The 72089-nt window shown below is 43.7% G+C and overlaps 1 protein-coding gene across 1 annotated transcript; it reads left to right on the forward strand.

The window, feature by feature from the left end:
* The first annotated feature begins 20098 nt into the window (after positions 1 to 20098).
* On the forward strand, positions 20099 to 36517 carry LOC105476110 (growth differentiation factor 6). Its single transcript, XM_011731773.3, has 2 exons — positions 20099 to 20623; positions 35296 to 36517. Exons 1-2 carry the CDS (start codon positions 20218 to 20220, stop codon positions 36255 to 36257), a joined length of 1368 nt encoding a protein of 455 aa, XP_011730075.2. The 5' UTR covers positions 20099 to 20217; the 3' UTR covers positions 36258 to 36517.
* Positions 36518 to 72089: the final 35572 nt, after the last annotated feature.

Genomic DNA, 72089 nt, shown 5'->3' on the forward strand with positions numbered 1-72089 from the left:
GCCATTAGCTTGGTTTCTGGACTCTGCTGCTGTGATCGGTACAAGAACCTGACAGATGTGACAGCGTCAAATAAAATCCAATCTTAATCTTTTCGATTCAGACATAGAGTACTCGGCTCCTTGCTGTGAATTAGGGTCACCAATAGTGAAATGGGGAAGAACTTCCTTGATTCCTTTTTTCTTTGTTTTAAAATTATTTATTTATTTTTTATTTTTTGAGACGGATCCTCACTCTGTCGCCCAAGCTGGAGTGCAGTGGCGCGATCTCGGCTCACTGCAACCTCCGGCTTCCGGGTTCAAGCGATTCTCCTGCCTCAGCCTCCCGAGCAGCTGGGAATACAGGCATGCTCCGTCATGCCCAGCTTTTTTTCTTTTTTTTTTTTTTCTTTTTCTTTTTTTTTTTTTTTTTTTTTTTTTTTTTTTTGTATTTTTAGTAGAGACGGGGCTTCACCATGTTGGTCAGGCTGATCTCGAACTCCTGACCTCAAATGATCCGCCCGCCACAGCCTCCCAAAGTGCTGGGATTGAGCCCCTGCGTCCGGCCCCTTTTTTTCCCCCAATCTTAAATAAGTAACCAAGAGGCTAATTCAAATGGTTTCCAAAGCACAAATTATTCTAGACATAAATAGTGATTCTGGGCATAGAAGCCCTGAACTTTGTACTAAGAATGAGGCAGGCTTTTAAATAATTTCAGTGAGAAGGTTCCCAGGCTCTGCCACTTTAATCGTCTCAGAGCCAGGCAGCAGATGCGCATTCTCTGCAGCACCGCAGCAGCTCTGGGACCATCCCCGGTCCCGCATTGTTCCCAGAGCTTCTGTTTGAAAGTGGCCCACTACCGGGACCAACAGGCAGCCTTCGGGTCCTTCTACTGGAAATGCATCATCTTTTTAAATCCGGTCACAGCCCGGGCAGGTTATGGAGAAAGCACGAGTTAAGCAAATGAAAACCACAAATAAGATCTCAGGGGGTGTCATTAAAGCTTTTGGTCCGCGGCTTTTTTTTTTTTTTCAGGAGTCTCGCTCTGTAGCCCAGGCTGGAGTGCAGTGGCTCCATCTTGGCTCACTGCAAGCTCCGCCTCCCGGGTTCATGCCATTCTCCTGCCTCAGCCTCCCGAATAGCTGGGACTACAGGCGCCCGCCACCACGCCCGGCTAAACTTTTTTTGTATTTTTAGTAAAGACGGGTTTTCACCGTGTTAGCCAGGATGGTCTCCATCTCCTGACCTCGTGATCTGCCCGCCTTGGCTTCCCAAAGTGATAGGATTACAGGCGTGAGCCACCGCGCCCGGCCAGGTCCGTGGCTTTTTTGTTTTGTATAAATAGATTGAGCTGATCATAAATGAGTCTCATGGGGCTGTAAAAACAGGTCTTATCAGGGCATTCACTTGGAAACACTGATAGCAGTTATGGTTTTGAAAATAACACATTCTTTAAAATCCGTGATTCATACTCTATTCATTTATCCAACATTCAATTAATTACTTATCAAACACTGGCTATTTGCCACTGTGTCCCAAATGTGCCCCATTGGGGGATGCATTTGGTGTGGTCCTTTGCCCTGGGACTGCTCTTGATCTTGCGGGAGATAAATACATGTCAAACGGAATTGCCGTGCTATAGGATGAGGGCTGGAATGCCAACCTTGCAATTGGAACATAGGAAGAGAACCAAGTCAGTATGAAACCTTAAAGGCACTCTTCTCCAATAATTCTGTACCTAGTCATTCATTCAACAGGTACTTATTACTCAGCATCTGGGTGTAATGTGTGAGGCCCTGAGCGCAGCAGTGCATAGAACAGACACTCTTCCTGCCCACATGGGGCTAACACTCCCTTCTTTCCTGTTGACGGGAAAGAAAGGCATTTTGGTTTCTCTTCTTTTCCAAATTCACAGAACCAAATAGGCGATATGTCTCTAAAGGAGGATCAGAAATATTTTTTCTTCCTAAGGGCTAGACTGATGGAGAAATGGAGGGAAGAGGAAGTGAATCCACGAAAGTTAAGTAGCAAGTTTCAGAAATTCAGCTTAAACAAATTTAAGCAGAAATTGGGATTTATTGGAATGACATTTGGTATGGTATACAGAATGGAAAGATATCTGAACATCCCAGCTTCAAGGGGTTGATCTGGGGATGTTAAAGGCTGGAAGCAACTTTTTTTTTTTTTAGACGGAGTCTCGCTCTGTCGCCCAGGCTGGAGTGCAGTGGCGCCATCTCCGCTCACTGCAAGCCTCCTTCCGGGTTCACGCCATTTTCCTGCCTCAGCCTCCCGCCACCATGCCAGGCTAATTTTTTTTTTTTTTTTTTGTATTTTCAGCAGAGACAGGGTTTCACAGTGTTAGCCAGGGTGGTCTCAATCTCCTGACCTCGTGATCCACCCGCCTCAGCCTCCCAAGGTGCTGGGATTACAGACTTGAGTCAACGCTCCCAGCCCCGGAAGCAACTTCTGTATTAGTCGAGACTCTTTGGGTCACAAGTGATAGAAAGTCAACTAAAACTAGCTTAGGCCAAAAAGGGCAGGGATGAATCTTAGATGAACAGAGCTAGGGACTCCGTGCCATCAAGACTCTCCCTCTTACCTTAACCTTTCCGAGAGGCGGCCCCCATTCTCTCTGACGGAACACCAGCTTTCTCTGAGGGGCTTCAGTCAAGGTTGCTGTTAGCTCTTTGTTGACTTTTGTCAACTGTGTCACTAGAGAGAAAAAGGACCATCTTCCCCAACTCCATTTAGAAAAATCTTGGCAAAGGGTTCTGATTGGCTCAGCACCTGTCTTTCTCCAAACCTAGACCAATCACAGGGGCTGGAGGGTAGGTAGAATACTAATGACCAGGCCAGCCTGGATCCTGGTCCTGGTCCTCACTCCCTATATAGGGCTGGGGTGGGAGGTGCTGGGGTTGGGGCAAGAGGGACTTTCCACAAAGATGAAGGTCTGGTCACCTAAAGAAGGGGTAAAAAGCATTGAATCAACAAAATAGCAGCAAGGTTGGGGAGGGAATTGTCAAAATTTACCAATGATTATTAAGTGCTGGATGCAAGCATTATATCTCACACATCTTAACATTTGCAATTGAACCCAAAATGTACCTTATTAAGAATTTCTTCCCCAAAGGTCTAAGGTGGGCTTTAGTTGGTCCTACAGAAAGAAGGAGAACAACAGTAAAGACTTTAATGGGGAAATCCATTTATAAATACATGTTTAGTCTAAAAGGCAGTGTGATGAGAGAATTTAATTTTAAAATTTTATTATGACTATGTTTGGTTCAGAAAGAGAACTTGTATATGGCTTCTTGAGAGCTATCACTGGGGAACATCTCTTCCTTTTCAGGGGAGAGTCCTTGGAGAGTATTCTCAGATATGTAAATGTAAGTAGACATTGGCTACTTACTTATTGACTTGGGTGGCAGGTGCAATAGGATTGTATGAGGCCAAGGAAGGATGCTTTTTCTGGTACTCCTTAATACGCAAATCTAGCAGTTTGGTAGGCAGATGGGAACCTAAGCATAGGAGTAAAGGAGTTTGCTAGGAAGAAAAGAACTCAGGACTCACCACCCTTCCTTTCTGATGAGAACTTTTCCGATGGGCTGAGATGGTCTCAACAAAAGTCCACGTGCAGAAAGGACCCCAAAGGCCCTTGAAGAGCACTCACATGCAGGAAAGAGGGAGTATCATTTAGTCTAGTCCAATGTATATTTGAGCCTGGAAGGCAGCCTTGACCCTGACATCCTGTAAGAAAGGGCAGAGTTGGGAACCCCTGAGCACAAACATAAAAGCTTCACATCAGAGACCCCAAGGGTAGAGCATCCTTGGATGAGAGTAAAATACAGGAGGGAGGTGGAAAGACTGACTCCTTTAGACTCAATAAATCTCTGAGGCTCTTGAATCATTTAAGTGAGTGGCAAAGAGGTAAAAGTAGGGAACCAACGAAATTGGCTATTCTGTTAAAATGGACAAGTGGGAGCTCAAATGATTACCTGAATATTTAAAAGAGATGAAGTCTTATTTGGATATCAGACTGATTAAGCAGTTCATACCAGAAACATTGGAATGAGTAAAATTTTGAAAACTCACAATAAAAAAGATCTTCAAGGTCAGTGCAATGGCTCATCTGATAATCCCAGCACTTTTGGAGGCCGAGGCTGGAGGATGGCTTGAGCCCCGGGCTTTGAGACCAGCCTGGACAGCACAGGGAGACTCTATCCCTACAAAAAAAAAATAGAAAAATGAGCCAGCTGTGGTTGGCACACCCCTGTGGTCCTAGCTACTCGGGAGGCTGAGGGGAGAGGATAGATTGGGCCCAGGAAGTCAAGGCTGCAGTGAGTTATGATCATGCCACTCCACCCTGGGTGGCAAAGTGAGACCTTTCTCAAAAAAAAAAAAAAAATTCATACTTCACCTAAGATTTGGAGCATGAACTTTGGAAACAATAATTTTTCAAGAATAAGATTGCCAATACAGAACCTAGAGCATTGCCTCTAGGGACTTTTAATGCCGTGTTATCCTAACACAACTATTGTGGAAAAACTGTTGTTACCTGTTCGATTATCTCCTTATGGACCACAAGTAATAAAATAGACAATAAAGTTTGATCAAACTCTTCTAATCCTTACTCTAAAATATCTACAGGACAAGTCAAGAATAGATGCAGAGAAAACAGAGAAAATGGAACATCTATCCAGGCATTCTGCTTAGGTAAGTATATATGTATATTGGAGCATGTTGTCTTGTCCAGTTCTCACTTTTTGCCTTGATGGAATCAGGTCAGCCAAATGTTGAAATGTACACTTGACTAATTTAGCTAAAGGCTTATAGACTCAGCCAAAACTGTTGTTTCGGGGGTTTTTCCTTAGCCATGATGAAGTTACCCATGTGATTTACATTTAACTTCATACAAGAGGTGTGGCCAGGCTGGCAATGTGCTAGCTAGCACATTGGGCTAGATAGCAAATATCATTAACAACAACAATAACAAATGCTGCATTGAAGAGTCCTGGAAGTATAAGCACATATTTTCTTGCTCAGAAAATTCTTTCAACATGCTTGGTTTTTATGAACTCTAAATGTCACATATTTAATAAATCAGTTTCTCAGTTAAGAAAGTTTATTAAATATCCATAGTAGTGAGAAGAGGAAAAACACTGTTAGAAACAAAACTTTAGAGAATCTGACTAGATCTGTTTCTGCTTTTAAAGATTGGGCAGCATATTTCATATCAGGGTAAGGGTGCCTTCCCAAGAATTTAATCTGATTCAGAGAAAAAAGGAGCTTTTGATTTCAGTGTATTTACAGGCTTCTATATATAATGACTGGAGATTGGCCATCATGGTTGAGTCTATTGTCGGTTGGCTCATTGCAATGGGCTTTGTGTCTCTTGGGTACCAATAGAAGAAGAAATGGGAAGCTTATTTCATTTATGTAATAAAGAAACAAGATTTTGAGATGTCCTGTGCAGTCTGTGAAGAAAGGAGGGGGTAGGAAAACTGGGCAGAGATGATGGGGATGGCAATCGGAGATGACTTCTGAGAAGGTCACAGAGGTGACCCAAATGAGGATGGCTTAAGAACAAAGACATCTAGGCCAGGTGCGGTGGCTCACACCTGTAATTCCAGCACTTTGAGAGGCCAAGGAGGGCGGATCACCTGAGGTCAGGAGTTTGAGATCAGCCTGGCCAACATGGTGAAGCCCTGTCTCTACTAAAAATACAAAAAATTAGTGGGGTGTGGTGGCGGGCACCTGTAATCCCAGCTACTCAGGAGGCTGAGGCAGGAGAATCACTTGAACCCCAGAGGTGGAGGTTGTAGTGAGCTGAGATCCCGCCCTTGCACTCCAGCCTGGTGACAGAGCGAGACTCCATCTCCATCTCAGAAAGAAAGAAAGAAAGAAAAGAAAGAAAGAAAGAAAGAAAGAAAGAAAGAAAGAAAGAAAGAAAGAAAGAAAGAAAGAAAGAAAGAAAGAAAGGAAGGAAGGAAGGAAGGAAGGAAGGAAGGAAGGAAGGAAGGAAGGAAGGAAGGAAGGAAGGAAGGAAGGAAGGAAAGAAAGGAAAGTAAGAAAGAAAGAAAGAAAGAAAGGAAAGAAAGAAAGAAAGAAAGAAAGAAAGAAAGAAAGAAAGAAAGAAAGAAAGAAAGAAAGAAAGAAAGAAAGAAGGAAAGAAAGAAAGAAGGAAGGAAAGAAAAGACATCTGGCTGGGCGCGGAGGCTCATACCTGTAATCCCAGCACTTTGGAAGGCCGAGGCAGGCAGATCATGAAGTCAGGAGATCGAGACCATCCTGGCTAACATGGTGAAACCCCGTCTCTACTAAAAAATACAAAAAATTAATCAGGCGTGGTGACGGGCACCTGTAGTCCCAGCTACTCAGGAGGCTGAGGCAGGAGAATGGTGTGAATCCGGGAGGCGGAGCTTGCAGTGAGCCTAGATCGAGCCACTGCACTCCAGCCTGGGTGACAGTGCGAGACTCCGCCTCAAAGAAAAAAAAAAAATCTAATGTTGGATTTTGAGTCATCTGCTGGGCTTCCACCTTCAGTAGCTGCCTGACACAGGTGGCATTCTTGTGTACTGTGGGGAGCCAGAGGCAAAAACAATGACAACTGCATTCAAGGCAAGATTGCAAGAAGAGATGGTCATAGAAGGACAGAAGAAAGTGAAAATTCAGCATAAGTTTGGAATAAGAGGAAACTGGGAGAAACATCATCTTCCAAGAATCCCCAGAAATACCAAGGACAGAAAGAATACTAGTTTTCCCACTTATGTGGGATAGAAGCTGCAGACACTTTAAAGTGAAAGATTAAAGAAATATTGAGGTGGCAAGATTGACTGGCACCCACACATGTTTGGCCCTTGAGTCATGATACTCTCAGGCACGCTGCTAGCGTTTTCCCATAGGCTTTTAAATTTATCAACTACCTGGCTCAAAAGCATGTTAGTGTACCCTGAGGCTAACTGGTCTGGATTGAGTTTTTCTAAACCAGTAAGTTTCAAGAACAGTGATTTGATGGGGGCAGGAGAAGAGGACAAGAAATAACCAGGTTAAGTTTGCTGTCTGTGTATTTTAGTTTTATAAAAGAGAGTCTCAAACGAAAAAAAAAAAATCACATTGAACAGTTGCCATGAGGATCTCCTTCAGTTCTTTGTGGGAGGGAATGGCAGCTTGAATTAACTGGCCTCAGTTATTGGTTTTCTTTCATCTCCAGCCATTTTATAAGAAAGATAACCACAGGACTGTAGTAATTATAGAGTCATCAGAGTGATTTGCCAGAGGTAAACCTAGCTGGTGGAGTACTAGGGATTCTGTAAACATTTTGTCAGTTTGCACATTTTGCAGACAACTTTTAAGGAAACATCAGTTTGTTTAACGGGCTTCCTCGGGTGAGCTCTGTCCTCAGAGACACTGACTCTAGCTTTTAATCCCTCTTTCATTTAAGCTGATGCTGTTAATATTTTTCAGCCATCAATCATGTGGCCAGTGCACCCTGTCCTTGTGGAAATTTGGAGGCTATGGTCAGGGCTCTGACCTGGCCAGCCAGCCACAGTAATCGTTTCCTAGAAAATGGTAGCGATGAGCAGCCTCTGCCTGCAGATACACTTTTCCCTCACTCCTCCTTTCTCCTGGCTCTTTTGCCTGGAATGTAAGGTGGCTGAAGCAGATGAGTATCCTGGGGAGGATAAATATAAAAGGCCATTGTTGATGAAACCATTTATTCCAAAGGAATTAAGAAGGTTATTCCTCACAAATTTTCTAGCTATATATCTAACCATGCTAAAAAGTGTTAGAGAACAATTCTAAAGAAATGTTTTCCAAAAAAAAAAAATTAACCACATTTCTAGTAAGAATTTTATGGACAACCCACAACACACACACACACACACACACACACACACACACACACCACTCAAACAAATTTTCCAAAAGAACACTTGTACTATGTTCAAGGTATTCTGATTCATTCCATTCCATTCCATTCCACTCCACTCCATTCCATTCCATTTCATTCCACTCTATGCCATTCCACTCCATTCCATTTCATTCTACTCCACGCCATTCCTTTCCATTCCATTCCATGCCATTCCATTCTGTTCTTTCTGTTCTGTTTTATTCTATTCCATTCTTTCACTTCAAAAAAAAAATTTGTGGTCATTATTCGTTACTCTGATATAATAACCCACTACTATGTCACAACCCACAGTTTGCGAAAAACTGCAATCTAGAGCATTTGCATTGCGTCACCACATTGAAATTGTCCATTTGTTTTCAATCCAGCATGCCTGGACAGTGATTAGAAGGCATCAGTTGTAAGCTCTGCTCTCTGATCAGTACCCTCAATCTTTTTAAAAATCTATTTAGTCATCCTGCAAAAACTCATTGTGAACTGCATGAAGTTCATGAACACCCACCCTTTTATTACCTGGTTGAATGGTAGTCAGGAGACATGGCTTTTCAACCCAGCTCTGTCACTATGTGAGACTCTGCACAGAACCTAACCCTGAGCGTCATTCCTCTCATCTGTAAAATAATAATATTACTAACAGTAAGATGTTTCTATGTGCCAGTCAGTATTCAGAGTGTTTTACATGCATTAGTTCATTTTATCCTCACTGCAAACTTATGTGTTAGATGGCATGTTGACCTCACATTATAGAAGGGGTTAAGAACGGAAAAAATTCTGTAAGATGCCAAGGGTGTATAGCTTCAATGGTAGCAGCAGGATTTGTGCTTGGGTAGCCTGAACCATTATTCTACACTGTCTATTTTGAGTCAATTATACTGGGTGATCTCTTAGGCCTTTCTAAGATCTGACTTTCTGTGATTCTTCTTGTCATGGTGGTTAGGAGTTTCTCAAAATGTAGTCTCACTAAATTTTCCTACCTATAGTTCTTTTGGGAGAGTTCTGTGCTACGTGGCTCTAGAGAACTGTTACTTTAATAGGATAAAACCCCAACCATTGCTTCTTACTCTGGGAAGAGATGTATGTATGTTCAGAGGTGGTCAGAGAACATGGAAGGCAGAAAAGCCGATAAAATCACTCAAGGGGTTTATTTTTCTTCTTTATCTTTCAGATCCACATACACCCGTCCTGCAGGACACATCAGGAGCTAGGGCAGAGGGGGGTGCCATAAAACGTGCCTGTTACAGTTAGGTGCAGATGGTGGAGAGGAGGCAGGCAGGCCAGCCTTCCAGATGAGGCACATGTGTTTGCAGAACACAAGTGGCGAGAAAACACATGCAGACTTAGAAGGATCCACAACATCATGTGGCTCAATTGCCAGATCTCTGCTTAGAAATAAGGGGAGATGCAGTTAGGGCTAGAATGTATTGGCCACAGTAGATGCATTGGCTCATACCTGTAATCTCAGCTACTCAAGAGGTTGATGCAGGAAGATCACTTAAGGCAAGGAGTTTGAGACCAGCCTGGGCAACATAGCAAGACCCTGTCTCTAACAAACAAACAAACAAACAAAACCTAAAGCAGACCTTGAGTGCCAACAGAAGCCAAAATGCTTATGGAAGAGGCTTATAGTATTAAAATTATAATTTCAGATATTATTAATTTATATTACACTCCTAAAATGATAGTCCTGGCAAGTTACATACTGGCCTAATATTGCTAAGATATGAGCTAACTTCTAAGAGAGGGTCAAACTGAATGCATGGCAGCCATATGAACCTTCAAAAAGTGCAGCAAGGGAATTGTAGTGTTGGCTACACTACACCCAACCATAAAAACACACCAATACAAGGAAGGAATCTGTATTTATTTGATGCCATATTTAAACAAATACCAAATAATAAAATCCTTATGGGACAGACAATGTTTAAAGAAAAAATTTTCCCCCTTTCAGGACCACTGTGGGAAAATAAATCTATCAAGGGCCACATTTAAATAAAAGGAAAAGTAGATTAGTTTCAACTGGTAGGAATTTTTTTAAAAGGAAAATATAAGGTTCAATTCATTTGGTCCTTCCATTAGGGTCAATGTGAATGGAAAGTTTTAAAATGTGCTTCAGTCCCAGATGTTAGCTAGTTAGAAGAGAAAGGATAGGAAGAGAGCTGGAATGAGGAAGAGAAAAAGTAAAGGCTGGGAGAAAGAGGAGGAGGCGGGAATGAAAAGAGGGAGGAAGACGGAGAGAAACCAGGAGTGGAGAGGAAGACAGCTAGTCTCAAAGGAGAGAAGAAAGAGAGCAAATGATGAGAGAGGCCCTGCTGGATTGGAAAGTCTCAGGGAGCTAGGGAAGGGAAAATAACAAGAGGCCAACTCCTAACTCACCCCTTTTTATTTTCTTTAAATTGCTAATGGGTGGATTCACCACTGTTCCTGCCACTCTGATTGTTCTTTAATATTAAAATGGTAGCATTCTCAATAATTATAAATGCACTAACCTCCACCTCTGTGACTTTTTTCTACAGTGAGAATGTGTAGAGGTGAACCCATGGCTTTATCTGAAATCTGTCTAGATTAGGTTGCACAACTTCCTTTATAGGAGGGCAGCACTTTGAACAAATAAAGTCTTGTTGAAACACCTAAAGCAGCCAGAATTATTCAGACAGAAAAGGAAAAATTGGTCATGAGTTCATAATAGTCTTCAAGTAAGCAAATTGCTCTATATGGATTATAATTCCTGTTGTCCTTGCTGTGCAGGAGATAGAGGACAAGAGAAAGTGAAGGTCAATTCATGTCAACACAGATACTTAAATAGATGATACAGATTGATAACTATGTCATGTGTGCCTCACCCAGTGGCGTATACCTAACAGCATTTAAAGTATGTAAATACCTGTATTTGACACCTGTAAATATCAAGTACCTGAATATCTCTACATCATGCTTACCCAGCTCAGAGGGGAATATCTAAAAATATGCAAAGCATGAAAATTATCTTCACAGTCCTCAAATTTTTTGGAAAGGACGGACATTCAAATGGATACTCTTTGGAGAACAGTACAGGAAAAAGTGCTGGTGTTCTAAAAAGAGTTCTGGATTCGTGACTGGGGGCTGGGACTCTCAACTTGATGAACTTCACAAGCTTCAGTAAGTCTCTTACCAGTTTCTACAGCCATAGTTCTTCATCTCTAAAAGAAAGGGCTGGACCGTGTGATTTGTATAGTCCTGTCCTGCCCTCACGAGCCATGATTGTAACATGTACACCGTAAATGTGGCAAGATTCCAAGAAAGGAATACAGCCACATAAACATATGGGACTGTCATTGTGCCTGGATCACCACCACCACCATTCAGGCATCATGATTTTTGACCTGAATACTTTTTTGGTATCAATAACATTTTGTTGAAACACATATATTTCTTGAAAACTTAAGCCTGGAATCAATTTACTCTTGGAGAGGTAGATACTAGGCATTAATTGACAGTCAAGAGAAAGACACACTGGGAACATGATGATTCTGGAAAGAGAAAGCAAAGAGGAAAAATATAAATTTTAACTATTTCAGAATTTTTCCTTCCTTGGAGGCCTGTTGAACATTGGAATGGGCACACCAGGAACTTATATAATCAATTTTTCATACGGTGCTTAAAAATCTCCATCACAGGGAAGGAGAGCATTAGGAGAAATACCTAACGTAGATGACAGGGTGATGGGTGCAGCAAACCACTATGGCACGTATATACCTATGTAACAAACCTGCACGTTCTGCACATGTATCCCGGAACTTAAAGTATAAAAATAAAAATAAAAATAAAAAATCCCCAGGCTGGGCGCGGTGGCTCACACCTGTAATCCCAGCACTTTGGGAGGCCGAAGCGGGCAGATCACGAGGTCAGGAAATCGAGACCATCCTGGCTAACACGGCGAAAGCCCGTCTCTACTAAAAATACAAAAAATTAGCTGGGCGTGGTGGCGGCAAAAAATTAGCTGGGCGTGGTGGCGGCGCCTGTAGTCCCAGCTACTCAGGAGGCTGAGGCAGGAGAATGGCGTGAACCCGGGAGGCGGAGCTTGCAGTGAGCCGAGATCGCGCCACCGCACTCCAGCCTGGGCGACAGAGCGAGACTCTGTCTCAAAAAAAACAAAACAAAACAAAACAAACAAACAAAAAAACTCCTTCACATATTAGTCCTTTAATAAAATAGCTTAGCAAATTCTAATATTTACTGAAACAGTCTTATCTAAGGAAAAAATTAAAGTGAGAAATTCAGGATGGTTCACATGATACAGCTGGAGAGACAGAGTCAGGTTTTCATCTCAAAAGGACTAACAAAACATTCCCCTTGACATTTCTGTAAATAAACAACAACAACAAAAAACACTCAGTTATGCTTATTAACAAAGTCTATGCAGTGAAATGAAAAAGCCAAAATTGTCAACAAAGCTGTCTAAAAAAGTTTTGTCTTTAAGCATATATTTTGCAAGTGGACTTTTTTGGAAAATTTTTATTAAATCTGTGTACTTTTTATTGTGGTAAAATAGATACGACGTAAAGTTGACCATCTTACCCATTCTTAAAGTGTATAATTCCGTGCCTTGGGTACATTTACCCTGTTGTGTAACCGTCAATTCTGTCCTCTTCAGAACTTTTTCATCTTCCCAAATTGAAACTTTGTACCCATTAAATATGAATTCCCCATTTCCTCCTCCCGCAGCCCCTGGCAACCACTATCCTACTTTCCATCTCTGTACTTTGTATTTAAGATCAACTTATTATAACTTGCAGCTGTGACATTTCATAATCTTAGCATTTGAGAAGAAAAGTCACAGAAAGGTTTTTTGAGAAAGGTAGGGTTTATCCTGACTTTTCAAACTCTTAAATCCCATACTTACTCATTTCAAAATAAAATTTCAACCATTTCTAAGACTTAAAGTATTTATTTAGTTAATTCTAAACAAATAGGCAACAAATTTGTGGGTTTTTTTTAATTCCTAGAAACAGACACATTGTAGTACTGTTTTTTAAAAAGCACATACAATTGTTACATCAATCATTTTTATTTGAGTAAGATATATTGGAACTACTCCCCACAGGCATATGCCCTAAATATTAACATAAAATATAGGAAATTTTAAAATTATCGAGAAAGCATTTGACACGTTTGATTGAAACTTAATTGCTCTTTTCCATTTCTCTCATGAGTAAAACCTGGTAAGTTAACTAATAGACAAGAGAGCAATAAACAACGGATACTGTTATCATTTTGCTAATACTATTTAGAGCTCTGAAGTAAAAATAGATTATGATAAATTGATAGTAAATGTGACATTCTCAGTGTATGTAAATAAACCTTGAATTTGAGAACCTCTGTTTTCCCAGAGCCCTAGTAAATACACTTTTAACAGAGATCTCATGTAAAGTAGCCATATGCTTATAATTATCCAAACATTGTAGATCCCCTGTGTGAAATTTCACATCTTTATTGCTTCTATTTTAATGTTTACAAAGTTGGTAGTAATTTTTCAAACCAAATCTGATCCTAAACAGGAAAGACAATTTCCTATATGATTGTTATTCTCTATGCAAGATTTGGCAAGGATCAAATCATTCCTAGAATTTAATCATCTTTACTCTCATAAGCACCCTAGACGCTCATTTGAGAAGGCACTTCGTCTGTTCAATTTAAGTATCCCAATACCTATTAGCTAACTGCAATGTGTTTTTAATCTAGAATATTTGGACAAGCATAAAACATGTCAAATCATTACAGAAGAAAAGTGTTGCCCCAAATTCACAGTGAAATAGAGTAAAAACCTTGCTGTGTCAAGCAAACAGCCATTTTAGAGAAGTCACTTAAAGAAAAAAAGAATTTTTAAGAGAATGTAAAAGCTAGTTAAACTAAAAATTTAAAGTGTAACTCCAAAAAAATCAAGATCGAGGACTACTAAAATTAACAAAGAATTCTTCAATATTTAAAAAATCTAAATAGTTGACTAATAAGCACCATATTTACTTATATCTGTGGTAAGAATTTACATACATTAATGTATAATCTGCACAAAAAAACTTAGAGGGATATACTTTCACCTCTATTTGAGGTGACAAAACTCACAGAAGGTTTTGAATTCACGTAGCTAGGAAGTGACAGAGCTGAGATCTGAACCCATGACTTGAAGCCCCTCATTTAACATCCATAGTGTATAAGAGATTTCTGCAGTCGACTTCATTCTGATGACGTTTCTGTCTTTCTTTCAGATTATAAACAGGCCCAATTCCACTTACTTTTAGAGATCAAGGCAGATTAGCCACATTTGGCCTGGTATGGCTGTAGGCAATTAAATACACCTGGTTCACATGGAGAATGAAAATTATTTGCTCATTCGGAATGAGAATCATTAATTTGAAAATAAAATGGCATAGTATGCATTTCCTTTACAGCTTTCCCTTTAAAATCAAAGCATTTCTTGAAGTTCTTGGCAGGTAACTCGCCCCTGTTTCATGGTGTAGGCCAGAGGTGCTCAAATCTTGGTGTTCATCAGAATTCCCTGACGGCTTGTCAAAACACAGATTGCTGGGCCTTAGCACCAGAGTTTCTGACTCTGAATCCGGGTAAGGCCTAAGAATTGGCATTTCTTTTTTTTTAATTTTATTTTTTTATTTTTTTATTTTTGAGACAGAATCTTACTCTGTCGCCCAGGCTGGAGTGCAGTGGCATGATCTCGGCTCACTGCAAGCCCCGCCTCCCGGGTTCAGGCCATTCTCTGCCTTCCGAGTAGCTGGGACTACAGGCGCCCGCCACCACGCCCGGCTAATTTTTTGTATTTTTAGTAGAGACAGGGTTTCACCGTGTTAGCCAGGATGGTCTCGATCTCCTGACCTCGTGATCTGCCCACCTCAGCCTCCCAGAGTGCTGGGATTACAGGCACGAGCCACCGCCCCCGGCAAGAATTGGTATTTCTAACAAGTTTTCAGGTGATGCTAATACAGCTGCTCGAGGAGCCACACTTTGAGAACCACTGGTGTTGGCGAACTACAAGATGGTTGGACATCTATGTCCCCTGCAGTGGAACCAAAGAGAGGCAGTGACTGGGTTGCTTTGATTCCCCCAGTGAGTGTTGGTGCTTCTTTCAATATCCAGAACTAAAATGCCAATTCCTGCCCATCTCAGTGCTGTCATTCTGGTGGCATGCATGGGACCGACTGAATCTCTGATTTGCCTTTCACTGAGACCCCATTCAGCTGGTGGCGGGGGGAAGCCGAGACCCAGAGTATTCTGTCATCTGGCACAACTCATTTCATTTAACTTCTCTGTAAATTATTCTGCCAAGGAAACAAACAAACAAAAGAAATGGAATAGTCGGTCTCAATATAAATTAGGGAAAACAGAGGGTATTAATAGGGCTGGTACCTCCCAGTCTAAGAGATAAAGGGAAAGCTGTATTTTATGTTTATCCGTCACAGGGTTTTTTGTTTTTTGTTTTTTGTTTTTCCCCTCTTCTTCCACTTTCCTGAAGCAAACAGTCTTTACCTTTCCTCCTGCTGCTCAAGACTTCACACATTTTTCACCCTGACCACCCTTTGAGGAACACTGCCCAGTACTCTAAGCCAATAGCTTTCATTTTCTTTTCTTTTTCTGAGGGACTTTTTGCAGATGAAATTTGATGAAGCTGACAAAAAACAGACAAAAGCAGGACTGCTCAGGCTGAAGCAAGTGTGAGTAACTTGAGGTGCACCTGATTGGTTTCTTCCTTATTCTTCTTGCCAGAGGCTCTAGGAGTGCAAAGGAACAGAATTTAAAGCCCAGCCCTTTCTGTCCTCTTATAATCAAAATCCACCAGTCTTAAGTCTCATTACTTTTAGACCAAATAGCTGTCAGCTAGCCAGTCTTATCGGATTACTAGTTTATTTGGAAGAAGCTAATAGTGGTAGTAAAATAACCAGGAGGGATCCTACTAGATAATGTCTGTATTTCAACTGGGGTCTTATAAAGAAAGTATCTTAAAGAAGTGAAATTTTTGCAAAATTTTAGGTGCTAAGACATCTTTCTAGAGTATATTTCCAGAGCCCCTTAAAGCATGGTTACTTCACGGCTAGGTAGAGTCCATACCAAAGTCCAACATCCTCAGTCATTGTTATAAAAGTTGTCTTTGGAGTGACACCTGAATGAAAAATAAAATAATAAAAGATATAAACTCTTCTATTTATTTAAGAGAATCTTCTCTCCCTAGATTAATGTAAAATAACAATTTTAAAACAACACCAGCACCGATTTGAGATAAGAGGACAATTCTATTTGCTTTTGGTCCTGTATCTCTGGGTGGACAGATCTCTCATTTATGGATGTTTTGTTGCCAAATGATACACATACCTTAGGCATGACTCTATGATTTCTTAAAATTATGTTAATAGATGCCACTATGCCTTGCTCAACTTTGAAAGTGCCTGTAAGCATGCTCCAGTCCAGTACTGTTTTGGTTCTCCACAGGTAACTCCCTCGGCGTCCACAGGGGGGCAGGAGATACCATACTGCACAGTTGTATGTCTTTCTATCTGTTGGTGTAGAAAAACCTAACCACTACCAGAATGCCACGGTGCCCACCTCAGACCTTCTCAAGAAACTTTCACCTTTCTAACATTTTTCACAGATAAAGTTGTTTAAGAAATTACTAGAAAATCTAAGATTAGACCAAACATTTAAATTCTGTAGCACTGGTTCAAAGACTCAAAATGTTCCTTGAAGATCTTAAAAGCAGATTTGGACTTGTAGTTTGCTCTTTGTATTTTTATTTTTCACACACGCACACACACACGCACACACACACACACACACACACACACAGAGACAGACAGAGAGAGAGAGAGAAAGAGAGATCGAGAGAAAGAGAGAGAGAACATGAGTGCAAAGGCTTTGGTGTGGTCTCAACATTGGGATGGATTCCTATCTGAAACTATCTGAAATCTACCCACTGCAGAGGAAGAGATCGGACACTGTATGCTACTGTGGGTCATTGTCAGGATATTTGAAATATATTTTTATAATACAGGAGAAGCATTCGTTTAGGGGTCAGAATGTTTTGGCTCCTAATCCTAGTTACATTTCTGACTAGTTTAAAACCTCGGGCTCTCTCCACTGAGTTTGTCTGCACCTCTCTTTCCTCACCTGTAAAATGATCGCTGCAGCCCTTTCAGGCAAAGACCAGCCAGAACTTTTCTTGCAAAGACCCGAGGCTGATAGCAATGACGGAAGGTAATGTCAGCCCCAGGGGAATCCTGAAGGACAACAGACGACGACCTTTGTGGTCCCTGTTTCAGTGTCATTTACTGTTCCATGTGGCTCCATCTAGCATGCTGAGAGGTCCTAAACCACAGTAATAGGCTCATTACTTTGTTTCCTGTTTACTGATAACTTGTAGCAGATAATAATTGCTGTGGGCAAAATGAAGAGAGAACATAGAGTTGCCTCTGCAGGCAGGAAACATACAGTACTTATTGGATGGAGGGTCTGAAACTATAAAACTATGAAACATTGTTAACTAGGCACCATACTGATAGAAATTAAAATATTGATAACACAAACCACAAGTTTTGTTTCCTGAGGGAAGGGATGGAAATAGATCACAAGGAGGGTGCTTTCCCGGATGACACTTGGGAGGCAGACATACAGAGCAAGACACAGGGCAGGCCAAAAAAGAACACGTGCATCCCATGGGCGACAAGTAGGCAGAGGGGAAATGTTGCTTCTGCAAATGAGAAAGGAGGAGTTTTGAGTCTGTGGTTTTGCAGGGATGGCATTTGCAGGCCAGCAGAGGGGCAGTGAAGACCTGTATTGATAGGCATGGGGGAGAGACATTGAAGGCAGTGGACTTGGTTGTAAAACGTTAAGTGACAAGGGCGGAATCCATCGTAATATCTATCCCTGCATTGCAATAATATGAAAAGGATATGTGCATAACAAGTAAAGAAGGAGTGGAAGGGAACCCAAAAGGTAAAAACATTTGGATTTGTTGTAGTGGCAAGAATCTGAGAAATAATTTTTTCTTTCAGTATCATCTCCTTTTATTTTATTTTTATGGTAAATATTAATAAGCCATTTTAAAGCACAGAGAGAGGAGGGAAGAAAATGTTACAGTTAAAGCACCTTCGAGTATAAGGTCTCGGAACTTGACAACCTTGAAAGCAAAACTAGGGGACATAAGTAGAATTGGGATAGGGCCAGAAGGGGCATCCATGGAGACCCAAAGGAGAGCAGCCAAGCTCAATAGCCCAGTGGTTAAGAGGCCAGACTCTGGAGTAGTGTGACCCTGGACCTCAGTTTCCCTATCTGTAAAATAGGCATAATACAGCACTTATTTCAGGATTGCTGTGAAGATTAAGTAAAATAATATTGATGAAGGGCTTCAAACCATGACTGACACACAAGTTCTCTGTGGGTGCTTGCCATTACCTGGAGGAGGCCAGTGTCCGTGGTGGAGGGCATATCCCAGACCTTAAGGAAGTGAAAGGAATGAGAGGAGCAGCAAAACCCCCTCCCCCTGCAGGCTGTCATGTGAGTGCTCCCTGCAGGACAGAAGAGGAGATGAAAAAGCAAAAGGAAGAAGGGGGAAGAAAGTGAGAGGGAGGAGATTAGAGAGACTGGGAGCACACACAGAAAGTAGCATGGTGGAGGAAGCAGCCACCTGAGATCAAGTGGAACCATAAAGAGAAGAAAAAAGCAAGAACTGAAATAGAGAAGTTGGGCCAGGAATGACTGTCTATGCTGTAGTGGGAAGAACCTTGGGCTTGGGGTGGGAGCCTGGATTCTGTCCCTTGCTGCATAATCTCTTGGCAGAGTGGCCTTGGAAAAGTCACTTGTCTCCACTGAGTCTTTTTTTTTTTTTTTTCCCATCCGTGAAGATGAAAATAGTCAACGCCAACCTCACAAAGCTGTTGGCACGATTAAAGGAGGGTACTATATGGTTGGTGCCTGAGCACCCAATCAATACTCAGGGAAAGTCTTCTGTCCATAGCAGTCCAGGGCAGAGAACTGTGGCAGACAGAAGCAGCGCTAGGCTGCCTCGCCTTTCAGCGTGCAGGCCCAGGAATGAGCGAGGCAGTGGGCGGGGAAGACAGGCACGGGGAATCTGGGGACAGATAAAGGAAACTCGTGATGGGGCGAGGCTGGGCTGAAGAGAAACAGATTGGGGTAGAGCTGCAAAGGGAGGGGTCCACTGGAAGCGGGGGGAGGCCGGGAAGAGAGAGGGTGGGAAGACAGTGTGAGATGGGAGGGCAGTGTGAGAAGAAAAGCAGGCTGGGGAAAGAGGGATTGGAATGCAGAAGGAACTTGGGGAAGGAGGAAGTCCTGCAGGCGGGAGGGAAAGAAGAGAGGGAAAATGGGGATGCAGTGGAGGCGGGGGACAGGCCGCGAGAGGGAGAGGATCCCGGGAGCCGACGACGAAGTGGAGCAGCTAAAGTCTGCATCAGAAGAGGTTGGGGACTGCGAGAGGAGAGGCTGGGGCCTGCAGGGGAGCGCAGCAGCTTTTAGCATCGATCCAAACTCTAAAGACTCGTGGCCTTTGCCTGACCTCGAGGGTCGGGAATAGACGCCTGTCTTTGTGGAGAGCGATACCCTACCGAGAAAAAGGGGCTGTTGCGAGCTGGGCCCTGCGCCTGGCCCACGGAGAGGCTTCTCAGGCTCGGGGCTGGCCCCTGAAGGGGCGCGAACGGCAGGCCTGGCGGTTGGGGCCGAGGAGGGAAGGTACCACCGCCCCTAGGCAGCGCGCAGCTTGCAGCAGAGGCGCCTGCCCCAAGCCGTCTCTGGGGGGCGCCACCGCCGCTTCGCTCCTCCCCGGCCGCTGGCTCTCAGGAAGGTGGAGGCGGCTGGCGGGGACCGAAAGCCGGGGCCGCGCTGCGGAGGGACTGCACCTCCGGGAGTTCGAGGGGGACCCTGGCGCGGTGGGCCAGCCTTTACTCCTCCGCCATGGGCCGGCCGCGCCCGCCTTCCCCTGGTCAGCGCTTGCGGCCCGCGCCGCGCTCACCGCCCGGCAACCCCGCGCGCGTCCCGCGGGGGCGCTGCGTCTTCCTGCCACACCGGCGCACCGCGGCCCCTCTCCCCCACACCTCCGGCCCGCACCACCCGGCTCTCCTCCCACCCTCCCCACCCCTCCTCTGCCCTCCCTCCCCATTCCTCCCCTCCCGGCGAGGGGCGGGAGGGGGCGTGGCGGGGCCGGGGTTTGTGTGGCTGGGACCCGGCTCCTCGCACTCCGAGTCCGCCCGAGGAGCCGGGCCCCGGCCGCTGTCCAGCCGCTCCGTGTCCCGCGCGTCCTGCGCTGCCGCCACCGCCTCTTGGGGAGACGCAGCCACTTGCCCGCCATGGATACTCCCAGGGTCCTGCTCTCCGCCGTCTTCCTCATCAGTTTTCTGTGGGATTTGCCCGGTTTCCAGCAGGCTTCCATCTCATCCTCCTCGTCGTCCGCCGAGCTGGGCTCCACCAAGGGCATGCGGAGCCGCAAGGAAGGGAAGATGCAGCGGGCGCCGCGCGAGAGTGACGCGGGCCGGGAGGGCCAGGAGCCACAGCGGCGGCCTCAGGACGAGCCCCAGGCTCAGCAGCCCCGGGCGCAGGAGCCGCCAGGCAGGGGTCCGCGCGTGGTGCCCCACGAGTACATGCTGTCAATCTACAGGACTTACTCCATCGCCGAGAAGCTGGGCATCAATGCCAGCTTTTTCCAGTCTTCCAAGTCGGCTAACACGATCACCAGCTTTGTAGACAGGGGACTAGGTAAGTGGCAAACAAGACGCTCGACTCCCTTCCTGCTGGAGCTCCGCAGCCAGGGCGCTCTTCCCGCCGGAGGCTGCATTTGTGAATTCCCTTCCCACTCTGGACACTTCCCTTTTACTTTTCTTAAATTGTTTTTCTCAAGCCCGAGTAAGTTTCTGAATGCGGCTGCAGATTCTATTCGTCTCTAATCCTCCCTTCCTTCCCCCTCTTTTTTTCTCTCTCCCTTCTTTCCTTCTTCCTCTTTTGCAGAAGGCGGCGTGGTTGCCGCTTGTCTGGTGGCTGGTGGGGGAAACGAGGAGGACGGGAGGCAGCAGGCGGATGAACCCGGCTGGAGAGGGGTCGGGATGGGGACTGATGGAATCGGTGTCTCGGGATACTGGGTTCGCAGTTCAAGGCCTGAGCTGCTGGGGCAGATCTAGGGCATGAGAGAGCCTTGGAAAGCCCTGGGCAAAGCTGGCACTAGCGAATCCCACAGTCTGAGGAGCTAGTCCACGAGTGGCGTCGGGCAGCCCCTTGGTCCTGACGCCGCGCGGATTCTCGGTTGGTCCCTGCGCTGGGTGCGGAGGTGGTCAGCCGGGCTGTAGCCCTGCGCCCTCCGGCTTTTTTGCTCCAGCGTGGCGCTCCCGGCTGCTCCGAGGCCTCAACCCGAGTGGTTTCTGCAGATGCGGAGCAGCAGTTGGGCGGGCCGGGACAGGGACGGCTAAGTTCGGAGGTTGTGGGTACTTAATACACAAAGGTACACCAGTATGCCCATCCACCTTTCTCAGCCAGGCGACGTTCCTCTTTCTGCGCTATTCCTGGGGGCTGGTGGGGGTCGGGGAAATCCCTGGTACCCTCTGTGGGGGCGCCTGTATGTGTGGGTGTCTGCGGAAACCCTTGCGGCCCCTTCTTGTCACCGGCGTTGATCTGCAGCGTGACCAGTGCCCTCAAGAAAACCTCGCACCACCTCTGGTCCCAGAAATTAGGGAAGGATCCACAGGCATCGGAAACTCAGCTCCTAAAGGAGAGAGACAATAATGTGGAAGGAGACAGGAAAGGAAGGGAGAAAAAGGAAAGGAAGGGGAAAGAGAAGGAAGAAAATGAGGGGATAAATGAGATTTAGGCAGATATCCACTCCTCCATCCTCTCTAGACTTAGCTCCATAACTTTGACCTGCTCCCAGTTAAGTGGGGTTGCCCAGAAACCTTGCAGCGCTGGGGTTCGGGGTTCGGAAGCTTCTTCAGCCACTGCTACCCTCGGTGCTCGCACATCTCCTAAGCTTTTTAGAGCAGGCTAACGGCGCCCGCCCCCCTATCCCAGCCCCAGGCTCTTCCCCGGCTCCAGTCCCCGCCTCTCACTCGTAGTCGCGCTCCTTGCTCCAGGGTCCTGCCCACGTCGGGTTAGCCGCTGCAGCCTGAGGTCAGCGAGGTTCATGAGCTGCTGAAAGGTCCAGAGGGCAAATTAACGCCGGGTATTTTATGGTGATTTTAGGACTACTAAAGTCACCTTTGCAAAGACACGTGGCTTCTTCGTAGTGGTGCAACTGAGTCCCTGGCCTCCGTGTTGCCGGTGCAGCTCACCAACCCTCCCCACGACGCACGCCTTGCTACAGTTGTTTCTGTACCTCCAAGTCCTCTGTTAATCGTGCACTTTCTGTACTACACTTGCGGAAGGAGGCTAAGGAAGCTCAGAGAAGACTGCTCAAGAGGCCCTTCCTCAAGAGAAGTGCCAGAGGCCTAGGCTGGCCGGCGGTTGGGCGCGGATTTTCTTTGCCTGGGAATAAAGTGGCAAGAATCTCCGCCCCTCCCCCAAGTGGGCACCCTAACTGGTTCGCTGTGCCCTGTGAGTTTGGTCAGACCCTGAGGGCTGTTCGGAGGTGTCTCCGGAAGCCTGTGGCATTCAGACAACGGATGGGGAGAAGTCTTGGGGGGCCCCAAATCCGGCGTAGACGAGAAATCACTTTACCCTAGTTTGCCCTGTAGCTTCCCCACCCCCACCCCCGCCACTGCGCTGTGAGCCCCGGATCCTGGAGATAGAGGAGGGATTGCATGTGCACCGAGTCTGGGGAGGCCTCTGTTCCCGAGCCAAGGCCTTCAGACTAGCAGGACCAAGATCCACAAGGACCGCTACAACCCCGGAATGCCGTCGAGGGCTGGGGATGCGAGCGGTCCACAGCGGGAGGAGACGCTGCATGACCACCCGGACCGCAGCTTCAAAGGCGCGGTCTTCTCGGCGTCTCCAGGTTCCCAGAAAATGCGAAGAAAGGCAATTCGTTGACTGGGAAGGCGGTGAGGCTTGTCGCACGCCGCGCGGGGGTGAAGGAGTGCGGGGCCGCGGGCGGGAGGGGTGCGTAGAGGAGGGGGTGCGTTGCTGGCTGCAGCCCCAGCTTGATAAAGGGAAAGCCTCACTTTCCCTCTCACTGATTTTGATTTGATGTGTCACCGGCGGTGACCTCAGGCTGGACCTTCCGGGGCTTGCTTAGCATCGGGCCCCTGATTGGAGTGTTTCAACTCAGCGATCTAATTGAGGGTTCATGTCATAACACATCAAACGGTGTCTCGTCTCCCGTGATGGAAGGGACCCGCCAGCCGCGCATCCCCGGCTCCTGGCGAGGACTTCCGCCCCTCTCACGTGGGGCTCTTAACCGCGCCAAACCCCCTAAGGTCCCCTCCCCCAAAGCGTGGACAGCCTGGCGAGGAGGAAAGAGCAGCGGCCCGCCTAGAGCTGGGCCAGCAGCGCTAACTTGCCGCCTCGCCTAAGGGATGTTTAAATCGCCGTCGAGTGGGGCTGGCCTGGCTCAGAGGAGCCAGGGGTCCCCCAAGGGGAGGAGCGAAGGAAAGGAAAGGAGCCCCGAAGCCAGTCCAGGAGGCATGGGCAACATGCTCTGTAAAAAGCCTTCCGTACCCCGGAAACCCCAAAGTTACACCTGAAGCCTATGGTTGAGAGTGGGAGAGCAGACATAAACTCTGCCCAAAGTGAACGAAGGACGCTTTAGGTTTATAAAGAAAGCAAGTTCTGTACTACCCCATCCCTGGCCACTTCTCCCTATCCTCCAGGAGGAGAACTTATTGCAATAACAACAACAACAACAACAACAATAACAACAACGACAACAAAAACCTAAAACAGGTCTCTTCTTTCAGTATGCTCTCCAGACACCTAGGAGTAATAGTAATCGCGATTTATTGAAAATTTACTGTGTACCAAGTATTGCACTAAATTTTGTTGCATGAATTATTTTGCTTAGTTATCACAACCACTTCCTAGGAAAACGCTATCACCACCACGTTTTACAGGTGAAGTAAAGAAGACAGAGGAGTTAAGCAAGTTGCTTGAGGTCACACAGTTAGTGAGAGGTGGGGCTCATATAAGATTCGAGACCCTGCATATTTAACTAGAGCACTGCATAGATAATTTAAGGGGTGAGGTGGTTTCTAATGGATGGTGACAAGAAGCGGAAGTCAAAAAATGGAAAGATTTTCCCCCAGTCTAATAATTTGCCTGCAGTCACTTAAGACCGAGTTAGGAGTGTGAGTGAAACTAGATGTGAGGGTCTGAATTTTGGTGTGCCTTGCTGCCTCCTGTTCTTATTTTAGCAGAGGCACAAACCATGTTATCCCTGATTTTAAAAAATGCTCTTATATTGTGCTTTTAAAATGATGTTGGATCCATAAAGGTGAGAAGGTGTGTGCATATGTGTTTCAGTGCCATCATGGGATGAGAATGGACAAAGTTGGATATGGTGAAATTACAATTTGCTCATGAAATAACTCATTAAAAGGCTACTAGTCCTGGGGCCCTGGACCCCCAGCCCTGGGGCCTGAGAAAGCCAGACCATTAGTTCTATGAATTCAGCAGGGCTGAGAGATAGAGAGGAAGAGCGAGAGAGAGAGAGAGAGAGAGAGAGAGAGAGAGAGAGAGAGAGAGAGAGAAAGAGAGAGTGAGAGACTCAGACTTTCAGTTTATGTAGTGAAAAGTGCCACATAATTTCAACAAGGGGAAAAAACAACTCTCAAGAATGAGAGAACCAAAATAATTCTAAGACTATTACTGTGAGTTAGGTTTCCAGATTACTTTGAAATAAGAATACCCTTTACTTTTTTCTTGTTGTAATAATACTCTCAAAAAGGAGGCGGTAAGGAACAGATAAAAATCAAAACGAGATGGGAACATCCTTGAAGAACTTGATGCCCTAGAAATAACTGTCAGGACAGTTTGCCACTGATTGTTTGTTGGCTTCTCCGTTCACCTTCTGGGTCGTGATTATCAAAGGGCAGAGCAGGACCATTCTGGGAATAGCCTGGCTGTGGGTAGGGCATTCAGAGAGTTGCGTAGTTCCCTCGCGATTGAAGTGCATCTGGTACCTCATGTTATGCAAAACAGCGGGTTTCTGGGTGGACCTGGGCCGCAGAGTGGTGTAATCAACTCGGCAGTGTTTTTGCCGGTACCCTGTTGTCGTTGGCAAACCGAAAATGAAATATAAGCAGGGAAGTATTTTAATGGGGACGGAGGGAATTCACAACTGTTAATTATTTGGTGACCTTGTATTCGATTTGTTTGAGTCCCTTATAAAAACACTAATGCAGACCAGACGGCCAAATGAGGAAGCTGGGCAGAAGGTTCCAATCTAGGCTTTATTTCCCCGGAAAGAGGGAACAGCCTTGGAAAAGGTTTGCTAAGCGTTCAAGTGTGTGCGTGTGAGGGTGCGCCTGCATGGGCGCGGACACGGAGTTTGCGCCACCGTCCAGGTTCAGGGTCCTCCTCCAGCCAGGTGAACTGGCAGGTCCTGCAAAAAGCCCGGGGGTAAGGGAAAGAAGTCTTAAACTAAAAGTTTGTTTTGCTCTTCTGGTTCGAATAACTAAGGCATATTTAAGGCCACAGACCAAACTCTTAGCCACTGACTTGCTGTTAAACATCAGTTATTGCAGTTCCAATCCTTAAGGCCTTAAGGTCTGCCTTATAGGGAAAAGCAAGAAGTTTCTAAAAAGAGAGCAAGAAAGACCACCTAGTATGTTCTACAGCGAGAGCGCAGGTTGCGCAGGGATTCTTGGCGAGTTTCCTTGGCAAAGTAGGCTAATCTGAGACGGACATAGCGTTTTCCTCAACGCGGGAGGCTCTCGGGCCTCTGGGAGTTTGCGCGGTGGAGTTGCCGGTGGGGGAGGGGATCTAAAAACTTGCTCAAACATCCTTGTGGTTTCTGCGCATTAAAAGAAAAAAGTCACTCAAACCACAGATCACGACAGGCCTTGCGAATCCCTCTTCTCCTCCCTCCCCACCCCCCAATTCAATCAGGACTTGAAAGCTCCTCTTTCCGACCGGAGAGGATGCGTGTCACCTGGACCCGCGGGGAACGCAGGGCACTGCATCGGAGGCCCTAACACCACATGTTTTTCGTAGCTGGAGTCCTTGGGGTTCTTACACACCTCCTCGACCGTGGTGACGTCTTTCTGGGGCGGTGGGGGAGAAGGAAGAAGGGAATGAGATGGAGAGGTGGAGAGGAAGATGGTATGATAGAAACAGGGCAGAACAAGAATTTTTGTTTCCTGCTAGGACTACTGCGTGCACCAAAGGCCCCAGAGCAAATCAACAATAATCCTTGGGCGCTTTTAAGTAAAAGGAAGGGCATTAGTTCGATAACCCCTCGGGTATTGAATAACCCGGGTCAAACGACGCTCTTTGGACCAGGGGACTGAATCGAGCCGAGCCCTCGAGGTGTGGAATGCCGGAATGTGGATTCACCGTGCCATTCCGTTGCTTGACATCCCTCCATCCCCCACCCCAAGCCCTGGCTGTTTATTTTTAAGCTCAAAGTCTGTTAAATAGTATCTCCTGTTTACAGAAATTAAATAGGTCCTCCTTGGACTAATGGGTTCCAGGGTTGCCGTTCTCTGCCTTCTAAGACAGTCCATTAGCATTGCTGGGGACTGAGGGTTGGGTCCACTTGGGGTGAGGGGCTGCAAGAGCTTGGAAGGGGCGGGCGGCGGGCGGCGCTGGACAACGTTCCTAGGGAAGCGCGCGCTGCGGCGCTAGTGGCCCCGGCGCCTGGGGGCGGGGCACGGCTTAGGGACCCGAGAGTGGGCGTGAAAGAGGCGAGGGGCGGGCCTCTAGCCCAGGCCGGTTTAGCCTGGGGAGAGGGGCAGCGGGCGGGAACAGGGGCAGCGCAGGGGATTGGCTTTAGTGGGGTGCGGAGGGCATCCCTGAATAACGTAGGACTTCAGGGGAATCGGTGCGCCTGCTTTTCAAACCTGACTTCTAGCAAATTGGTCCAGCTCCCACTCCACTTCCCAGCCCACTGCCGCTCCGAAGCTCAGTGTGGAGGGAAATTAACTAGGCATAGACTAAGGCCCACGAATCTCATTTTGCTAAATTGTTTCGAAAGTCAGACCTATATGAACGCCGCAGACAGAGATTGCGGCTCTCCCTTCCTCCCAGGCTGCACCCGGCCCAGCACTTTAAAGGGCACAGCACAGCGGTTTCTCCAGCGCACTGAGTCCAATATCCTCCCCGCGACTACAAGCCAGTTTGAACCCTCGTCCCCACCTGCAACCTCAGAACTGGTCAGGGAGCGGAAGCCGCATAAAATGGACACCCTTCCTTCTACTTTTGATTTCAAAACTTAAGCCAAGCCTCCCGATCATATTCCAGCTCCGATGGCAGCTTGAGGATTCCTCCATTTCCACTCCCCTAGCCTTCCTGGAGGACCTGGTTGCTCCCCTGGGCTCCCGGGTAACTTACCGGTCGACAGTGCAGGGAAGTCCGCCCCTAGCCAACCCCCCAGGTCCGGGCCCCAGGGGAAGGGCAGGCCGCGTGCGCCGCCGCGGTGAGATGGGGAGGGAGGGAGGGCTCACCGCGGGAACAGTACGAGAGCTTCGGTTTGGGTTTCATCTGTAGTGATGCCAAATTAAGATTTGAGCCGCTGTGGTGGGGAGCCCAGAATGGGACCCCGTTGAAAAGAGAAGCACAGTGAAGTGTCCTTGATCCCGTTGAAAAGAGAAGCACAGTGAAGTGTCCTTGATCTCAGCTTTGCCTTCAAGAGAGCACGCGGCCATCAGGGTCATTAACTAAGTTCAGGAAAACTACTTTGTAAATGAATCTGTTTCATCCTCTAAAGACAAAAGAAGTTTCCCTAAAGCGCCTTGGAGCTCCTGATGCGGTGATCAGCACTCAGGGGACAGGGCTCCTCTCCAGTCATCACTGCTTGTCAGAAACAGGCATCCTGGGGTTAGAGCTAAGGCCATTAAAGGCCATGCTGAGGTCCCGAGGTGAGGGGTGCGAAGCTGTTTTCAGTTGAGTGGGATTCCAGGATCCCCTTTCTTTTCTTTCTCTCCACTCTCATTCATTTGCCTCACCTTGAGCCAGAGCTTGCTATACCAATACTGGGATTTCTCCGAGGGATCCAGGCAGGCCACCAGAACCACTTAACTTGCGGAGTCTACAAGGCCCAGGCCCCTCAGGAAGAGAAGAGCCTACATCTGGAGGCCTGAGGGAGAGAGTGGAAAAGCCTCTCCAAGACTCCGTGGAAGACTCGCCTTGGACCCCTCTAGTCTTTGGAAGGAGAAATACAGGGCAAGCTATTGGGGAGGGCTCTGGGGAAGCCAAGAGACATGAGAAAAGCTGGACTGGTGAGTGTACGATGAGAAGGAACACACACTGAGGACAGACCTGCCAATGAAACCTTCCTTCAAAAGTGACAAGCACCCAGGCCTGGCCTCATGCTGCAGCCCAAGGGGTCCTCCATTGCAGCCCTCCCCATCAGTATGTGTCTGGCCCTTTGTACAGTGAAGATCAGTAACATCTGCCTCTCTATCCCCACCCCAGACTGGCCCTGTGGTCAGATTGTGCCCCCACAAAAGGATACCAAAGCCAGGAAAGAAATGGATCCTCAGGCCTCTCAGGGCTGCACTGCCAGCCTGGCAATCATTTGGGTTAGCACAAGCGCTGTCACTGGCCTTGACCCCTGCAGAAGAGGAAACCTGCAAGAAGGGCCTGATCCTTGATGTGGCTGAGGTGGAGGTTGTCTATTCACCTGGCACTGTGGGAGGGACAGCAGTGGTGATATGGCCTCACAGGACTGAGAAGAATCGGGATGATGAGGTGATGCTGCAGCCTCCATGAGCCTTGACTTTCACTTGACTTAAGATAAGCAGGAACTGGAAGCGTCTTCATCTTTCTCATGCTTCCTAGCACCTTTCCTCCACTCACTTCTGGAATCTTGTGGAGACACCTGGACCACAAGGATTGAAGTCCAGAGAACTGGATTTCAAAGGAAGTCAAGAGGAGGACAGGTGCACCTTCCCTTGGAAGATGTAAGTAGTTACAGAAATATTGGCTGCATTCATTGAACGTTTCTACATACCATGCACATCCCTGAGTACTTTGACTCTGATCTTTACAATGATCCTGCAAGGTAGAGGTGGTTCTCTCATTTTATAGCTGAGGCATATGAAGCTGGGAGAGATTATGTGACCCAGTCTACCCAAGGTCACCCAGCCACTAAGTCACAGATCAGGACTCAAATTTATGTCTCTTAGACTTTAAATTCCTATGCTCGTTCCACATTGTCAGTAATGACTGACATTTGCGTTCAGAAGTCTTTCTCTCACACCTTATCTCATTTGCACCCCTCTGTAGCCCTGTTAAGTTTCCTCCTAAATTCTTTCACAAGTCCAGTCATCAACATTTCTTCTACTGAAGGAATGACTGCTGCAGTTCTGCTGAAGTGAGTGACTCTCGTCAGCCAGGCATTGATGCCCTCCCTCCAGGCACGGGGAGCATGGAAGAGTTTCTCAGGGTTTCTACAAGGCACAGAGATCAGGGTTAGGATGTCTAGGGTGGTGGCACAGATAGTGGAGCCAGACTGCCGGCTCTACTACTTAGTATCTTGAGCCAGTTACTCAAGCTGTCTCTTTTAGTTTAGAATGATGGCTGTCTCAGAAGTGGTTTTGAGGATTAAATGAGTTACTACAAGTTGAGAATTTAGATCATGCCCAGCACAGATTTAGTGCTACATCAGTGTTTGCTCTTACGATTATTATGCTGGGGGGTCAGGCGTGAGTACTGGGGTTAAGAAAGAGCACCCTGGAAAGGGTGAGTTGTATGGATTGCTTCCTGAACTCACATCTCAGTAAGAATGCTAGCAATGCATCAGCAGCTTGCAAAGCTCAGATCTCAACAGAGGCCTGACTCAGGATGAGTATCTCCTCGGGCACACAGATTCCCCTTAAAGCCCTTCACACTCCAGGGGGAGGGGTTGGTGGCTCATTTTTATTCACCCAGTACACCTGGCTCTATTTCCAACCTGATGGACTTTGCCCCCTCAGTGCAGTGCTGAAGGTGAGAGACCTAGTTGAGAAAATGACTCCAAGCCCAGTCATGAATTTTGAGCTTGGAGGTCTTCTTTGTAGTAAAGAAAAGAAAAGAAAAAAATCCTGGGGGAACCCAGCCAGCTCACCTTGATTACATTGATGATGAAGGTATGTCCTATTTCCTAGCTGCCTGCCCGAACAGGACCCTGGTAGAGAGGCATGGCTGCAGGACTGGGATCAGGGCACTTGGAATTAGGACCTTCAACACCTGTTCCTTTGCTAGTTTCAAGACAATGGGCAAGATACCTCTTAGAGTTTCAGTTTCTTCATCCATAAGTGAGTATCACAGTAGGCCTGACCTTAGACGTTCGCTGTGAAGATTCAGTGAGAGACCATTAAAGCTCTGAGCACGTGCCTAGCACAAAGGTGGTGCCCTACAAGCGCTCAATGCTGCTGCTGGCTCTAAAATGAAGGGATAAGGGAAAGGTGCCTAGAGTTTCTCTTGCAAAGAATGGTGATTCTCCCTGCCTGGGGGTTGGGGGTGGGAAAGTCCACTATCTTCTCGACTTTCTGAACAGTGGCCTAGTCGCGGGGCCTGTGCCACCGGAGAACATGGCTGGGAGGCGTGGCGGGACGCCTGACCAGTAACTATCCGGGGTCACTGCGTACTCAGAGATGTGAGCCAGTTGCGCGCGGAGGAATCTCGTGGAACCCAAAGTCAGCTGTGCCAAGAATCCTGCAAATCTGGAGAGCTGGAACCGTGGCTGCACAGCCAGGCAAGTGACAAAATCCAACTAGGACTCTCAAAAGTCACCTCAAACTGAGTATATATCTCAGAGATGTCTTGGGAAAATGCAGTGCCGGGCCCTTCCCACCTCCAACCAAAGGAAGTTTCTGGTTTTTGGAAACCCTCTACAGGCTAGCTCAAGGAAGTAGCCCCCAGCAGAAGGCACTGGGGCTGGAGTGGGCAGGCTGGAGTGGGCAGGCGCGCAGAGTCCTGCAGCTGCGTGTCGCTCCCTCATGCCGCCCTCCTGGGGCTGAGGTTCCCGGGCGTCTGGCCTTTGGCATTGAGGGCATCTTCTCCTTTCCGCTCTGGAGTTTGCGACTCCAACTTTCTCCAACCATGTACTGTGACCGTGAACAGATGCCCTTTTCCTTTCTAAGCCAGCTTCCTCATTTAAAATGGGTGCAATGGTACTCACCTTGCAAATAGGTACCATTTCTTCTCTTGGTTTCTTTTTTTTTTAATTAATTTTTTTTTTTTACCTTATATTCACCCTAACTGAAAATTTGTACCCTTTGACCAACATCTCCCCTCTTTTAAATTTTTCCTAAATTCTACACCAGAAATATATGTTTGAAGTGCTTTCAGCCTTTTACCAACTTGTTGACCATTATGAAGGAGTATCTTCTAATATGCCACGGTTTGTTCCTTCCTTCTTATTTTTCTGTCTTCTCCCTCCCTTCTCTATGCACCTGCCAGGGAAAGAAGATAAGCCCAAATCCAGCAATTGTAACTGGAAATGTTTGTATATCTAATATTCAGCAAACACTGTTAGCAGAGGTGTGAATAAGCTGTAACAAACCAGGTTGATGCAAAGTAAAAGGGAAATAAAAAGTTTCCACCATGTATTTCTGGTCAATTTCAATTTAAGGGCCAAAAGCATAGGATTCACTTCCAGGATGTGGGAAAGTGCCACAGATTTTGAAGTGATAAGTGCATGTTTTTTTAGTCAAAGGGGTGGGAGAGAGGATCATTTGATAACATCAGTCTTCATTTATACAAGACTTAATGGGAGAGGAGGCTTGTGGAAGGGAGTATGAAGGGCTGGCTTTTTGCCCACAGATGGCTCATGGCAGCTGAGCCAGGCTCTGTGATGCCAGGTCAGCATGCAGCAGGGGAAGTGTCTTCAGGGTAACAGTGCATGGTGTTATATTCACTTCCCAGATTGGATGCCTCCTCTGAGCTATTTCTGTGATGCAGGTTTAGACAGGTGGGGAATGTGGTCTGCAGGGGAGGCGCACAGAGGAGCCACCTTCTTGGATCTTCTGTTTAGGGGTTAGAGGTTCTGGAGACCCGGGGAAAGAACTTGTGGCTGAAAGGATAAAAAAATGGGGGTGGCTTTGGGGGCCAGGAATGGGCTGGGAGAGGTAGAATTGACTTGGTCCTGGTGAGTACTGCCTTAGATGCTGCCCTGGCCCTATGCTTTGCAGCACCTTGTTTGGTGCTCCTCCCTACTTGGTTGTGAATTCAAAGAACCTAGAGGACAACCCCCACTTAGATCAGTGGTTCTTAGAGTAATTCCTTGGATCAGCAGTATCAGAATCATCTGGGAGCTTACTAGAAATGCAAATTCTAGACCCTACCACAAGCCTCTAGAGCCAGAGAGAATTTGCATTTCTAGCAAGTGCCTATGAGATGCTGACGATTCAGATTTAAAGACCACTGCAGATTTAGTGGCTTTAAGAGTCACTATTCCAGGCCAAGCTCCAGATACCTGGGCTGTAGAATTCTTGCCCAAATATCCCTAAGCTCACTTCCAGGGTCTGGACAGACTCTTCATCCATTCAGTTTCCCCGAAGGTAGATCACAACACTGATGTGTGCACCTGTGAAACTGTGCACAGCTTTAAGCTGTGAGCTGGAGTGGCCACATGCACACAGGTGAGGGCCCTTGAAGTAGGTGACAGAGCTGGTGTAGGAAGAGAACAGATAATTAGCTGAAGTCCCATTTGCATTCTTGCACTGAAACCTGGAAAGGGTAGGGGTGGGCTGGTCTTGCTGGAAAGATCATCAGAAATCCTAAGGCTGCAGAATCAGTAAGAGATCTTTCTCTACAGATGCTTGCCTCAGTTTTAACTCAGCTGTGCAAATTAATCATTTATTGGCCCACATATATATATTTTAAAAGAGTAAAAGCAAAAGCAGGCTGATTCTCCCATGTTGCATGAGAGAGAAATAAATCATAATTCTTTACACCTGCCTAATGCACTGCAGCCAGTGGCAAACCATCTCAAGAGTTGTGTAAGCAAAGATGGAAATTATTTCCTAAGGGAGCCTAGATTTTATTCCTAGCAAGTCCTGCAAATAATTTGGACTCTTTTCCCCTTATACACTGGCCACTTCTGGTTACTTTTAGACTCTAGTACCTGGACTACAGTGGAGAGGCAATGGGGCTTAGGGGCTAAATGCTCCAACTCTGAATTAAATAGACATAAGTGTGGCTCTTAGCTTCATCACTTTCTAGCTGTCTGACTTTTGGCAATACCTTAATTTCTCCAATCCTTGGTTTTCTCATCTGTAAAATGAGAATAATACAAGTAATTACCTTTCAGAACTATTCTGTGCAGGTGGATATAGATTAGAAATATGTTATCCCTAACAACATTTAGCTAGTGCAGCAAGTGCCTTAGATTTGTTGCTCTCATCTCATCCCTAGTTTGGGGAGAGAGGCAGGAAGCCAAGCCTAAGGCAGTAGGTCCAGAGATCTGGGTGGTGGCTGAGCATTGTCAGACACAGGTTTCTTTGAAGGAGAAGAAAGTGTGCTGAATTCCCCCTGATTTTAATGTGACCCTGGTCGGTTTGAAGGTCTTGGCTTCCATAAATCAACTGCCTGCAGCAGCTTTTCCCTTTTCACCTCTCTAACCCTTCCCACACCCCATCTCAGGTTGGGGCATGTGTGTAAGAGTGAACCAGCCAATGCTACGGTCAGCCCTGAGTACAAACTGGGTGTGGCTGAGGCTCCAAAGCCAGCGCCCCCGGGCTACATCTGGACTGGTACAGAGGCTTGGATGCTGGGCCCAGTGACACTTTTACTATTGAAATCGACCCAAACTTTACTAGCTTCTGGGGAAGGCTGGGGGCTTTGGGGATTTTTGTATTTGCTAGATTGTAAATATTTTATGGGAAGGCAGCCCAGGAAAATCTGGTTAGCTTTCCGCCTTGCACATTGAAGTGGAGTTGGCTTCGTGCACAAATGTGTCAAAAAAGAAGTCCAGTTTTGCCTTGGTTCTGAAGAATTTGCCTTGGATTTTAAAAGCCTGTTATACTCCCCTACCTCACCTGTCCTAAATTTCTTTTTCTCACTTATGACCAAACCTTTTATCTTCAGGAATAGTTGCAAAGCGAGAGAATTTTAGATTGGAAGTGGGAGGAGAGATGAGAAAGTCTCTCTCTCTCTCTCTCTCTCTCTCTCTCTCTCTCTGTGTGTGTGTGTGTGTGTGTGTGTGTGTATGTCTGATTGTCCCTGGCTGAGGTTTTCTGCCTTCCAGGTATATATTTTTCTCATTGACTGCAGGATGTTCTCAATGGACAGACGCAAGGTGTGTTTGTTCACTTCTCACCCCCTGTCCCCAATACTTCTGAAACTTCATTGCTCTTTTGTTTGTTGTTTAATGATTGGTGAATACATAAATAAATCCCCCACCAGCTCTTCATTCTGCCTCCACTGTTGGACCCACCCAAACCGCCTGATGGGCAGCAGTGTTACCCCAGACTAGTGAGTCTAAACTAGAACTGCACCTTTAAATCATCTTGGAGTTAACAAAAAAAAAAAAAAAAAAAAAAAAAAAAAAAAAGCAAACAATAAACAAAACCCCATGCCCAGTCCTGTCCTTAGACATTGACTCAATAGGCTGAATCAAGCCCTGGCCCTGGAAGTTTTTCAGTTCTCCAGGACATTTTAGTGAGCCAGATTAAGACTCACTGCGGTAGAAGTTTCCCACTTAACCGAGGGGCGTGTGCTCCAGGTCAGGCACCGCCCTAGGCACTGAGGGGAGCAAGGCGGACTATGACATCGGCCTAGCTCCTGTGGGCTGGTGGAGGCGGGCAGAGTGTTTCTGGGAAAGGCAGACTACTAACGAGATAAAAATAAACAAGGTAATTGTAGATAATCCTAAGTAACGGGAAGATAATCAAGCCAGTCCTGTGATAGGGACCTGGAGAGGCTACTTTAGATCAGGGTGGTCAGGGATGGCTACTTGGAGGAGGTGACATTTGAGACGTGAACGAGCACCAGCCAGCCCAGCCTGGAGGAGGTCTGGGGGAAGCACGGCCCAGGCTCGAGACCACAAAGGACACATTAGTGGTTACGAAGCCTTCTTGGGGGAAAACACGGTAGGCCGCCGCCGCCTCGCCAGCAGCCACCGACTTCCGCCCTGAGAGTCCGGAGCTGACCCGGAGGAGGGGGCCTGCCCTGGCGCGCCCCCTTCCCCGCGCCATGCACCAGCCAGATGGGAAGCCGGGGTGGTCAGGCCCCGGGACGGGCAAGCTGGACTCCCCGGCCGACCTGCCCCCACTCCCCGCCCTTTTCCTCCCGGGGCGGCCGAAGAGCACCGGGCTGATCTCCCCCTTAAGTGAAACTGACTGTAATTATTTTTTATCTCGCAGACGATCTCTCGCACACTCCTCTCCGGAGACAGAAGTATTTGTTTGATGTGTCCATGCTCTCAGACAAAGAAGAGCTGGTGGGCGCGGAGCTGCGGCTGTTTCGCCAGGCGCCCTCAGCGCCCTGGGGGCCACCAGCCGGGCCGCTCCACGTGCAGCTCTTTCCGTGCCTTTCGCCCCTGCTGCTGGACGCGCGGACCCTGGACCCGCAGGGGGCGCCGCCGGCCGGCTGGGAAGTCTTCGACGTGTGGCAGGGGCTGCGCCACCAGCCCTGGAAGCAGCTGTGCTTGGAGCTGCGGGCCGCATGGGGCGAGCCGGACGCCAGGGAGGCCGAGACTCACGCGCGGGGACCCCAGCAACCGCCGCCCCCGGACCTGCGGAGTCTGGGCTTCGGCCGGAGGGTGCGGCCCCCTCAGGAGCGGGCCCTGCTAGTGGTGTTCACCAGATCCCAGCGCAAGAACCTGTTCGCAGAGATGCGCGAGCAGCTGGGGTCGGCGGAGGCTGCGGGCCCGGGCGTGGGCGCCGAGGGGTCATGGCCGCCGCCGTCGGGGGCCCCGGACGCCGGGCCTTGGCTGCCCTCGCCCGGCCGCCGGCGGCGGCGCACGGCCTTCGCCAGCCGCCATGGCAAGCGTCACGGCAAGAAGTCCAGGCTACGCTGCAGCAAGAAGCCCTTGCACGTGAACTTCAAGGAGCTGGGCTGGGACGACTGGATTATCGCGCCCCTGGAGTACGAGGCCTATCACTGCGAGGGTGTATGCGACTTCCCGCTGCGCTCGCACCTGGAGCCCACCAACCACGCCATCATCCAGACGCTGATGAACTCCATGGATCCCGGCTCTACCCCGCCCAGCTGCTGCGTGCCCACCAAATTGACTCCCATCAGCATCCTGTACATCGACGCGGGCAATAATGTGGTTTACAAGCAGTACGAGGACATGGTGGTGGAGTCGTGCGGCTGCAGGTAGCGGCGCCTTTCCCACTGCCTTGGCCCAGAACCAAGGCGGGCCAAGGTCCGTCTTGCAGGAGAGGCCTGGCTGCAGAGAGGAGGAGGAGGAAGCTGGCGCTGGGGGAGGCTGAGGGTGAGGGAACAGCCTGGACGTGAGAGCCGGTGGGAGAGAGGGAGCGCAGCTTTCCCAGTACCTTCTACCTGCCAGCCCAGAGGGAGATATGGATTTTGACACCTTGCCTGGCCACCCTGGAAAAACAAGCCAAGGAGGATTTCTTTTGTTCTGTGTGTGTGTGTGTTTTATTTTTTCTCTCTCTCTATTACTGTGGCTTTGGATTTCCTTGTGTGTCTTACAGGTTTTGATAGAAGGGGAGGGGAGAAGAGATGCATACCCGTTTCTCAACTGCTCCATGGATTGAAAAAGTAACAGTTTAAAAAGGGAAACAATGTGGGAGGAAGAATCACCATTGACCGCATCTTGGTTTGGTTGGTTTTTACTGGTGTAAAGAAGGTGGGGCCTCTGGCCATCTCATAGCCCATGTCTTGTGCCCTCCCACACAGAAAGTGTTAGATAGGGAAACTGGCAAAAGGAATAGTTAAATCAGGAATGGTACTGCCTATAGAAGAGCTTTGAGAGAGGTGGGCCCACAAGTGCCCCTCTCACCCATTTGTGTACTCTGGGAGTTTACCAGCTTTGCCCTGGCCTCTTCCAGTACCAGGAACTGGCAACCTTCACCTCACTCCTGAGGGCCCAGGTCTCTGCCTTCATTGTTGCTTTTTCTGGTAGGGGCAAGGGGAACTGGTATGGATGGAATGACAAGAATTAGTCCAAATGGAACCCCCTGAAGGATAATGAGAAACCACAAGGCCTGCCTCTGACTGGGGCTGACACTGAGGTGCATTAGCCCAGGCTGGAGGTAGCCCACCCAAACGCCCTTTCTGATTCTAATTGATTTCTTTCAACAGAATTTGCCAAAATTCAGACATGCTCTTCTAAGGGGAAGGTGATTTCCCAGTTAAAAAAAAAAAAAAAAGGGCAGGAATGGGGAACAAAACAAGGTAAGAGCTACAAAGGAGGAAATAGGAACCGAGAAGTAGAAGGAGTCCCATCAGGAGGGAAGATGGTGGGCCTCAGGGAGGATGGGGATCAAGGGACAGGCCAGGAGCCAGGAATGGGGAAGGGAGGGATGAAAGGGGACACAAGTCCCTGTCTCTGAAGTTTCTTTAAAATCTAAGTTCCCTCCCCTCTCTTTGACATTCCAGAAAGATTACCAGCCAGCAATAGCCCAGGGCTCCCCCAAAAGAATTGTTTCAGATTGTAATTATCAGTTAGGCAATGTTTTTAAAACTTAGTAATGAGAAACTGTGAAAAGAGCCAAGTGTTACATTGAGCTTGGGGTGGGAGATGGGGAACAGGCAGTAAGGAAGGAGACAGGGGTGGAATTTGTCTTCTGGGAGGAAGCTGGAGAGAGTACAGTGAAATTGAAATACCCATTCCCAGATAGTCAAAAACATGAACTTTCCCCCAGCCTGCACCAGTATTGTTTTCAAACATTGCCCATGAGTAGGCCCTTTGAAGAGTTAGCTTCTTCCTCATCTTTGAGTATAAAGTTGTTTAATCAATGGAATTTGTACCAGCCCTTAAAAAAAGTTTTAGTTTTTCCTAAGTGATTTTGCTGTCTTCCAATCTAAACCTGTTGCTTGTTTGGTTCAGAGAACTACAAACTGTCAAAGAAAGGGTGGGGATGATAAGAAATACTAATATAAAAATGCTAAGTGAAAAAAAGACTTGGCCAGGAGAAATAATTTAAAATGCACATTTGCTTTGGATGCACTGTTGTTCTGTTAAGGCTGTATATATTTGTTTATTTAAGGTGACTGAAAGTGCAAAGAGGAAATGGACAGCATGCAATTCATCCTAATGTACAAAACGTTATATGCACTCAAATGTTATAATTTCTAATATTTTTAAAGTTTATATTCGAGTTGTACAAAGTTAAGCATTAATCGGATATTTCATTTTTTCATAATGTTATCATTTTCTTAAATATTATTACAAAATTTTAAGTCTGTCTAATGGAGAGTTTTTTTAAAACTGTCTACCTCATATAATACAAGTATTTACAACACTAAAGTTACCAGCGGTCAATTAATAATCAAAACATTTTTTACAGTACACCTTTCCTGGATGATACACAATCGAATGCTATATTATTAAATGCATTTTTCTCCTTAATAACTCAGCCTGGTTTATATGGATCGATTTAGAAAAATCATTTTCTTGAGGAATTATTGTCAGAGGTAGTTTGTTCCAGTTTGGGACTGAATGTCTGAAAACAATCTGATGATTTAAAAAATCTATCATTTAGTGCATTACACTTTTTCTTCATAACTCTTCAATAGCTCCTTTTTCATGACATTTTTATTCACTAGAATAAAGCCAAATCCTTGTCAGCTATTAGACCAGAATCCAAATAGAAATTGGATTATTTCTTAGTTTCTTTAATGTTGAAAAAACAGAGCAGTAATGTTGAGGTAAGAAAGTGGTTACCTAAGTCAACCAAGATGTCAGTGTAATTACTCTTTACATTTGTGGCACACTGGAGCCAGAAGACACAAATGTTTTTCTGTGATTGCTGTGAATTGGGAAACCCACGTGTGAGTGTGAGCACTCACTCTATCACTCATGATGTTATTCTACATGTGTCATCTCATTTAAAACCCTCAGAGGTAGATATTATTATAATCCCCATTTTACAGATGAGGAAACCAAGGTGCAGAGAATTTAAGTAACCTGCCTGTGGTCATCCAGCCAGGGAATTGTAATTAGGTTTTAAAATTAGTTCATTTAGACTCTAGAGCCTGAGGAGTTAACCACTGTACAATTCTGTCCCCAGATCATCTACCTGCTCATCTACCCAAATATCCACGTGGGGAATGTGCAGTTAGCTACAATCCTTAGGGCTGGTCAGCTGGTGGTGGAGGAGATGGTACTGGGGCCAGCAGCATTGCCTGAAGTCTTGGAGTGTGTGAATTCTAACTGCTGGCATAAGGGCAGCTGAAAAATAGGTATGGGATGCAAAACTCCTTGAATTCTTAGCTTTGGGCTTGGCCCAGTAAACTTACAGTTTAAGCCATTACTGGGCTTTGACTCTCTACACTTTGCTGGGACTGCCCTGGGTGTGATTTTTATGAGTTTTGGTTATCAGCACAATAGTCAATTTACGAATAGGTCATGGTTTAAAAGACTGGTTGCAAGTGGATCCTTAGAACTAAGAAACATTTTCCCGTGGACACAGTGATCGTTTGAGTTTCCAGGTCATTTTGCAGAAACTTTCTTTTTTTTTTTTTTGAGATAGAATCTTGCTCTGTCGCCCAGACTGGAGTGCAGTGGCGCGATCTCGGCTCACTGCAAGCTCCGCCTCCTGGGTTCACGCCATTCTCTTGCCTCAGCCTCCTGAGTAGGTGGGACTACAGGCGCTCACCACCACGCCCGGTTAATTTTTTGTATTTTTTAGTAGAGGCAGGGTTTCACTGTGTTAGTCAGGATGGTCTCGATCTCCTGACCTCGTGATCCGCCCCCGTCGGCCTCCCAAAGTGCTGGCATTACAGGCGTGATCCACCGCGCCTGGCCAGTTTTTGCAGAAACTTTATTTACCCAAATGGAAATTTTTAACGAAGCAATTTTGACTTCTGGGTTTTGAGAGGACATAATCACCTGGGAAAATGGAAAGAAGACTCTTTTCTGAGTGGAAGCTGCTTTTGAAATAGTTGAGAATTCTTGGCGTTTTTGCACCACTCTTTTTATACCTGCCACCCAGTTTGCCCATGCTCACGAATGCCCTGAGGACTACAGCCTTGTACCTTAATATGTTCTCAATCCAGAGATTTCCCTTTTCTGCACAAATATTTTCACCTCCAAAGTTATTTTTCTTTCTTTCCTCTATTAGTTTATTCCCTAACTCAGGTGTTAGGAAAAACACAATCTGATTGAATTACATGAAGATGTAAATATCTCCTAGCCTTTAACCTTAGAGAGATTTGCATTTTAAGAAGAAAATCTTGGTTAACTCAGATTTTTTTGGGAATGATGTGAAAAACTCCAGAACATAGAGGAGAAGTTTCAACACTCAAGCTACACACAATTTTGAGAGTTAAACGTGAACGAGGCATTAGTGATAAAAGAATGAATAGAGACACTTGTCAATGTGAGTTTTTAGTGTCCCTTAGGAGAAATTCTGTGCAACAGAGAGGCTATATATGGCCAGTTTGTTTTATCATTAATATCTAACATACTGAAGCAAATAATTTAATGACTTAGTTTTTAAAATTTTCTCTAAAGCTCTTAAGTTTAATGTATCCAGGCCCCATTGTGATATGTTTTTGCCCTTATTTTGTTCATTGCTATATTCCTAATACCCAGAATAGTGCCTAACACATAGCAGACACCCAGTAAATATTCTGAATGAATACATTACAAATCCTAGTCTACTTATAAATCTAGTAATTTTAACAGTCACTTTCAAGGGAGCCTTTGATTGATGTCTTCAACTCACATTGAACGGAGCAACCTCCCTTAATTAACCAATTCTAGTTTCAACCTAGTTAATAAACTTCCTTTAACTATTGTACATTGCTTTTATGAGCTTAATATATTCCATTTTCTTTTTAAAGCCCTTCAAATTTCTCTAACAAGAAAAACCTTCCAGTATACTTAAACCATTCCAAGTAAAGCTAATACATTAAACTTCTAAAGATGGTGATTCATAAGTTCTATTAAGCATCCCAATATAGTTTATACCTTTTGACTCAACATCAGGAACCTACAATTAATTACTCAACTACCCATTTAAATTGATGTTAGAGGGTAACCTGTTAGGTATCTTAATAAAGTACATTTTTAAAGCTTGCAAACATTTTATTTATTTATTGTTTTTGGAGGTGGAGTCTCATTTTGTTGCCCAGGCTGGATTGCAGTGGTGCGATCTCAGCTCACTTCAAACTCTGCCTCCCGGGTTCAAGCGGTTCTCCCTCCTCAGCCTCCTAAGTAGCTGGGATTACAGGTGCTCGCCACCACACCCATCTAATTTTTGTATTTATGATAGGGCTAATTTTTGTATTTTTAGTAGAGAGGGGATTTTGCCATGTTGGCCAGGCTGGTCTTGAACTCCTGACCTTAGGTGATCTGCCCACCTCAGCCTCCCAAAATGCTGGACTTACAGGCATGCCCAGCCACAAATATTTTAAATACCAAATATATACAGATTGTCCCAATTATTACAAAGACTATTTTTGAACTTAACACAAAAGCATTAATAATTTAAATTTGATTTACCTAATATCTGTACTTCATTCTAAAATATCTTTGGGTTAAAAACACTAACCCATTACAGAAAAATCATACCGTCACAACCAAGATAGGGTGACTATTTCAGCAGACTGGCTGCAAATTTACCAGAGGTGTTGGTCAAGAAATGAGATGGACCTTCCCTGGACACTAACCAACATGTTAAGTCCTCTTTAAGAGTCACAGAAACAAAAGGAATTCCTATCTTTGAAGAGTTGGCCTCTCCTAGGTTCAAGATAGGCCATTTAATTAATTTTTCCCCCGATTTGGGTAAATTGAATTCCACACTCCCCATTAAGATTGTAGGTAAATTGCTTCACTAATTAATTAGATTTCATTATTATTTATCTCTCTTAGGACATTTCTTTGCTTTTATCTTTGGCTTTAAAAGTACTTTATTGACACTGTATTGAATTATTCTGCCCTTACATATTTGTTCATAACCTCTTTTGACTTTATCATCAAACTCTGATCATCTGAATTTTGTGTGTTTCTTTTCCTATATGCTTCTGTCTGGAAGAGCTACAACTCTTACAGATGTTAAAATGACATCTAATGGAAACCATACATCTCTTATTCCTCATCTAGTTCTCTGGTCACAATACTAATGTTGTGTTAGTGAAAAACTGGTCCCTATGCTTGAAGAGTTCACCGGAATATTACCACTACTATAATTTTGTTAGGTAATTTTTGCAACAACTCTATTTGTTATTACTTTGCTTTACAGATGAAAACATTGGGAGTTAGAGAGGTTCAATCACTTGCCTGGGAGGAGCTAGAACTTAATCTGGTAGAATCTAGAGTGTATTCTCATCTGCTGTCATTCAGCTGTTATTTAGTGAGTTACCACAGTCTGGCAGGCACTGTTTGAGGTTTTGGGAAACTTTACATATAGAACTAGAGAGAAAGGAAATTCAAAATTGAACCTGAACTTCTAAGACTTTCCAGACTCATACAGGCAAACTGTTCCTTTGACATAAGTTCTGCTTTTATGACTTACTCTTCTGCTTTCTAACTTACAAATTCTGTCAAAGCTTAATTCGCCCTTGTCCCCTATAACTATTGAGGAAGGAGGATAATAGGATTAGGGATTGAGGGATGAGGAGAAGGGTAACATTTATAGCCGTGGGTTCTCTATACCATTCTGATGTTCAAAACAGGTACAATGCTGACCCTTCTAAGAAGTTCAGACTTATTAGGAATATAACATGTTTGTTAAGATAAAATTTAATAAATACTTATTATACTTATTATATATTGGTGTCATCTGTGAATAGGTATACCAGATGTGTCTGAGAATGATCACATGAGTGAAAATTAGAACTTCTTCATTCAACTTTCTTTTTGAAAATTCACATTTCCAAGTGATTATTTTTTAACCTCTGAAAAATAGTGGGAGATCTTAATCATGATAATTATTTAGTAACAGGAATGTGAAACTAGTTCATATTATCGTTTCCCCTGAAAACAGATAAAAACCAACAAGACGTGTCAAGGGAATTTTAAAACAAGCATAACAGGAGTATTTACTCTTAAACTAGGTCAATGACTAAAGGGAACATATCCATGATGCTGAGATTCAGCCATCCACAGCTTCATGTTTGGTCACCCCTTGTTGGAAAAGGGCACATCTCATGTGTCTCTACATCTCTTTTCTATTCAGAAGACTTTGTGATTTACTTGAGAAAACCAAGTGACTTACGCCATCCAGTTGTGCCCTAAACTTAAAAAAAAAAAAAAAAAAGCGATTTGATTCCTACTTTGTTAACGTTCTTTTGAAAGTTCCAGGAAAATGATGGGCTCTAATTTGTTGGAAGAAAAGGGTACTTGAACTCCAAAATATCATCACTCCTTTCCTTTAAAACTAGTCTAGTAATCTACATGGGGAATATTTACCTGTCTTTGTCAAGATAGTCTTAAAGTCTCAGAGGTTCGGTCTCAGTTTTGGAACTTCCTGTGTTTCCAGTTTTATCCCTAAAATATCTGACAAGCTGAGAAAACTACAGAAATAATTAGCCTCTGAGTTGTGTGATTATTTTTGCCCTTACTAGTGGCTAATGTTTATCAGACACCAACAGCATTCAAATAATGGTAGAAGATTTAGAGTTGTTCAAATCCCTTGGTTAGAGGGCTCCGTTCATGCTTTATTCACATAAGAAAGCACTTTTCATTTTTCTGACTTTACAATTGCTATCTAGAACAAACAACAACATTATTCTTATAAGTATGTTTGGTTTAGGCTTAAACAAAACTGTATTTATTCATTCCATGCTTTGTCTTTTACTAAAGCCTGACTCCTGAAGTTTGTTGGGAATGAGTTGTTAGTGACCATTAACCCCTCCCATTGCACTGAACAAATGATTTTTCCTAAAACGATTTCCTAGATAGTAGTTTTATTAAAAAACAATTTTCTGTTTTTTAAAAGTTTACTTGTGTTAATTGGAAAGTGGCTTCTTAGCCGGCACATAGATAGCTGCTGTTCTCTAGTCGGCAGTGAGAGTACCTTGGGCTAAACAATGGGCCAGCGTTGTGATTAGAGACCGCTTTGAGGCATTCTCTGAACAGCCACTGTATCTTAGAATTCCTCCAGATTATCCTACATGTCTGAATTTGCGTTGTCTATTGGTAGGTCTGCAGCTGTAGGCAGATCTGTCTTCTGTGTATCTTTTCCCCTACACCTAAAATAGTCTGCATTATTTGTTATTTAACACATTGGTCTTTTTCTACAGATGGAGAAGATGGAAATTTGTATGAATGTTATCAGTTGAGTTTCTTTCATGGACCACACTTTGAGTGCCCTATAACTTCATATGTTATTTTGCTTCAGAAAGGTAGATCATAGGTCAAAGCATTTCTTCCAAAAAGTACACTCAACAAGGCATTCAGAAGTCAGCTCAGGTTCTGGATATGGCAGGGGTGGGTGGAGAGGAGAGGAAGGGCTTTCGGTATCACAGCACCAAATTAAATGGCTTCTTTTTTGATTCTGTGTGGCTTGGGCATGGAATGTAGCTATAGACATAATGTAGAACTAAATACACACCATACATAAACCTCTCTCAGAATTTTTTCTAAGCTTAATAAATGACCTAGTACAGTTTGTCCTGGCCCTCTGTATCTGGGTCTTGCACACCTGTGGATTCAACTAACTCTGGATGAAAAATATTTGAGGAAAAAAAAAGTGTCTGTACTCAACATGTATGGACTTTTTGCTTGTCATTATTCCCTAAACAATACAGTGTAACAACTATTTACATGCCATTTATATTGTAATCTAGAGATGATTTAAAGTATACAGGAAGATATGCGTAGGTTATATGCAAATACAATGCCATTTAATATCAGGGACTTGAGCATGGAGGATTTTGGCATCTGAAGGAGGTCCTGGAACCAATCCCCCATGTATACTGAGGAAAAAATCCATATAGAAGGTGCTCTGGTGATTGCTTGAGTCTGGGAGGCAGAGTTTGCAGTGAGCCAAGATTGCACCACTCCATTCCAGGGTGACAGAGTGAGACCCTGCCTCAAACAAACAAACAAAACAAAACAAAAAGAAAAGAAAAAAAGTGCTCTGTAATTATTATTACCATCATTATTATTATATTATTTTTTGATAGATTTTTTTAAAGCTACATCATTTTTGACTGGTGATAGGAATGGTAGTTGAAATGAGCCTCTAATAAAGGACACAATTTATTAAATAGTTGTGAATATTTTTTGTGCATCTACCATTTGGCAGGTGTTGTGCTTAGCACTAAGGATATAGACTTAAATAGAAACATCTCTGTAAAAGAGAAGATTTGCTAAAATCATTGTCCAATGTGGTAAATGGCATTAGATATTCAAATAATATGCTAAAGAAGAGGAAGCAGATCTCCTCGTACAAAAGTGACATTTCCTTGAGTCCTTAGTGAGCCATTCACCCTCACTGTTAATTTCTCACACTGGTAAGATAGTTTGCCAAGCTTAGTGTGCAACATGTCATCACAAAATTAGTTTTTTCTCTACCTGAAATGAACTATGTATGCCTTTGGAGAATCAGAATATTGGCATATATCTTATTAACACTAATGAGCAAACTCACCTGGACTCTATATTTTAGAAAACTATGTTAAAAATTATGGAGGGGGCATTGTGTCAACCCTGTTTGGTAGAATGAACTCTGAGAACAGATAATCAAATGAACCAATGCAAAGAATTTGTTTTGTGGCCAGAAAAAAAAAAAAAGAAGGAAAAAGTAGACGTGTCAATTAATATTAGGTTCATCTGCCTAAAACCCCAAACAACAGTGGCTTAAACAAGAATACAGACAGTCCATGACTTATGACGTTTTCAAGTTAGAATTTTTTTGACCTTACAGGGTACTAAATACATTTTGGGGTACTAGTTTGGGGTACTAAATACACTTTCAATTTATGCTATTTTTTTAACTTAGGATGGATTATTTATCAGGACATAACCCCCATCACAAGTTGAGGAGCAGCTGTAGTTTATTTCTCTCTGGTAAGAAACAGAAACAAAAACAAAACCTGGAGTTTGGCATTTCAGTTTTGCTTATGGTGATTTCTCATCAGAGAATTTAACAAGTCATTTAAAAGTACGATTTTTATCCTCAAGTTTGCCACATAGTTCAAAATAGCTGCTGGAGCTCTGGTCGTCACATCTATGTTCCAGTGAGCAAGACAGAGAAGAGGGAAAGGCAAAAAGGGGTTACCCTCATCTCAGCACAGTCAGCCACCTTTAAGAAGTCTTTCTGGAAATCTCACCTGACACTTTGACTTCCATCTCATTGGCTTAAACTTAGTCACGTGCCTCCCCAAACCTGACTACAAAGGATGATGGGAAATGTAGTCTTTTACCTGAGCACATTATTGCCACAAATAAAACTGAAGTTCTGTAACCATGGGAGAAGGGATAATGGATATTGGGAAGATACTAGTAGTCTGTAAGACAATAGGCATTAGTATGGATTACCAGACTCTACAGTTGTTAAGAAGAGTGGTATGGGACATGTCAGTGGGAACAGAGAAAGAAAGGAGCCAGGAATGTAGGGTGAGGCCTTTTTTTTTTTTAACAAACCAGAAAAAATATTCCCACTTTTCTCAATTACGAAGATGATTTATTCTGAATTTTATTAAATGTCATTGTACAATGTGCTTTTAAGATATTACTTTCTTGAGTTATCTGGAAAACTGTGACCCATGGTGGGGGGAAACTCATGTCGTGGGAGATGAGGGTAGAGTGTTCATTCCCACCCCTTGAAGAGCAGTAGCAGCGCTCTTCAGTTCCTAACCACTGAATAGTGGTGGAAGGGGTTAATGAGTTAATGCTTACGCAGGGCTAGAAGATGAAAACCAGTAGGGTGGGATATTATTTTTACTGTGTTGACACAGATGCATTTTCTTAAAGATTTATAAGAAACTTTTAATTTTTTCAAAATACTCTGCTTCTTGCTTTACAAATTCCATTTTACTTATGTATGTGTCATCTACACTACAGCCTAACCAGGGGAGAACAACAACAAAATATATTTCTCTTTACTTTGAGGTTTTACATTCATGGGGAACATTTTTACTGAGTCAATAAATTGCAGCTTACCAGTAAGCATTCCCCCAAAGGAATTGATCTTCAGAAAATTTTCTGAAATCTGGGCAAGGTACTAGCCATCCAGGAAGAAGGCTCAAACAAGCAGATTTAACTTATCAACTTCCAAGACAACCAGGAGGTTTTGCAGGAAAATATCACCACCATCCATAATAATAAAAACTGCCAACCATGTATTCACTTCTTACAATACTAGGTGCATTTCCTGCATCCAGCACACCCTCCCCCATTTCTTCCTCTCTCCTTGTATTATCCCTAATTTACAGATAAGAAAACTAGACTCAGAGAGGTTAAATAAAATACCCATGGCCATAGCCAGAACAAGGCAAAGATGGGACCCACAGCAGGCAATTTGATCCCAAAGCCCACGGTGGTCTCAACCAGTGTGTAATGCTGTCTCACAAACATCCTCAGAATCTGCTCCATCTCTTATCACCAACAAAGCCTTGGATTTGCTGGTAGAGAAAAAAATGCTTGAAATCTAGCTGGGCTCCTCTAGTATCTGTTTTGACAGCCGAAATTAATTGTTCATTTTCTGAGCACTTTTTGGCAACTCATTCTAATGACCCGAACTGCCGTCTCCTTCCTTTTCAGCTTGGCAAGGCTCCCCGGTGTGGAGCTGTCAGGGTGCAGGGCGGGTGCGAGAACTGCACTGATACAGTGGTCTGGCAGGGCTGCGGTCTTTAGGAGAAAGGAAATGATTGTTTTCACTCTTGGAGTTTCTAAGAATGACAATGGGCATTTTCTGACTCTGGTTAAAACGAAAGTCTCACAAAGCTGATTAAACCAAATGTGATAATTGAGTTGAAGATGAGCCTATCTCATCTTTGCGATTGTCTTCCAAAGCAGGACAATCTGTCTTTCTCACACTGCACCTCTGCACGCTCAGAGCAAAGGAGGAGTCTCTCTTCCCTCTGCACTCTACCTCGGTGTTGACCAGAAGAGGGAGCAGCTTCTGTTGGAATGTGAGTGATGCATAGGCACATATTCGAATGGGCACCTAGCTCCAAAGATGCTCAGACTCTTAGGATTAAGAACACTTGTTAAATTTTAAAATCCTGTTGGAGTAGAAAATACCAATATTTTCTGGCAGCTCTGAGCCCTTAGGTACCATTTTGAGCTACTTTGTTTTGAAACCTGCAGAAGCTATCCTCAAACATGCATTAATTACTTGAAAGCCCATCAACATCCTTGATATTGTTATTCTCAAAATATCCATATGCTAATCCAGATGCTGGTGCTTGAAACATGCAGAAGGCATGAATTGTACCTGCAAGGCTAAAATATAAAAAAGAGGTGTAGATGAACACTAACATTTCCCCCCTTCATTTACTCTGTCTCTTTTTTTTTTTTTTTTTTTTTTTGAGATGAAGTCTTGCTCTGTCGCCCAGGCTGAAGTGCAGTGGCTTGATCTCAGCTCACTGCAAGCTCTGCCTCCCGGGTTCACGCCATTCTCCTGCCTCAGCCTCCGGAGTAGCTGGGACTACAGGCGCCCGCCACCTCGCCCGGCTAGTTTTTTGTATTTTTTAGTAGAGACGGGGTTTCACCGTGTTAGCCAAGATGGTCTCGATCTCCTGACCTCCTGATCCGCCCGTCTCGGCCTCCCAAAGTGCTGGGATTACAGGCTTGAGCCACCGCGCCGGGCAACTCTGTCTCTTTTTTATAGATAATGCAGAATGGAAATAAATGGGGCAGGTCGATATTTGGCTTTGGATAAGAATACTTCCTCTCCAGATTCTTTACCATCATGGTGGAACTCCTGGTGAAGGTGAGCTTCAAGGTGGGTTTTAATTGGAAAGAGAAGGAAAATCTGAACTATGAAGAGGAGGTAATTCCTACAGGTGAGGACTGGATGGAAATCTTTCAGAGAGAGAGAGAGAGAGAGAGAGAGAGAGAGAGAGAGAGAAGGACAGAAGTTGCCAGTATTTGTTTGACAGCAGATCAAACAAAGACTTTGGGTCTGACAGGCTTGTGGCAAACTCCAGGAGGAAGAGTATGAATTTGATGCTAAAAGCAGTGAAAATTACTAAAGAGTATTGAGGCTGGAATGAAGGGTAAGAAGATGATGCTGGCCACATCACACCACGGTGGTAGCATTTAAAGTGTTGGATCCTACTGGATAAAAATTCAAGTAATAAAGCCGCTGTTAGGAAAGCCAGATGTGTTGATTGGTCGAAGAAAGTCCCAGTTTATACTTACTGCCCAGGCAAAACTATTAATAGCTCCCTTGTTCACTGCCCAAGTATCCTGTTTGGTTGTTAAATTACACAGTCACCCTGGCCTTAGTTTACATATGACTGAGGGTCAAAGAATAAATCACATACTTAGCAATGCACATGCAGAGGGAGAGAGATCTTGAAGAGATGGTTGTAAACAAACAAACAAAAAGTAGGATGATAGGAATAGTGAAAAGTGACCTACCTGGTTATGTCCAGTCAACAAGGACAGTGGGCAGTCAGTGTGGGGGACCATGAGGGAAAGATGTAATGTTCCGTATGATGGCAAGATCCCCAGGGACAATAGATATTTATTACATAAACAATATGGAAGAACCAATGAGTGCTTGTTAGATGAATGAAATTGTGCACAGGTGGAGGAAGTAGGACTGATGTGAAGAAAGGACATGGAGCAAAGCCTGGAAGCAACTGCTTAGGAGCAGATTTGATTTTCTAGGATAATGATATCTAGAAAGAAGTGTGAAGGCTCTGTGGATGTTGGCTCTTAGTGGGTCACATCAAAGGAACAGAAACAACACTGGAGAGGCAATAATTTGGGGAATGGAAGAGATGTAGAGCAGATGAAGCTTCGGGTGTGGAGAGAGGGGTGGTGAAGATCTCACTTGCTGTGTGTGCCAGGCACTGTGCGAGGCTTGGAGACAGAGATGCATGGAGGCAGCTCTCAGGTTCTGGCGCTTTAAGACAATCACAAGCAAACAGTTATTCTTAGTGTTGTTTGAGGAGCACAGTCACGAAGGGGTGAATTCTGCTTCAAGGTGGGGAGAGGGAGCCTGCTTGAGAGGAGCCAAATTAGTGTCAGACTTGGAGGTGACTGGTGAGAGCCTTGAGGAAAGCATAGGGATTTCCTAGTTGTACAAGCAGGGGAAGGTGGAAGGATTGTGTGAGCACATGCAGGGAGGTGCAGCTGCAGTACAGAGCATCTCTAGGATTGTGAGGGCAGGTGAGGATGCAGGTGAGGATGCAGGATGGGCAGCCTTGCATTTCAAGCTGGAGCATAAGAATTTTGGCTTGCCAGGAACATTTCTTAAAGTAGGAGAGTCACAAACTCGCTGTGAGCACTGGCTTGAAGGACGTGGAAGGATGGGGAGTCTGGATGGAGCGAGGGAACCAGGGGAGGAGAGGAACTGCAAGAGAATTCCCAATCTGTCAGAAGCAGAGGAATAGAGAGGAAGAGATGGAGTGAGGGGACACTTGCAGGGTCTATTTGGAAGGTTTTGAGGACAATTTGGATGTGGAAGGTGAGAAAGAGAGAGGACTTAAATATTTTGACTATGAGGAAATCTTTGGGAAGGCGCTGAAAGGGGACAGCCCCAGAAACAGAACTGCAGGGATGTAAGAAATGAGTTTGGTGAAAGAAAGCAGAGACAAGTTCAGAGAACTTAAGCCTGGAGGGGAGGGTTGAGATGGAGTGATAGTTTGATGGTGGGGAGGGGACAGGGAACAGGAAGGAGAAAGGTGGAGGTGGGCATGCTGCCAAGGCTAAATGAAAGTGGTTTTGTCTTGTTTCCTAAGATGGATGGGGAAGCCTGGGTATATTTGGTTTTGATGGGGTTATAGAAACAGAAGGAAAATGCTGATGAAAAATGAGGGAGAGTCTGTGGTCACTGAGGAAAGCAAACAGTTCCAGCAGATGTTACTGTTCTGGTTTGAGGATTCTTACCAGCAGGTACTCCAAGTCTTGAAGATAATGACGGGAAGTTAAAATCCAGGTAGAAATTGGGGGATGGCTGAAAGAGGGAAATTACTGAAGAGGCAGAGAAAAGCCAGGGACAAAAATGGGACTAATGTGTGTCTGAGGTAGATACTAAGATATCAGTAGAGATATCAGTAGAGGAGGGAAGAGAAGAAAAAGAATATCGGGCTCAGGTGGGATATGAATGTCACAGAGAAGATGAGAAAAGCAGAAAGCAAGTTTAGGATTGTAGTGGTTGTTTGTTGTTTTTGTCAGTCTACATTCACACACACTTTTTGAATCAAGAATGCCCTGATTTTGTTTTGGGGAAACCATCTTTATTCAGCGTTTAGCGTGTGTGCTTGGAGTTTAGCTGATGATACTGAGTCCCAGCATTGGGGTGACTTGGTCCAATTCTAATAGTGTATTTCGCCCCCTGGGCACAGTGATTTGTACATGAGTATTCACCAAGTTCAAGTCAGAGCTAGGAAGGCTCAACTCTGGGATTTTTAATGAAGCTATTGAGGGAGAAGATTCTTTCATCTAGGACTTGTATGTAGAAGACTATAAACTGGAGATGCCCCAGACATTTTACAACCTCGAGGGGAGAGTCTGTCAGAGAATGCAGACAACATAGTAGAATGCATAATTAATAGATGGAGAGAGAAACTGGGTCTTCATGAAGTCATCTGAACCCTATGCCTGAAGCCAGTCCTAGCCCTGCCATTTTCAGTTGTATGAGCACTAGTTTTCTTTTGATTAAGTCATTTGGATTGGGTTTTCTTAGTTGCCATAGGAAGAGTTACAACTGATGAAAAGATGTAGGGGGAATGTTATGCGAGCACAAAAAAATGAGTGAAGAAGGGAGGTATCTGAGGGTAAGAACAGAAAGGAGGCAGAAGCAAAGAGGCCATTGAGATAAGGTTGATAGGAAATGAAAGGAAAGGATTAACTGATTGGGGCTAGCCAGGCTTTTAACATCCATGAAGTACCCTTGGACTGTAGTAGATTTCATTGATAAACACTAACCTAGGAATTAAATCCACCCTGGGGGTTCAGTATTGTTTCTCATGTACTCAAAGAGAACAACATGTAGTAATGATAGTCACACTCTGTAATACCGGTGGATGCCCATTCATTCATTCATTCATTGTTTAATTTATTTGCTCAGTAAAAGTGTATTAGCATCTGCCAAGCAACATGTTAAGAATCAGAGGTAGAAAAGACACCATATTCTCCCTAAAGGTGCTTTATTGAGAGAGAGCAGCAGTCAGATGTAATTAGAATGCTGGGTGGTCGGTAGACTGGGGATAAGTCTGTGAGTCTGAGCTCAGAGGGAGCCTCAGGGAGGTGACTGCATAGCTAGCATAAGTTAGTAAGAGTTGTGCAGCTAATGGATATCTGAAACAACCCCTGGTTTGGGTATTGGCAGTCTAGATGAGCTGTGTTCTCTCTCAGAGTCTTGGTCCCACATTGGAAAAGAGGAACCAGATGAAGGTGTTTCTGTTTTCCTGTTTCGTTTCTCTTAATATGAACGGACACTTGCTTATTAAGTGTGGTACCCTCTGGTTATTGTAGGATGCTGTTCATTTAGGCAGTCAGACATGGATTTTGAAAGTCCTCTTGCCTTTTACAAACTGGTTGCATTAAGTACAATAAGTACAGTTTTCTTTATTAATATGCTGACTGTCTTGTGTACCTAGGCTGAACGGGTCTACCTTGTTTGCCTCTCAGAGCAATGTGTATAAGCAGCTGCAAAACATATTTGATGCAATGAAAAAGCAATTTTTGTCTGTAAAATAAACACCAACTTTTCTCTTCTGTAAGCCTGTCCAGATGATCAAAAGCCAGATAAAGCCTTAAAATAAATTCCCTTTTCCCATGTGCAATGTAAAAAACTCCTTTATTCCTAACACACCCTCCCCTTTCATTAATGGAAGCGCAGCTCTTATCTTGATGTATGTGTAGCTGGTGCTTCTTCAGTTCTGACAACAAGAAAAGTGAGCAACAGAAAATAATGGAGCCCTGAAAAATTGCTGTCTTATACCCTGAAATGTCTCCTTCTTTCAGGCCAAATCCACCCACGTACCATGTTTGAGAAATGATGAGCACAAGAGGTATCTGTTAAGTTGACAGCCTGCAAAGCTTTTTCTTTTAAATAGCCAATGATTGTTGAATCGTTGGCCAGTCTTGAACACTCTTAGGCACAGTGATAGTTAATAGAATGGAGAAGGCATCATCTTTTGGCCTTCAAAAGCTTCTGAACTAAAATGGGTACAAGAAATTAGAAGGAAAATAATTGAAGAACCAGAGCTGCAGCAATCACAGAATCCCTGAACTCCGATACAATGGCTGTAGCTTCCTGGGCCATGTCCCATTCTTAAAGTGTGCAATAAGCAAAAAACATGTACTATTCTCTTGTTCTTCACATACCTTGAGGGATAAACATAACAGCAAATTCTCCATCTCAGGAAAATCTTTCATATCCAAACTGTGTAGGGTGGCAATCAAGTGTATACTAAGTTCTGGTTGATGCTCAATGATGAGCAAAGCATTAAGCCTGCCAGCACTTAAAATAGAATGGTGCTCTGTAGACAGACCAGATCTTCAGGTGTTTCAATTACGCTACAGGTAGTTGATTGATTTCTTTTGCCATCTAGGATGATTCTATATCAAGGACTATGAAATATGTTTGCTCACATCATTTTGGCCAGATCTTCAGGCCAGACAAACTTTGTCTTTAGTCAGTCTGGAGCAGGCTATGGCCCCACAAGGGAGGAAGCAGAACTGAGAGACTCCATCATGATATTGTATCTAAGGTATCTAAAGCCATTATAGGCTTCAAGGCTTCCTATGGATTCAATGGCTAGATGGGGGCATGGGCTCGGGCATGGGCTCTGGCATGGGCACCCTTCCCATTTGCAAGGTCTGTATCCAGGACCCTGATCACCTCATAACATCTAGCACGAGCCCTTCAACCAAAGTTTAGGCACCATGGCCAAATACCATGCCATATTCTCTGTCCACTGGTTGGTGGATACCATAAATAATGAGGTGCGCTAATTTGCTTCTGAAACTTCAAGCTGACCCTCTGACATTGACAGTGACCTGAGCCACCCCATCTTGATCTACCTGTCTCCACTTTCCTGGCCAGTTCAATACAAACTTCCACAAACTGGTGGTCTGCCTGGCCCCCATTCCTTATGTTACTTCTTTATGCCAGGTTTTGCCTCACTCACTAGCTTGGAAAACTACTAGTACTCTCCTCTGACTGCAGCAAAGCTCACCCAGCAAATTCTCAATGCCAAAACAAGATGGCAGCATGTGATCCATGTCATGCTGATGTTATCATCATCATCATTTTCTGAGGACAGAAGTCTATGAAGGAAGTGTATAAGGACATGCTCAACTAAGAAGCAACAGCAGCAGCTGCTACAAGGAATGGGTCCCCAACAATATCAAGACAGTTATCTACAACATTCCAACCCACGGGCTCAAGGTGGACATTAGCAAAAAACCACCATCCAAAAGCTCTTCAAGGGAATCTCCTAGTCTAAGCAGTTCAATGCTATATCCTGTCTGAACGCTTTCTACATTAAAACACAGGGAAAAGAATGAGTGAAATGCAGTTCCTGGAGAATGAGAGCAACAAGAACACCTTTGTTTGGGGGAAAAAAAAAAAATCTGTGGCATCAGAATGCCCCAAGGAAGAAGAGAAGGAATTATCCTTCCTCCCTCCCTCCCTCCCTCCCTCTCTCTTCCCTCCCTCCCTCCCTCCCTCCCTCCCTCCCTCCCTCCCTCCCTCCCTCCCTCCCTCCCTCCCTCCCTTCCTTCCTTCCTTCCTTCCTTCCTTCCTTCCTTCCTTCCTTCCTTCCTTCCTTCCTTCCTTCCTTCTTTCCTTCCTTCCTTCCTTCCTTCCTTCCTTCCTTTGAGATGGAGTCTTGCTGTGTCTCCCAGACTGGAGTGCAGTGGCGCGATCTCTGCTCACTGCAAGCTCTGCCTCCCGGGTTCACGCCATTCTCCTGCCTCAGCCTCCCGAGTAGCTGGGACTACAGGCGCCCGCCACCACGCCCGGCTAATTTTTTGTATTTTCAGTAGAGACAGGGTTTCACCGTGTTAGCCAGGATGGTCTCCATCTCCTGACCTCATGATCCACCCGCCTCGACCTCCCAAAGTGCTGGGATTACAGGCGTCAGCCACCACGCCCGGCCTAATTTGCCTTTCATTGACCATCTCCAGGTGTTTCCCTGGTTTCCATATGGCTACTTCGCTTTCTCCCCCACCTTAGGTTCAGGTGAGATGTTGATGGTATTGCTCAATTCTCCTCTCAGTTCTGCTCTGAGCCTTCATTTTCCTTTAGAGGAGACTGTCCCACTCTCTTAAGGTGGCCCACATACTTTACCTTCTTTTTGGGGGCAGACAGGAAGTGGGGAGACAGAACTGCCTTGATCTCTAAGCCTCTAAGGAGGACCCCTCTCCTCTTCTTTCCTTGCTCATTACATACCTAAAATATGGAAAGAAATGTATTACCAGCTAAAAACAGAATACATTTTTTTTTTCCCTAGAAGATGGAGGAATCAAAAGATGCCCGACCATCACTCCTTTGCAATTTCTCTTCTTTGTTTTTTTCCTAGGCTGGGACATTTTTTCTGCCTTAGTTTTCCTGTTCTGCCACTCAGATTTCAGTTTTGTGTGAGATTTACTGCTCTTTGGAAAGATGATGTTGTTCTATGTTCAAAAACAAACAGAAAATGAAAAAAAAAAAAAAACGATGCTAAAGCATGACTCAACTCTTGCTTTCATTCAATCAACCTTCATAAAGCATCTAGTACATGCCAAGCATTGATTTGGGGAGGGTACACACCCTGTCCTGCCTGCAGCATCTGGTCTTGCTGCCCTTTAGGTGGGAGTTGAGCCAGGTAGCAGCTAATGAATGGCAGACCACCCTCTGGAGGGCAGGGATTAAGTCTGGATGGAGGTGCTAAGGTGGCCAACCATTACTGCAAGGATAGAAAGTGTGTTGGAATCGCTTTCTGTGATCTTGTAACTCTTTAAAGCCCTCTAGGAATATTGAAATTCCCAGTTTAAGGAAAATTGCCTTCACACAGTGGGATATAGCCACAAAAATCCATTTATATAAAATGTTTGCTGTTTATTCTAAAGAAGTAGATCGAAACCAGGCAAAAACTCCCTTCTTTCTTTCCCCTCCCTTTTCAGGGACACTTGGCAGGAGGCATTTTTGATTGTCTTGGTTGGGGGGACGGTGATGGTGGCATCTAGTAGATAGAGGTCAGGCACGCTGCCAAACATCCTTCAATCCACAGACAGCCTCCCATAACCAAGAATTATCAGGCCCAAAGTGTCAACTGTGCTGCGGTTGGAAACCCCGTTCTAAAGGAAGAGATTTCTGACCCTTCCCTAATCGTGCAATGATAGTAATAATGCACATTTGACAAGCGCTTACTGTGTGTCAGATGCTGTTCTTAGGGTTTTACTTGCAATACTTCACTGATTTCTCATGATCAATGACAAAGGGAAGTCTTATCATCATCCCCATTTTCCAGATGAGGAAAATGAGTCCTGGAGAGATTAAGTGTTTTGCTGCAAGTCCCGAGGCTAGAAAGCAACTGGGTTGGGATCTGAATCTCAGCAGCCTGTGGCCAAGTTCATTTACACTTAACCTTATTTATAGGTTGCCTCTGGACAACAAAGCTTGCTAAAGTTCATTGTTCTCAGTTGGAAGTATACTTTTTTTTTTCTTGGGTGAACATAGCAACCTAGAAGAGGGAGTAAAGGAGAAGGGACAATCTCAACAATTTGTCTTTGTAATGAGAATAATCAAAGTCCTCTTGTCTCTGGCTGCACTGGAGTGGGTGGATCCTGGTGAACATGAAGGAAGAGATGCACCTGACCAGACAGGACCCGTGTTAATGACAGGGCACACTGTGTCAGGCAAGCCACTCCTCTGAAGCCACACACACCCTGCTCGCTGATCTCCCTGCAGTGGAAGGCTAAGTCTGCAGCATCAGCCAGCCCCGGAACCCTTTGAAATACCATGTCAGAAACTTCTTGGCAAAGCCTAACAATAGAAACCATAAGCAGATTCTAAATAACCATTATCATTAATCGGGGTTGACATGTAACTGGCCCCTCCTAAGTACTGCTCAATCATTGCCCCCCTTTATTCCTTTCTCCAAGATTCCCACAGGCCTCCTTAGAGTAAAGGGTACCTGAGCCGTGCCCGGGTGTGTGGTCCTCAGCGGAACAATGGAAGCAAAGTAATCCCTGACAGAGCCGGGCTGGGACCTTCGACATAAAGCAGATATGGGGGCAAATGTGAGAAAGGGCCATGGGGAGCAGCTCAGACAGGGAAGAGGACTGGGAGAGCAGCCAGGTATTAAGGGGCCGGGTGGGGGCAAGGAGAGCCAGCAATACAGTGGGTGAAATGGAATGAGCACGGTTTGTGTTCAGAGTTGGCATTTGTCACTTTAATGGATTCCAAAGAAGGAGGCAGGCATGCTTTCCAACTAGCCTGGGAAATCAGCTACATATGGGAGAAGAGTTTTTAAAAAGCCCTTCATTCAGGAAACCTATCTGTAAGCTATTGTTTTAGAGCATTTTTAAAATAACTATTAATTATGCTTCAGATTTTTTTCACTTTCGCACCCCACATGGGTTTTAGGAACTGCAAAAATCCCAGACCATATATTTAATCTGTCCATTCACACATTCAGTTATTTGGCAAATATTTATTGAGATCCCACTGAATGCCAAGCACTGTTCATAGCATTGGGGATGCAGCCATGGACAAAATACATATGGCCTGGCCCTCACAGAGACTGCATCATAGAGGCGAGACAGACAACAAAACAGAAAGCATAATAAATAAGTAAATGACTTCTTCTCATCAAAGGACACAATCAACAGAATGGAAAGGCAACCTATGGAATCAGGGAAGATATCTGCAAATTATATATCTGATAGGGGTTAATATCCAGAATACATAGAGAACTCCTACAACTCAACAACAACAACAATAAAAACTTGATTTGAAAATAGGAAAAGGCTTTGAATAGACATTTCCCCAAAGAAGATATACAATTGGCCAATAAATACATGAAAAGATGCTCAACAGCACTAATTGTTAGGGAAATGCAAATAAAAGCCACCATGAGATATCACCTCACATCCATTAAGATGTCTACTATGTTAAAAAACCAAAACTCCAGAAAATAACAAGTGTTGGTGAGGAGGTGGAGAAATTGAAACCCTTCTGCAATATTGACGGGAATGTAAAATGGTGCGGCCACAATGGAAAACAGCATGGTAGTTTCTCAAAAAACAAAAATAAAATTACCATATGATCCAGCAATACCACTTCTGAGTATATACCCGAGAGAACTGAAAGGAGGATCTTGAAGAGAGATTTGTACACCCATGTTCATGGCAGCATTATTCACAACACCCAAAAGGTAGAAGCAACTCAAGTGTCCATCGAAGAATGAGTAGATAAGCAAAATGTGATATATATATACAATGAAATTTTCTTCAACCTTAAAGAGAATTCTGATACATGCTACAACATGATGACCCTTGAGGACATTTATGCTGAGTGAAAGAAGACAGCCACAAAAAGATAATTCGACTTTTGTGAGGTATCTAGAGTAGTCAAATGCTTAGACACAGAATGTAAAATGGTGGTTGTCCCTGCCTGTAGTACCAGCTACTCCAAAGACTGAGGCAGGAGAAGCACTTCAACCCAGGAGGTGCAGGTTGCAGTGAGCTGAGACCGCGCCACTGCACTCCTGCCTGGGGGAGAGAGCGAGACTCCATCTCAAAAAAAGAAAAGAAAATGTGTGTCAGCAGATGGGGCAGAGGGAGAGGGGAGTGGCTGTTTCATGAGTAAAATGTCAGGTTTGAAAGATAAAAAGAGTTCTGGAGATTGGTTGTACAACAATGTGAATATACTTAACAGTAGTGAACTATACACTTAGAAATTGTTATGATGATAAATTTTATCATGTTTTATGTAATCTATTCCAATTGAAACTTAAAAAATAAGTAAATAAAGAGTAGTTTGTTAGAAGGTGATGAGTGCCCTGGAGACAAAGTGTAGCTGCGGGGCAGGGAGTGGCTGTGCAGGGTAAGCCTCATTGAGAGAGTGACATTTGAATGAAGACTTGACATTGATGAAGGATTGAGCCATGTAGATATGGAGTAAGAGCTTTCTAGGAAGAGGGCAAAACTAGGGTAAAGGTCTTAAGGTGACTTGGCGTGTTTGAGGGACAGGAGGCCAGGGAGGATCCAGCCAGGTGAGCCAGGGTTAGAGAAGCAGCAGGTCGTGTTAGGCCTTGGATGCCACTGTAAGGATCTGGCTTTTAAACTGAGTGAGGGCCAAGCCACTCACTCAGGAGGACTTTGAGTAGAAAAGAGCAATATTTTAACTGACTTGTTTCCTTGGGATCACTCCACTTGCTGTGCTGAGAAAGGACTGTAGGGGGCAAGAAAGGAAGTTGGAAGACCAGTGGAGGAGGCTGCTGCTTCAATCCAAATGAAAGAATTATGATCACTTGGACCCAGGTGAGAAGAGTGGAAGTCTTGAGAATTGGACAGATTCTGGATAAAATTAGAAAAGAAAGTCGATTGAATTTCTTGGCGAATTGGAAGTGTGAAAGAAAAAAGCAAGAATGACCCTAAGACTTTTGTCACGAGCAATGGAAATAATGGAGTTTCTGTTAACTGAAATGTGCAGAGCAGAAAGTCCAGAGGTTTTGAGGAGAAGAGCAGGTGTTTGATTTAGGCATATTAAGTTAGAGATGATAATCACGTATTCAAGAGGGACTTCGGTGGATATATGGGTCTAGAATTCATGGGGGAGGTTGGGGAATTATTAGTATACATAAGTCAGTTGGGAAAGTATAGATTAAAAGCCATGGATCTGAAGACGGTCACCTTCAAATTGAGTAGAGAGAGAGGGGAGGGAGCCCTAAAATGCACCTAGGATGAACCAATATTAATAGGTCCAGAGAAAAGGAGGCATAAGAACAGGAGACTGAGACACACAGTGGCAGGTACCATTCAGAGTCCAATGTGACTACAGAGAACCTCCAAGATGGAGCAGGAGAGGCTGCCTTTTCAAGATAAGGAAAAACTGAGTCCTAGAAGGAAGAAGGGATTTACTCAAGTCACATAGCTAGTCAATGGCAAACTGAAAGTAAGTACTCCTCATAGGAACGTGCCTATTCAGCAAGCAGAAACACAATACCTAATTTTAATGGAGGTGGGGACCAAACCTTCAGTAAAGTACAAAAATTCTTTCTTTGAAGTTCATCTAGACTAGCATGTAATTAGACAGTATGTTATAAATGCTATAAAACTGACAATACAATAAGCAAAGCCAAGGAAAGAAAAGTTAACTGTGCATCCTGGTGACATCATGAGCTTGAACAGTTAATAGGCTAGCAGTGCTAGCGCAATTATAAACTTAACTTTCAAATCTGCTTCTTCATAGAAATTCTCTGTTCAGCCCTATTCAAAGCTTGTCATTTTCTCAAAATTCTTTTTTAATGACCAGACCTATCATAATGCCTAGAAGTGTTTTGAATACTCATGTTGAAGAAATTATCAAAGCCCACCAGACATAATAAAGAGTGTTGTGCAACTCGGTGTTATTTGTAAAATGAAGCCCTAAGAGATGCAAATTGTGTATTTTGAGACACAAGTTTTTGTTACATTGTCATTTCAATGGCATTCTTAGTGCATGGCATGTTTTACCCTAACCTAGTCTATTTTCAGAAATATTTACACATTGATATTGTGAATATTTTCAATAACATCCCAATTGTATTTTTTCCATGTACTTTTATTTTGTTTCTTTTATTTCCTAAAGCTGCTCCATATCTCACCTCTCATAGTTTCAGGCTTTCAGAAAAACTTGGGAGAGGGAAGAAATAAAAAAGTAAAATCACCCATAAAATCATTATCCAGAAACAATAGCCATTACTAACATTTTAGCAAGTTTACTTGTACTGAATTTTTCCCTCTATTAAAAACACCTTTTTAATTATTAATAATTTTACAAGTTGGCCGGGCGCGGTGGCTCAAGCCTGTAATCCCAGTACTTTGGGAGGCCGAGACGGGCGGATCACGAGGTCAGGAGATCGAGAGACCATCCCGGCTAACACGGTGAAACCCCGTCTCTACTAAAAAATACAAAAAAACTAGCCGGGCGAGGTGGCGGGCGCCTGTAGTCCCAGCTACTCGGGAGGCTGAGGCAGGAGAATGGCGTAAACCCGGGAGGCGGAGCTTGCAGTGAGCTGAGATCCGGCCACTGCACTCCAGCCTGGGTGACAGAGCAAGACTCCGTCTCAAAAAAAAAAAAATAAAATAAAAATAATAATAATAATAATAATAATTTTACAAGTATAGTATCTTAGGTTACTAATACTTCCCAAACAGCTGGACTATTCTGGACTCTTTGCTTCTGGAGAAATAAGTGACTGAACAGAGAGCAGAGAAAACAAAACTCATTCCTTGGCTTTGGGGTTTGAAAGGCAATGTGTTTAAGCATATAAAGATTATAGATCAGCATTGCGAGGACGGGATTTCAGAAGTATAGGAGCTTGCTCTTACTCCCCCACTCCCCAATACACACACACACACACACACACACACACACACACACACACACACCCTGGGCTGGGAAGAAGAAAAAGGTGACCCAGGGGAAATTTGGAAGGTTCCAGAGGAAGACATTAGGCTCTATCCTTCAGGTTAATCACCAGGAAAATGGCAACAACTGAAGACAGAATATCAGATTTGAGAGCAAAGGAATCTGTTCTCATCTTCCAGGTGGGAAGTGGTAAAATCATAGAGAAAAAATGGCCTTGTGTGTGTTCAGACAAGGAAGCCTAAACCAGTCTCACAGAGGGTCCTATACTGTGGTTTAGAAGCAAGGAGATGATCCAAGATGGAAAGTTGATCTTGGCTGGAAATGAGGGCCATGGCAGATTGGAGGGTATAGACTTTTCCACAGAAGTCCAAGTGCCCTGCTGATACTGAGGTGCAGCGAGGAGAAAGGAAAAACCCTGGATTCTGAAGTAAAGTTTCTAGCACTCCAAGGAACATATCTCAAAAGGGAAATTAACTTGTTACAGAATTTTTTTTTTTTAACCCTTGGGTTTGTGAACTGAACTCTTATAGATATATTTTATATGCTGATTTTTTTTGCTACCTTCAAGATTTCTTAATGAAAATCACTTTTAATACTGGCTTAACATGTCATTGATTGGATGCCATAATTTTCCTAACCAATCCCTTATTTTTTAACAGTTTTATTATTTCTAATTTTTTGCCGTTATAATTAATGCTATATATTTTACAGCACGAGCATCCAGGACGAGTGTTTTAAAAAATTCCTGAAGTGGAGCTATTGGTTAAAAGGCCAGAACAACTTTCTTTCCCATGATACATTATTACCAAATTACTTTCCAAAAGCTTTGTAGAAATGTAATCATGAGTCATCTATAGGAGTTTATTGTTAGACTTAAATATTATATCAGCATCAAATGACTTTACCATTTTATAGTTGAAGAAGAGATTTCACTGGTCTATAAATAATATATATTTCTTTTTTCTATGGTTAGAAGGACAACATATATTCATTTTAGAAAATTTTAAGTGTACAGGAAAGTGTGAAAATCACCAATAATCCCATTACTTGAAGATAGCTACTGTTTACATGCTAATGTACTTTTCCCAGTCTTTCTTTCTCTGAGTATGCATATCTACTCACACACACAATCACATGCACCTATATTTTGCTTCTTACAAAATTGGAATCATATCATATATATCATTATGCACATTTTTGATTTATCAATGATATGAAAGTTTTCCAATATCATAAAATATTCTCCTAAAACATTCATTTGCACAATTATTAATGTTTGAAACCTGCCTTAGACACAAAACACTCACTCAGTAATAGCTTGCTGTTGCTGTGATGTAATGGGGATATTAAAACCATTAAGTGGCAGTTGAGGCGGGAGAACTGCTTGAGGCCAGGAGTTTGAGACAAGCCTGGGCAACATAGCAAGACCCCATCTCTACAAAAAGAAACCAACAGTGGGAGGATGGGCTGGAGCATTAAAACATGACTTGAAATAACTCTATATAATGTATTATAATGTTTTGTTATATACCACAATTTTTTAAATCATCTCCCCAGTTATTGGAGATTTAGATTATTTCCTATTTTTCACCATTATAATAATTCCAAGAGGATCATCCCTGTGTGCATCTTTGTGCACATAGCTAGCTCCAATTATTTTCCTCAGATAAATAGTTAAATGTCAAGATGTTTGAGTAAAAAATTATGCTTGTGTTAAGTCTTCTTGTTACCAAATTGCCTTATAGGAAGTTTATACCATTTTCGACACTCATTAGTAGTACTTGTATGAGAATATTTGTTTATTTGCAGCTATGCCAGAACTGGGCATTATAATATTTAAATATTTCTGCCATTTCATTAGCAAAAAACAACATCTTGTGGTTTAAAAAATTTTGGTTAATAGTGAGATTGACCAATTCCCTAAGTATGCTAATTAGTATATCTCACCATTTGTAAATATTATTTTTATTGTCTTCTTCAGGTGAATTCCATGACATTGAGAGCAAGTATACTGAGTATTATTTAATAAACACTTGTTGATTACTTTGAGATGCATATGAATGCCAGTTATTTCAGTTTGACTACTTCTATTCTGAGGTTCTCTGGGGGGATCCATTAAAATAATAATGGTGTTCTTCAGTTTTCTTTTTTTAGTGTTTCAAAAAGCTTAGTAAAAATTTGTACACATATACAATAAGATTGGACACTTTACTAAAATGTCTTTTTTTTTGCATTGGCTCGGAATTTTACATCATTGTTACACTGTACTGATTGAAATTTCAGATTAGTGGTTTGAAATGATAGATTGGTGAAAAAAAGTGTTTCAAAATACTGCTTTGCTTGGTGGTTGCCAGGGAATAATACAAATCCCTGTTATTGAAAAGGGTAAGAACCATTAGATTATGATGTATCTGAGTGTTGAGTTTAGGTATTTCCTTTTTTTCCCCTTTCATCATAATTATTCTCACTTATGGATTTTTTGATTGGCTGATTTAAGTATTATATTTTGTTGTGGTGGTTTATATACTTTTATTCTTCCATACAAATAATTTGTGTTCATTAAAAAACAATCAAGCAGCACAGAGAGCCCAGAGAAGAAATGCTGGGGGTGCAGATGGGGGTATTAACAGAGACCAGGCAAATTAAGGCCAAGCAGATTTCCCAAACAATTTCGATTAAATATGAATACCACTTGTGTTCCATGAGTAGTTGCTTACCTCTACTTCTCTTGGACTGGGTTTGGTAATACACACACAAAAATGCACATACACAAACATCTATTTCACATAGATGTTGGCACATGATTCTGGCCTTCAAAATGTATGATGAGCCTGGGTGTGGTGGCTCACACCTGTAATCCCAGTACTTCGTGAGGCTGAGACAGGAGGATCACTTGAACCCAGGAGTTTGAAACCAGCCTGGGCAACACAGGAAGACCCTACCTATAGAAAAAATAAACAAATTAGCTGGATGTGGTGGCATGCACCTGTGGTCTCAGCTACTTGGGAGGCTGAGGTGAGCGGATTATTGAGCCTGGGAGGTTGAGGCTGCAGTGAGCCATGATTGCACCACTGCACTCTAGCCTGGGTGCAGGGAAAGACTCTGTTTCAAAAAAAAAAAAAGGTATGACAATTTGCAGCGTACAGTAAGCCCTAAATGTCACCAATAGGTTCTTGGAAACCTTGATTTTAAGCGAAATAACTTACTGCATGATGTAGGAGCTTAAAGTTGTAATTTCCAAGAACCTATTGACAACATTGAGGACTTACTTAGTTTAGTGGAAAGAGCATTGATTTGAAGTTGGAAAATAAGGGGTTTGAGTTTGATTCCATTATTTAGCAGTCATGAGGCTTTGGGTAAACTAATGAGTATCACTGTCCTTCGCTTACCTTTATTTTAGGGGTTTATTGTGAGTGTGAATGGGAAAGAATTGAAAAATGTCGTGTCTGACATCTTTGGCCCATGTATTATATCTCCACTGGACTTTAGTATTCTATTCAATCACACCAAATCCAGTGAATTAGTTGAGACCTGGAGCCCAAAGCATCATTTCTGGTTTGGCGCCTCAGAACCTCTTTCTCCCGATCTAGCAACTGTAACAAAGTGCTTGTGAGTTGTAAGACTACTAGTATAGGGTGACTCTAGATATCAATCTTTTACTTTTTCAAGAACTGGACCAGAATCACATTTTTATCTTATCAGGTTATCTATGCTCAGTGATGAGTTGGCTGTCCACTGGCTTTCTTCAATTGACCCTACCTATAGGCAATTGCTAAATACCCAATTCTTGGGAATAATTGTTCTTCCTCTCACTTTTATATAGGGGTGGCCTGTTAAAAAAGCTCTCCCATTAAGTGGAACAGCTTCTAACTAGGCTGCCTTATATTCAGCAAAGCAATTATGACCAAACTTCCCTGGGATTTGCCTTGCAGTGTGTGGGCACTTTCGGCTGTGAGGCTCCACCATGTAATGTGTTCTGTCGGACCCAACTTGACACAACTTGCATGGTGCATTTACTTTCTTCATTCAAAGAGATTCTCTCTTTTAAGGCACTGGCTACTGAAAAATATGCAAGTGACCTGAGGGAAGAGACTGAGGGCCCCATCTTTCTTCAAAAATATCTCAGGTTAACCCCGAGACGGTTAACTCATCATGTTTATTTGTGGTGTTTTAGCAGCAAGATATTGATTTTATAAGTATGTCATTATTGGGTTTTATTTTTAAGTTACCTATAAAATACCTGATTCATGTGGATATTTAACAGCAAGATTGAATTGTTTTTTGGTATTTATTTTTAATTATTTAGAAATATTTAGAAAATGTTATGATTTTACCTCCCAATCTCTCAATAGATGAGTCAAAAGGACTCTCTGTAGCCAATTTCCTTAGTACCCTTGAGAAAATCAGATTGGCTATGCTTTACTTTAGTTTCCTGGATGGAAAAACAAATGTTTGGGACTTGAGAATTTCCTGAAACCTTTAGAGAGAAGGGGCCTTTGAGAACATTCAGAGGAGGAGGGGTGAAGGGCAGGGGAGAGGAAGTGATAAAAGTCATTTTGCTACCTGAGGCTTGGGATATGTTCGCTAAATAAATTTCTTCTCTCCTTGGTTGTTGAAATATTTTGTCTCAATGAGAAAATTGTGGTTTCCTTTCTTGCTCAGGGGAATTTTATTGTGGACATATCCCTGACTGCCTGTGTGTAAATACACACACACACGTGCACACACACAAACAATTATTCAGGGGTTTGGGAGTAGAACAGATATGGCCAGGTGCAGTGGCTTGCACCTGTAATCACAGCACTTTGAGGGGCCAAGGCAGGAAGACTGCTTGGGTCCAGGAGTTCAAGACAAGCCTGGGTAACACAGGGAGACCCTGTCCCTCCAAAAATAATTTTAAAATACAAAATTAACTGGGTATGGTGGTGTGCGTCTGCAGTCCTAGCTACTTGAGAGGCTGAGGCAAGAGGATTGCTTGAGCCTGAGAGGTTGAGGCTGCAGTGAACTGTGATCACACCGCTGCACTCCAGCCTGGGTGACAAAGTAAGACCCTTTAAAAAGAAAAAAAGAGCAGATATGATTAGGAAGACTCTTCAGCCAACAGTTAGAAGTAGCATTTATTGGATGCTTACTATGAGCTGGGCACAGTGCAAGCACCCCATTTGTGTTATCTTATTTTATAGTCACTAAAAAAACTCTCACATGAGGGCAGTGCTCTTATCACCCCTTTTTACATGAGAACACTGAGGCTCAAAGAGTTTAAATTGCTTGTTCAAGCCCACATAGCTGTTCTGAGAGGGAGCCAGAATCACACCCAGGCCTGGTCGACCCCAAAGTCAGATGCACATGAGAATGGTGGAGGCTGTGAATCTGTGGGCTCGAGGCTTCGTGGAGCCCTGACTTGGAAGGGTTGCAGAATTGCCTGGGGACCCTGAGTCTCTAACCTAGTGTGGGTTCTGTCAGGACAAGATGAGGGTGCTCTAGGCCCTGGAAGTACTGAGTGGGTCCATGCCCCTGACATGGACCATCTGTTCTCATTTCCTCGTGTGAACTTGTTATGGTTAATTTTATGTGTCTGCTTGGCTGGGCCATGATGCCCAGATAGTTGGTCAAACGTTATGCCGGGTGTTTCTGTGAGGGTGTTTTCTTAGATGAGATTAGGATGTAAATTGGTAGCCATCGAGTTAAGCACATGGTAAAGTAGTGGGCCTCATCCAATCAGTTGAAGGCCTTAATAGCACAAAGGCTGACTTCCTCTTACCCTGCCCCCGACCAGCAAGAAAGAACTCTGCCGGCAGGCAGGCTTCAAACTCTGAACTGCAACACCAGCTCTTCCCTGGGTCTCCAGCCTGCCCCCTGCCCATTAAATGTGAGACCCACATGGCCACTACAATCTCATGAGCCAATTCCTTAAATCTCTCCCATTCTCTCTCTCTCTCTCTCTCTCTCTCTCTCTCTCTCTCTCTCTCTCTCTGCATACAACCTGTTGATTCTGTCTCTCTGGAGATCACTGATTCCTACAGAACCTGTTCAAACTGTTAGTGATTGTCTCACTTTTCCTCTAGGATCCCCCGTCGCTTGCTATGTCCTGCCTCACAACAACCACTGAGCATCTTAAAGGTGTTTGTTTTTTCTTTTTTCCAATTTTAAAAATTACGGTTATTCCCGTTCTTTTTTTCTCACCTAGTTGTTTTCTGAGAGTGAACCTGACAGTGCTGGAAGTTCCTGGTCCCCTGGGGGAGTCTCACCCCACTCTCCCTCACTCCAGGCAGCCAGACCTTCCTCTTCCTTCAAGTCTTCCTCCCATGCTTAGCATTTGAGGTTCGCGGCGCTTGTAACAATTTCTCCCCAAAAAGGTTCCCATCTGTTTCCTTCTCCACACTCAGGCCTTGGCTTACACATCTGCTTCTGATAGGCCCCATAACACCCACTTCAGAGTAGCTCTCCAGTCTCATTCTAGCACATCCCTTTGTTTTATTTTCTTCAATGCACATATCACTTCTGATGCGGCTTCTTTCTTTACTTCCATAGTGTTTGCTTTCTCCGCCAGAATGTCAGCTCTGTGGAGTTCTGTCTGTCCTTCTCTTGCCTGTCCTTTTTACAGTTACACTCCCACGCCTTGAACATTGCCTAGCACAGAGCTGGAGCTCAAGAAACAGTAGTTGAGTGAATGAATGAATGAATGGACAAATATATTTTATCAGCTGGGTAGGCAAGGGTGTGCAGGTGCATGATATCCTACTGGTGAGAAGAGAGTAAATTGCTCATTTTTGAAGGTGCATTAACTCTTTCAGGCCCCTAGGGTATCATTTAGTTCACTGGAATAGTAATTTACTAAACTGTACCTTAGGGGCCTGAAAATGTTAATGCACCTCCAAAAGTTTCTAATTTACACCAGGGAGCAGTTTATTTACCCAGCAGGGTTTGACCTAATAGGTCTTAACTCCATTTAAGAGAGTCATAAGGACTTTGTCACTTTTCCACCTTCACATTTCCTACTTATAGCATTTATCTGCTTGTGGAATACTGTTGCCAGTAGCTACTGTGTTTATGCACACCCATCATATGCCTACCAATACCAACACCTGAAACGTTGCTTTCTTATGGCACTGGTACACATCTTTCATGTAGATTTTAATTTGTATAATTAAAAAAACCTGTATATTGCAATCCATCCACATATGTTATTTCAGTGGCTTCTTGGTGTATATTTTAAATAATTCCTTAAATAGCTTACATTTTGTTTTTATCCAATAATTAAATGACGGTGTTAGAAAATGTAAAAAATTCTATGCATTTCGGTTACCAACCCTTATCTACAATATGCAGGCCATGATTTTATTTCTATTTGTTGTTTCAAATAGCAAAGCTGCTTCCACTCCTAATCTTGGACACTTTTGTCCTAAGGTTTTCCAGATTTAGTCTAATCTTTCCTCTTTTGCTGATTACTGTCAATTCTGTACTGTTGTAGCGTGTCAAAAAAAGAATCTCCTCCTCTCCTGAGTTTATATTTTTGAAGAATCATTCTTACAGATTCAACTGTGGAGACATCTTTCCTTTAATTCTTGTCACACTGATGTTACCGGACGTGGTAAAATGTTTCTCTTGACTTTGGGGTCAAATCAGGTATGATTGTTACCAGCATTAAGTAGCAAAAGGTTTTTCATGAAACTGATGGTGGATGGAGTTTTCCAGTATGGCATAAACCCATTAATGAAACAGTCCCTCATTTAGTCTTTGGGATAATTCATCCTGGACTGGGTTTAACTATGCCCTTGCTGCAAAATGAGGGTTTGCTAAGTAAATAATAGTGTAAATCAGATTAGAGAGAACAATTGCTTTTGAGAACGTTAGCACTGTATGGTAAAATCTTGATAGGGTTACTTAATTGTTTTGTATCATGAAGTTTTTTGTTGTTTTTGTTTTTGGTTAAACACCTTAGAAACATGTTCTCTTTTTCTGTTTCAGCTAATAAGGTAATTAAATTTGATTTCTGAACATTTTAATTCCTCAGGGATATCATTCTGGACAACAATGACCACTCAACATAAGTCAGTAGATGTGAGTTAATTAGAGTATCAAGTCTCTGGAAGTTTTAAATGATATTTGTTGATGCAGAGTTATGGTCTTGTGAGTTGATTCATCCTTCTAAAGGTAGATTGCAGCAAAAACATCAGCAGGATCCAGGGTAATGGATGTTTTGGTTATGGTTCTTCACGTTTACAGAGCTCCTCCAATTTCAAATAGATTATTTATTAAAGGCAGCAGTTTGTGTATTTGAAATTAAGAAGATATTTTTATTTCAAAAATTTTATCATTCAGATTTTTTGTTAATTCAGAATTTCTTCTGCCTTCTAACCTTCTAGGCCTTCAGGATTAAAGTGCAGTCCTGAATTATTACTGTACTAGAAAAACATTTTTAGTAAGTAGATTTCATAAGTGGGCTTTTTCTGCATCACTTCTTTTGTGGGTTGTAAAAAAAATTATAAAAACTGAACTTTACACTGGAAATACGGTAGTGTTAGGAGAGAGTTTGGGTGAGCACTGTTGCTATGGAGACCTTTGTTGGTGTCCTCCTGCTTAGACTGTCCCACCTCTGTGTTATCTACAGGTGGTAGCAATATTGGAAAGATCAAGGGTCTTACTTTACTGACTTGACCCTGGCATTCTGAAGAGCTACCCCTTAAATTCCTAGCTCCTTAATGGCCTTGTAGCAATAGCTGCTGCTCGGATTGCTTTCTAACTCTTGTTCATATTCTCAAGTTTGAAGGCTCTACCTAACTTCACATTTTTTTTTCTTGAGTCATACAATATATGACTGAGCTTTTATCTGACAGCTAGGGATGAAAAACTATATCCTGAAAATGGTCTTGTCTTGCAAATGGAGAAGTCTGAGCTGGTTCATCACTGACTCTCAATCTGTGTTGCTTTTAACAGGATAATTGAAGTCTTGCCATTTTTAAAAAACATTTATTTTCGTTCCCCATGGATGAAAGACATCCAGAAGGTATAGAAGTTACACAAGAGTCATGTCAGAAGATGGGAAGTGGTTGTTAGGGGGAAATATCAAGCTGTGGATTCTTTAGTTAAATGTGATTGTTTTAGTCAAAATGACTTGTTTGCGGCTATCCTCATGTGTCTTAAAATATGTGAATGGCACTTAATTTTGTGTAACTCCCATAGATCTCCTTAACTGATTCTTCAGTTAGATAAAGTTTTACGTACTAGTGAAAGTTAATGCTGATTTAAGCATAATCAGATTGAAAATTCTTCCCTGTGGTCTACATGAAGGCGGATAAACTTCACATGAAGAATCCTAAATGTTATGGCACACACACAAAATCCTGAGTTTTAGAAGTAGTGAGGCACTGTGCTGCTGCTTTATTATTGGATACTACATGCTTTCAAGGAATTTGTTATATATTTATTGGTAATTTTCACAAGATTTTATTACACTGAAGAAATATGTAAATACATGTGAGAAAGCTGTAGTTAGCCTCAAGAAACAAATAGTAATCGTTATTTCAATCTCATATTTCAATTAACCTTAATCTTTTGTTTGTATAGCCTTGAAAAGCTGTAAAAATCAGTCATTATAGTTTAATTACTAACCACTATCCCAGGTGGTTAACTCCACTTCCTTCTAAACAAGTTCCTTCTTTCATTTAGTTTTTAAATGCCACGATTGGCATTCTCTAACAGTGGTATTATGCCTTATAGCCAGGTGTTGTAAGTTACGCTGTACAATATTTTAAGTCTTGTTGGTTCCTCCTGGTACCAGAGAACTGCTGTTTCTTCTTTTCTTTCTTTTTGAACTGGCCTGTTTGCTGTTCCACTTCAGCATAGAATCACACTTGAGTTTTACATAATGACAGAAGTTGAATGTTTCCTGCTCTAATGTTTATTTAGTAAAACATTTTACATTCCTGGATAGATACCAGTCTGTCATTAATGGATTCTTGGCTTTGGGCCAATAGCTAATAGTTTTATTAGTCCTCATAACATAGCTATGTGATTTTTGTAACCACAAGGGGCTCTTTTCCGTGTTTGTCTTTCTTTTCTTCTTTTCTTTTCTTTTGTCTTTTCTTTTCTTTCTTCCTTCCTTCCTTCCTTCCTTCCTTCCTTTCTTTCTTTCTTTCCTTCTTTCTTTCTTTCTTTCTTTTCTTTCTTTCTTTCTTTCTTTCTTTCTTTCTTTCTTTCTTTCTTTCTTTCTTTCTTTCTTTCTTTCTTTCTTTCTTTCTTTCTGGCTTTCTCTCTCTCTTTTCTTTCTTTCTTTCCTTCTTTCTTTCTTTCTTTCTTTCTTTCTTTCTTTCTTTCTTTCT

The sequence above is a fragment of the Macaca nemestrina genome, chromosome 8, assembly GCF_043159975.1.
Source record: "Macaca nemestrina isolate mMacNem1 chromosome 8, mMacNem.hap1, whole genome shotgun sequence".
Taxonomy (NCBI): domain Eukaryota; kingdom Metazoa; phylum Chordata; class Mammalia; order Primates; family Cercopithecidae; genus Macaca; species Macaca nemestrina.

Coding starts and splice junctions, on each gene's coding strand:
- LOC105476110 (XM_011731773.3), top strand. CDS start 20,218: ATGGATACTCCCAGGGTCCTGCTCTCCGCCGTCTTCCTCATCAGTTTT. Junction 20,624..35,295: donor CTTTGTAGACAGGGGACTAG/GTAAGTGGCAAA, acceptor TTTATCTCGCAG/ACGATCTCTCGCACACTCCT.